This window comes from Pelophylax lessonae, assembly GCF_965119305.1.
Source record: "Pelophylax lessonae genome assembly, chromosome: 2".
Classification (NCBI taxonomy): Eukaryota; Metazoa; Chordata; class Amphibia; order Anura; family Ranidae; genus Pelophylax; species Pelophylax lessonae.
In genome coordinates this window covers 295,296,650-295,368,738 of record NC_138769.1, presented here as the reverse complement: position 1 = coordinate 295,368,738, position 72,089 = coordinate 295,296,650, and the positions used below count along the sequence as shown (strand labels likewise).

At 44.6% G+C, this 72,089-nt stretch overlaps 2 protein-coding genes across 2 annotated transcripts; both read right to left on the bottom strand.

The window, feature by feature from the left end:
• Positions 1-24,964: 24,964 nt before the first annotated feature.
• On the bottom strand, positions 24,965-38,795 carry LOC309548071 (hydrocephalus-inducing protein homolog; the record flags this gene model as incomplete). The annotated part of the gene is made up of 18 exons (XM_082248040.1): positions 38,718-38,795; positions 37,953-38,151; positions 37,708-37,807; positions 37,180-37,279; positions 36,940-37,108; positions 36,555-36,769; positions 35,472-35,592; positions 34,221-34,425; positions 32,211-32,446; positions 31,861-32,012; positions 30,403-30,592; positions 29,902-30,001; positions 29,451-29,699; positions 29,160-29,302; positions 28,869-29,081; positions 27,171-27,331; positions 26,741-26,826; positions 24,965-25,020 (listed from the first exon to the last, which is right to left on the bottom strand). Exons 4-18 carry the CDS (start codon positions 37,239-37,241, stop codon positions 24,965-24,967), a joined length of 2,358 nt encoding a protein of 785 aa, XP_082104166.1. The 5' UTR covers positions 37,242-37,279; positions 37,708-37,807; positions 37,953-38,151; positions 38,718-38,795.
• A 10,764-nt stretch (positions 38,796-49,559) lies between these two features.
• On the bottom strand, positions 49,560-67,914 carry LOC309548070 (hydrocephalus-inducing protein-like; the record flags this gene model as incomplete). The annotated part of the gene is made up of 5 exons (XM_082248039.1): positions 49,560-49,747; positions 49,857-50,025; positions 52,687-52,828; positions 53,050-53,242; positions 67,897-67,914. 3 exons carry the CDS (start codon positions 67,912-67,914, stop codon positions 52,737-52,739), a joined length of 303 nt encoding a protein of 100 aa, XP_082104165.1. The 3' UTR covers positions 49,560-49,747; positions 49,857-50,025; positions 52,687-52,736.
• Positions 67,915-72,089: the final 4,175 nt, after the last annotated feature.

Here is a 72,089-nt window from a genome sequence, read left to right as displayed (position 1 = left end):
CAATAAAGGGAGGAGGATGCCGACTTTTTTAACACTAAACAATATCCTTCTTTTTTTTTTTTTTGTAAAAATCCATACACATCCAGTAGGTAATGACCATGTTACCTATTTTTTAATAACTCATTTCTTACTTGTTTTTCTGCTTCCTTGTTCTGTAATATCCTCCATGAGATCCCACACCTCATTTTCCCCTTCACTTCTTCTTTGGAACAAGCAGTGCACGTTAGTTACAGTTATGTTCACTGCTCCATGTACACTGCCCACCGCCCATAGCCTAGAGTCCACTGCCCACCGCCCATAGCCTAGAGTCCACTGCCCACCGCCCATAGCCTAGATCCACTGCCCACCGCCCATAGCCTAGAGTCCACGGCCCACTGCCCATAGCCTACAGTCCACTGCCCATAGCCTACAGTCCACTGCCCATAGCCTACAGTCCACAGCCCATAGCCTACAGTCCACAGCCCATAGCCTACAGTCCACAGCTCATAGCCTACAGTCCACAGCCCATAGCCTACAGTCCACAGCCCATAGCCTACAGTCCACAGCCCACCGCCCATACCCTACACATACCTGAATTAGATATATATTTTTTAAACTAGATTTAAGTGTCACTTCAACATCTTACAAAAAAAGGAGCGGAATTGGCCAGCTATAGGGGAGGAGGAGGCTGGATTTTTTTTTTTTTTTTTTTTACAATAAACAATATCCTTTTAGTGTAATCCTTTATCCTTTTAGTAAACCAAAACACATCCACGAGGTAATGACCCTGTTATCTGTTTTTCAATAAATCACGTTGGTACACGTTAGTTGCAGTTATGTGCACTGCTCCATATACACTGCAAAGCCCATAGCCTACAGTCCACCGCCTACAGGACCACAGCCCACAACCCATAGCCTACAGTCCATGGCCCACCGCCGACAGCCTACAGTCCACAGCCCACCGCCGATAGCCTACAATCCACTCCCTCAACAGGAAGTCAGATCACAAAAAACATATGGAGATTTGGAGGAGTCTGAGATCAGTAAAAATCGTTTTTTTGGAGCCCGCAGTCCAAAACCCACAGCCCAAAACCCGCAGCCCAAAACCCGCAGCCCAAAAGCCACACTCCACAGCCTGCAGCCCAAAACCCACAGTATATTTTTTAAACTAGATTTAAGTGTCACTTCAACATCTTATGTTGAAAAAAAGGAGCATGATTGGCCGACAATAAGGGGAGGAGGATGACGACTTTTTTAACACTAAACAATATGTAAAAATCCATACACATCCAGTAGGTAATGACCCTGTTACCTATTTTTCAATAACTAATTTCTTACTTTGTTTTTCTGCTTCCTTTTTCTGTAACATCCTCCATGAGATCCCACACCTCTCCTTTTCCCCTTCACTTCTTCTTTGGAACGAGCAGTGCACGTTAGTTACAGTTATGTTCACTGCTCCATGTACACTGCAAAGCCCATAGCCTAGAGTCCACTGCCCACCGCCCATAGCCTACAGTCCACTGCCCACAGCCTACAGTCCACGGCTCACCGCCCATAGCCTACAGTCCACTGCCCACAGTCCCCGGCCCACCGCCCATAGCCTACAGTCCACTGCCCATAGCCTGCAGTCCATGGCCCACTGCCCATAGCCTACAGTCCACAACCCACCGCCCATACCCTACACATACCTGAATTAGATATATATTTTTTAAACTAGATTTAAGTGTCACTTCAACATCTTACAAAAAAAGGAGCGGAATTGGCCAGCTATAGGGGAGGAGGAGGCAGGATTTTTTTTTTTTTTTACACTAAACAATATCCTTTTTTTTTTTTTTTTTTTGTAAAAAACCAAAACACATCTACGAGGTAATGACCCTGTTATCGGTTTTTCAATAAATCGCGTTGGTACACGTTAGTTGCAGTTATGTGCACTGCTCCATATACACTGCAAAGCCCATAGCCTACAGTCCACAGCCTACAACCCATAGCCAACAGTCCACGGCCCACCGCCGACAGCCTACAGTCCACAGCCCACAACCCATAGCCTGCAGTCCACGGCCCACCGCCGATAGCCTACAGTCCACCCCCTCAACAGGAAGTCAGATCACAAAAAACATATGGAGATTTGGAGGAGTCTGAGTAAAAATCGTTTTTTTTGGAGCCCACAGCCTGCGGCCCAAAACCCGCAGCCCAAAAGCCACAGCCTGCAGCCCAAAACCCACAGTATATTTTTTAAACTAGATTTAACTGTCACTTCAACATCTTATGTTGAAAAAAGGAGCATGATTGGCCGACAATAAGGGGAGAAGGATGCCGACTTTTTTAACACTAAACAATATCCTTCTTTTTTTTTTTTTTTTTTTTTTTAATCCATACACATCCAGTAGGTAATGACCCTGTTACCTATTTTTCAATAACTAATTTCTTACTTTGTTTTTCTGCTTCCTTGTTCTGTAACATCCTCCATGAGATCCCACACCTCTCCTTTTCCCCTTCACTTCTTCTTTGGAACGAGCAGTGCACGTTAGTTACAGTTATGTTCACTGCTCCATGTACACTGCCCACCGCCCATAGCCTACAGTCCACTGCCCACCGCCCATAGCCTACAGTCCACTGCCCACCGCCCATAGCCTACAGTCCACTGCCCACAGCCTACAGTCCACGGCCCACCACCCATAGCCTACAGTCCACTGCCCATAGCCTGCAGTCCATGGCCCACTGCCCATAGCCTACAGTCCACAGCCCACTGCCCATACCCTACAGTCCTACCCCCACAGCAGGAAGTTGGAACACAAAAAAAATTATGGAGATTTGGAGGAGTCTGAGATCTGTGAAAATCACTGTTTTGGAGCCCGCAGCCCAAAAACCCACAGCTCGCAGCCCAAAACCCACAGCTCGCAGCCCAAAACCCACAGCCTGCAGCCCAAAGCCCGCAGACCACTACCCAAAGCCTAAGCTCGCAGCCCAAAACCCAAAACCCATTTCAGGAAGTTAGATCAGAAAAAAGATAAAATAAATAGATATATGCAGGAGTCTGAGATCAGTAAAAAGTATTTTAATAGGTAAAGAACACTGTCTCCCTCTAATATTGTAAAGCACTGCGTAAATTGCTGGCGCTATAGAAATCCTTAATAATAATAAAGAACACATACCTGAATTAAATATATATATTTTAACCGGTTCCCGGACCACCCGCCGCAGATATACTGCGGCAGGCAGTAGGGCTACGTCGGTCGCGAGCATGGCTTGGGGGCACGCGGGAGCGCGCCCTCCGTTTCCGCGATGGTCTGATTCGGTACAGAACCGATCAGTCATCAAGTCAATGTTTTTTGGCCTGGTCCTAGCGATCAGTTCTGACCAATGGCAGACCGTCCTGTGCCAGTGTTTTGTAAACACAGACACAGGAAATGCTGCTCTCTCCCCTCGTGGAGATCTTTTCGGTTCCAGCTTGGGAGGAGAGAGCATCTAACCGTGAGTACACCAATCACTACACATACACCACCTCAGATAGGCACATTTAACCCCCTGATCACCCCCCAGTTAACTCTTCCACTCCCTGTCATAGTGTACACTATATACAGCATATAGCTGTTTTGCTGATTACTGTAATAGTGTGCCTTGTGACTTCATTTAGGTTTAGCGACCGTTAGTTTCTGTCCCAAATAGGTTTAGGGTACCCGCCATCCCCCCCAATAAAGATTTAACCCCCTGATCAGCCCCAGTTAACCCCTTCATGCCCTGTCACAGTCACTTTTATAGTGTACCGATCTTTATTCCGATCACTATATTAGTGTCACAGGGGACATTAGTTAGCGTTAACGCTAGTTAGCGTCAATCTAGGACAGCGTCAGATCCCCGCCGCATATTTAGAAATATAATTTAACCCTTTGATTGTCAGTGACACACACATACACACACTATACACCTCCATTACTAGTACAGTGTCTGAATGGCTCAATATCTTTGATCTGATCAGAAATGTACTAGGGTCCCCAATAGTTTAGGGTTCCCAAAACGCAGCGTTAGCAGGATCGGCCACGACACCTGCCAGCACCTGTGTTTAGCCCCTCCGCCCAGCCCACCCCACCCAAGCAAGTGCAGTAATCAATAGATTACTGTCACTTCCGAAACACAAAACCGCAGCGTTAGCAGAGTCAGGCCTGATCTCTGCTAGCACTAGCAGTTTTTTTATTTTTTCGTAGCGATTCAAACAGTCCTCGACAACCAGGTGCTTTTTTACCTGTTAGCCACACTACGTAGCTGTAAATTTATTGTCCCTCCTGTCCTGGCCAACCTGGTCTCTGCATTGGGGAATGTTTCTATCGCTGCCACACACTAGTGGAGTGTTAGCATGGGGTACAGCATGGTACAGTCTAGGGCACACTTACACAGGGTCTTGAAAGATGTTCAATGGCGATCGCATTTTGAGAGACCCTCCTAACCTGGAAATTTTTAAAGTTACAGAAAAAAAAGTGTAAAAAAAAAAGTTACAAAAAAAATTACAAAAAATAAAACAAAAAAGCCAAAAATAGTTGTGGTTTTATTGAGTTAATTTTCTGTTCTTAGTCTACTCTTCTACTTCTACTCTTTCTACTTTTACTGTACTTTATTGTTACTGTTTTTCATTGTTAACCATTTTTTACTTTTCAGATACCAACATTCCATGCTATTATAATGTAATGTTTTATTTTTACTGTTTTATTGTTAATTATTGTTTGCCTTGCAGGTACGCCCATCAGCTGCCACACTGATTTATATATTCTGACCGCAACAGCGTGTGCGCTCAGCATATATAGAAATCTACTATGGCAGCGCTGTAGGAGGTGATTTCACCACCGCAGTTAAAAAAATAGGCAATACATGGCTTTCATCATGTATGCCCATCATTAGAAGTGGGTGGATGTTGGGTATACCACTTATTTTCTGGCGGAGATTTCTTCATCCACATCGATCGATGGAGGAATCTGTTGGGTTCTCTTTTTTCGTTCAGCCCACAGGCTGCATGAAAAAAAAAAAACCTACAATATATGCCGAACAAGGACCAGCAATGTACTGGTACGTCACTGGACTTTGAGTGGTTATACCAGGATGATGCCTGCAGATTTAGGCATCATCTTGGTATCGTTTTTTACAGCCAGCGGTCGGCTAACATGTAAAAGCAATACTAGCAGATAATTAGCTGCTAGGCTGCTTTTACAAGCAGTGGGAGGGGACACCCTCCCCCCCCCCCCTCCTACCGCCTTCTGCGGTTTTTCTCGGGCTCTCCTGTTTCACCGGGTAACCAGAGAGTGCAGCCGGTTGTTCCATTATCTGACCATAGAGCTGATTGGAGACTAGAATGGCTCCAATCATCTCTATGGCCTAAGATACCGGAAGCTACGAGCATTTCATGACTTGGGTTTCGCCAGATATAAACAGCGCCATTGGGAAATTGGGAACGCATCTTATCACACCAATCTTGGTGTGGTCAGACGCTTTAAGAGCAGAGGAGAGATCTAGAGTCTAATAGACCCCAAGAGTACCTGTTACTACAGATTGCTGTCATAAGTGATATTTAAATTCACTGTGATAATAATAAAAATGAAAAAAAAAAAAAAAAGGTGTCAAAATTACATAAAAAAGCAAAATAAATAATAATAAACAAATTCAAGCATCCTTGTCCCCCCCCCCCCCCCGTGCTTGCGCGCAAAGGTGCACGTAAGCGTCGGTGTAGTGTCATATGTAAACAGCAATTGCAGCATGTGAGGTATCGCCGCGAATGCCAGGTGAAGTGCAGTAATTCTTGCAGTAGACCTCCTCTAAAAGTCTTACAGGTTACCACTTTAGACGTACAAAGGCTTTTAAAAATGTACGTAGTTTGTTGCCGCTCCAGGGGCGTGCGCAATTTTAAAGCATGTCGTGTTTTCTATCTATGTACTTGGTGTAAGATCATCTTTTACATTTTACCAAACAATTAGGAAATATATTGTGTATTTATGCATTAAATTTAAAAAAAAGTGTTTTTTTTTTTTTTTGTTTCAAAAATTGCGTTTGGAAAATCTGTGCGCATTTGGTTCTGTAGGGTCTCTTTCTGAAAAAAATATATAATGTTTGGGGGTTCAAAGTAATAAAGTATAAGGACATTTTTATTCACTTATTTTATATTATAATATTGCACCTTATAAGGAATATTATAATAGAAAAAATATATTATAAGTGACTAAAAATGTCCTTCTAGCACATATAGTGGGTCTTTCTATGCTCCCTATTATTATGGAGTGAAGCCTCATTTTATTAGTGAAATTGCACTATTATAATTTTTCACATCCTTTGCATATCTCTGGCTGATGTTTTCATTCACTTATTTTTATACTATAATATTGCACCTTATAAGGAATATTAACTATTTTATCCGGATAAGCACATATTTCTTAGGCTTTTGCCTCTGCATTGATTCTTTGTTTAATTTTGGTTTGTGGTTAGTAAAAGGCACTTTTTGTAAGCTGCCATTAGGATTTATTGTTATATTATACAGTATATAGCAGCATAATTAAAAAAAAAAAAAAAAAAAAGCAAGGCCCCTTTCACACTTGCAGACCGTTCAGATCCGCCTGTCAGTTTTTCAGGTGGATCTGAACGGATGCCCCATGCATCTCTATTGGGCATCGGATGTCAGCGGAGACATGTACGCTGACATCCGATCCGATCCTCTCCGTCAAATCCGGACGGATGGAAACCCTATTTCCCATGTGTCTGGTAGATCGGATGGGATCGGGTGAGAATGGACAGGCGGTCCGTTCTCAGCCGATTCCCCCATAGAGAACAGCGGGGACCTGACAGCTCCATCTTCGGAGACAGAGCTGCCATCCGCCTGCTCAGCGGGGGATCGATCCCCCACTGAGAAAAAGGGAGTCCGCTGACGGAGCTGCAAGTGTGATAGGGGCCTAAGGTATCAATGTACTGGGAGCATTATGTGCCCTGCAATGGTTAGTTTTTAATGATTTTATTTCCAAACTTGCTCAAGGATCATTCCAAAGCCTATGGAAATGGGGATTAGGGTGGCTGTACAGGTTGATAGCTAAAATGTGTTTGCAAGAGTCAGCAAAAAAAAAATTTCAGCATTCGGAATAACAGAAGTGAAATATAGTGCCCTCATTGGTGTTCCCAGGAGGAATGGTGCCCTGTCATTGGTGTTCCCGGGAGGAATGGTGCCCCGTCATTGGTGTTCCCGGGAGGAATAGTGCCCCGTCATTGGTATCAATGGGAGAAATAGTGCCCCGTCATTGGTGTTGTCGGGGGGGGAACAGTGCCCCATCATTGGTGTTCCCTGGAGGAATGGTGCCCCGTCATTGGTATCAATGGGAGAAATAGTGCCCCGTCATTGGTGTTGTCGGGGGGGGAACAGTGCCCCATCATTGGTGTTGCCGGGAGGAATAGTGCACCATCATTGAAGTTGCCGGGGGGAAAAGAATTGCATATTGAGTTTTCTTTAATGATTTTATCCGATTAATCAAAACAATAATCGGCCAACTAATCGATTATGAAAATAATCGTTAGTTGCAGCCCTAAAAAAATATTTTTTATGTAAACAAAAAGTCACAGAAAAGGCTTGGTCTTCAAGTGGTTAGAAGAGTGAGTGATGTGTGGCTAAGGTTGAGCAAAAAAAACCAGGACAGTTCATACATCCCCCAAATGACCCCTTTTTGGAAAGTAGACACCCAAAGGTATTTCCTGAGAAGCATGTTAAGTCCATGGAGTATTTTATATTTTGCCCTAAGTTTTGGTAAAATGACAATTTGTTTATTTTTTTTTTTTTTTTTACACAAAGTTGGCACTAAATGATATATTGCTCACACATGCCATGGGTATATGTGAAATGACACCCCAAAATACATTCTGCTTCTTCTCCTGAGTACAGGAATACCACAAGTGTGAGACTTTTTGGGAGCCTAACTGGTTTTCGGGGTTCCATACACAATCACCACCTTCGGTTTCTCTAATGGCGTAAATTGCTTATTTTACTTCCTCACTACCTATCACAGTTTCAGGGGCTCTGAAATTTCAAGATAGCACAACCCCCTCCCCCCCAAATGACCCCATTTTGCAAAGTAAACATTCCAACCTCTTTCCTGAGAGTCATGGTGAGTCCATGGAATATTTTATATTTTGCCACAAGTTTCGGGGAAATTATTATTATTTTTTTTTTTACACAAAGTTGTCATGAAATGATATATTGCTCACACATGCCATGAATATATTTGAAATGAAATCCCAAAATACATTCTACTGCTTCTTCCGAGTACAGAGATACCACATGTGTGAGACTTTTTGGCAGTCTAGCCGTGTACAGGACCCCGAAAACGAATCACCATGTTCAGGCTTTCTAAGGCCACAAATTGTTGATTTCACTCCTCACTACCGATCACAGTTTTGGAGGCCATGAAATTCCAAGATAGCACAAACCCCCCCCCCCCCCCCAAATTGACCCATTTTCGAAAAGTAGACACCCTGAGGTATTTGCTAAGATGCATGGGGAGTATCTTGCAGCTCTCATTTATTTTGGAAAATGAAGAAAAAGAAAATTATTATTTTTTTTCTCTTTTTTCAATTTTCAAAAATTTGTGACAAAAAGTGAGATCTGCAAAACACTCAACATGCCTCTCAGCAAATAGCTTGGGGTGTGTACTTTCCGAAAAGGCGTAATTTTGGGGGGGGGGGTTTGTGCTGTCTTGGCATTTCATGGCGTCCGAAACTGTGATAGGTAGTGTGGAATCAACAATTTACGCCCTTGGAAAGCCTGAAGGCGGTGATTGGTTTTCGGGGTCCTGTACGCGGCTAGACTGCCAAAAAGTCTCACACATGGGGTACCCCCATACTGAGGAGAAGCAGCAAAATGTATTTTGGGGTGTCATTTCACATATACCCATGGCATGTGTGAGCAATATATAATTTAGTGACAGCTTTTTGTAAAAAAAAAAATTAAGATTTTCTCAAGGAGAAACGCGTCGGATAAGAGAGGCCGCGCTGTCACATCTTTGCGGTCCGCACTGCAGGTGGCCGCAAATACCATTATCGGAAGAAATTGATCATTGGGCTTATGTAAGTGTTCTACTTTATGTACATTAAACTTTTATTTGGGGTAATACACGATTGGTCTTCCTCCTTTTTTGTATGAGTCTTTTCCTTGCATGGAAGAAGGTTTACATGCAGCAGCCCTACATGGTGATAGAACTCCGGGATACCGTGCACGGGGGAAACAGTCTTTCAGCCTTATAATCCATCCCTGCTGGTCTGTGGCCATCCATACTCTGGATAGAGTTTTAATTGGCTGACTTTTCCTTTCCATCTGGTAAGAGACCATTTTATCCATCTGCACGAGGTGTCCTAGTGTGTGCCATGGTTACATCATAGCTTGGGTCATGGTAATTGGATCCATCTTTATGCGATTTACTGGTTAATTCTGGTAAGGAGCAATTTTACCGCACACTTTGAGGACACTGCACTACAAAGAGCCCTTTCTATACCACTGCATTTCCAGATTAGGAATATCATCACCTTATGTGGACTCACTTGTTTTATTTTTTAATTCATTTAAAGCGGAGTTCCAGCCATTTACTCACCTGTCCAACGGTCCAGCGATGCGGCCGCCGGAAGCCTCGATCCTCTCCCTCGGCGCCGGCATCACTGCTGTGGGCACCCGGCTGTTACAGTTTGCGGCTTCACAGCCGGGTACCCACTGCGCATGCGCGAGTCGCGCTGCGCGCCGTGATTGGCCGGCAATCTTCTGGGACCTCTGACGTGTCCCAGAAGATTGCAGGGAGGGAGGGGGAGAGGAGAACTTCCGCTCAGGGCGCCGCGGCGCTCCGAGCGGAAGTGGGAGCGGGTACCTGTCAAAACTAGGTACCCGCTCCCCCCCCCAAAAAATGACATGCCAAATGTGGCATGTCGGGGGGTCAGGACTCCCTAAAGCGGAAGTTCCACTTTTGGGTGGAACTCCGCTTTAATTTGTGGACTATTTATATTTATTGCATCACTTCATCACAGTGCACCGTTGGTGTTTTATACAGTATTTTGATTTGTTTGTGGATTCTTTTTGTGGATAATTTTTTATCTATTGTATCACTTCATCATTTTGCACCGGTGGTGTTGTACACTGCATTTTGATTATCATTGCACAGGCAATGCTCTTACTTACTCTGAGGACCATGGAGAATGAATGTAGCCACCCTCTAACAGGAAGTGACATCACAGGGAAAACAAAAGGAATTTGGAGAATAGGAGGCTGAGACCAACAGAAGGGACTTTTTTTTGAGTTAAAGTGATTGTAAACAATCACCTAGTAAGACAACCCATTCAGTTGAAAATAAAAAAGAAAGGCAAAAAATTTTTGTGTAGATATATAAAAACATTATAAATACTTTTTTCCCCTTTTTTATAAGTGATCACATTCTCTCTGTTCTCAGCTTCATATGAGCTGGGGGAGGAGAAGCAGCAGCACACTGGGCTTCCCAGTGAATGGCTATGCAGACGGGGGCGTGTCAGGACAACAGTACACTGAGTTCACAGCACAGCTAGGGAACTGACCACGCTGTGCTTTTCTGCTTGGTGTGGACAGTTTATAATAGGAAAACAGAGGGACTGACAGGAACACCGGGGATTTCACATAAAGGAAGCAATAGAAAGAGAAGAGGAGACTTTCTCATACAAGTACATGGTACAGCAGCCACATATCAGGAATATGAAGTGTTGGGGTAACAAACGCTTTAAGAACAAATACCTGAACAGAACATTTCTTTTTTTAAACCAGAGTTTAGTGCCGCTTTAACATTTTACAAGAAAGGTGCGTGATTGGCCAGCTATAAGCAGGAAGAGGAAGGCGGAATTTTTATTTTGATCATTAGGGGTCTGTTCACACCGCCCACACATCAAACTGGAGCGGTTTAGTGTGCAGGCAGCTGTCCGTTCCAGTCGCAGTGAGCCAGCCCTAGGAGGCGGAGTCATGTACATTTTACTGCACAACTTTATGTGAAGCACACAAAGTGACACATCATTCATGTCACCGTAGAGCAGTGCAGTGTGATGAGCTTCTGTACAGTGACATGCAGTGCCTTCCTGTGCGCTACCATACAACGCAGCATGTCTGCATTTTACTGCGGCTCCAACAACTGTGTGACTGGTGTTCTTCCAGTGCAGAAAAATGCCAGTCACCGTACTATGTGTAAACCGCCACTTACAGCTTCTTTACACCATATCCATTTACTGCACAACAACACACATGCATGGTGTGAACAGGGCACATAGAAAACAATTGTTTCCTATGGGTCCTACTCATACTCAGGGCTGGGACAAGGTCATTTGGTGCCCAGGGCGAAGATGGCAAACTGCACCCCCCCATCCCCAATCCCGCCCCCGTCCCGAGTGTAATATAAGAGTCAATGTCGTTTCAAAACAAGAAAATACTTAAAACAATACAAATTCAATAGAAAACATTTTAGGCCAATTTGTTTTCTGCTACATATTTTTGGTTGGTTTGCGCAAAAGTTATCGCGTCTACTAACTACGGGAAAGTTTTATGTAATTTTTATTGTTTTTCTCTTTTTTTTTTTCACTAGTAATGGCGGTGATCTGTCATTTTTTGCGGGACTGTGACATTGCGGCGGACAGATTGGACCCCTGACTGACATTTTTGACACTTTTGGGGGGACCAGTTACATTACTACAGTAATCAGTGCTATAAATATGCACTGTCACTGTACTAATGACACTGGCAGGGAAGGGGTTAACACTGTGGGTGATCAAGGGGTTAAATGTGTACCTAGGGGCGTGTTTCTAACTGTATGGGGGCGTGAAATTATCACAGAGACATGTGATCCTATATAGAAGGATCAGAGGCGCTCTGTGATCATTCCAGGGAGAAGAACCGTCAGCTGTGTTTACAATAGCTGACCGTTGTTCTCTCTCAGTGGGGAGCGATCGCGGGTGTCAGGCGGTAAACGGAGTCACCTGCCCTGTGCATCGGAGTCCCCGCTGATGTTACCGCTCAGGGCACCCTGTCCCTTCAACCCCCCCCCCCCCCCCCCTGTACCGGATCTGCTCATGCTATACATGTGTGGAGGTGTGCAGCAAAATGCAGCTCAGTGGACATGATGTGAATAAGCCCTTCTTTAGTATTCCAGCACCGGACGGTGCTCATGTGACACCCCTAAAGTATAATGTAAGGACTGCTCACTGCCACTGCTGGAAGAATGAGGATATGCAACTTTCTTAAGTGCGGAAACAGAAAAATGTACGGAAATAAAACTGCTTTGTGATTTTTATTATAGGATCTTGTTGGTTTTTTCATTTCAGGAAATAATAAAAATCTATATCTTTATAACTCTTGTCAGTGGATTTATTTGTCTTATTACCAAAATAAAAATATTTAAAGTGATACTAAAGACTCAGTTTTTTCATTTAAAAATACCAATAACATGTTATACTTACCTGCTCTGTGTAGTTGGTTTTGCACAGAGCAGCCCAGATTCTCCTTTTCTTGGGCCCCTCTTCGGCTCCCCTGGCCTCTCCCTCCCTCCTGCCGAGTGCCCCCACAGTAAGCAGCTTGCTATGGGGAAACCCGAGCCGCTGCTCTGTATGTCCATTCAGATTAGACTTTAGGAGGCTTTAACCATTTCCAGACCCTAGGATATACCTGCATGTCCTCGGGCTGCAGCCATGATCCTGGTATAATTTTATGGTGCCACCAATGCTCTATGATGTAAAAATGATCTGAGTGACTCTACAGCCACCTGAACACCTCTTTCCCTCCTGCCGCCATTCCTGGGCTCCCCTGGTTTGAAGTACGCACAGACTTTGAGGATACCACTATTCCCTTTGATGGGATTTCTAGTTCATATGCCTGAGGCGGGACTGGCTATGCTCATGTTTGTATAGAACATGATACATGGTTGAAGCCCCCGTTCTAGAAGTTCTCTGTAAATGGCACTGCGGTTCTGTCTTGGTCCTATAGAGCAGGGGTCCCCAACCCCGGGCCATGGACCTGTGATGGTCCACAGCCTGTTGATGACCAGGCTGCACAGCAGGAGATGAGTAGTGACTGCGATAGACCCGTGCGGACCGCAGTTGAGGCTCATCTCCTGTTGTGTGACCATGCCTGCATATCCTCTCCCAGCATCTCCGCCCACCCGGCCAATGATGTCATCCAATCAGCAGGGCAGGAGGAGCTGAAGAGCAGAATGGAGAGTTTCTCCCGCCCCCTGCCCTGCTGATAGGATGACATTGTTGGGTGGGTGGGTGAGCCAGGAGAGGACACATGGACTAATCACAGCCTCTGCTCTGCCAAAGGTAGGAGTCCTGTGCAGGGTTGCTAGTGGCACTGTACTATAAGGGGGACTATAATCATTACAGTGTCCCCTTTACATTATAGTGCCCCTTTTACATCACAGCCCCACTTTACATTACAGTGCCCCCTTTACATCACAGCCCCACTTTACATTACAGTGCCCCCTTTACATCACATCCCCACTTTACATTACAGTGCCCCCTTTACAGAGTAGTCCCAGTTACATTAATGTAAAGGGGCACTGTGATGTAAAGGGGACTGCACTGTGAAGGGGCACTGTAATGACTGTAATGTAGAGAGAGGCTGTGATGTGAAAGTGAATGGATCTTTGGAAGGATCATCTGGTTTCTTCATTGACAGCATGTAATGCTTTGGGGATGAATTCTGATTATATATCTTAAAATGGGTAATAGAACATACGCCATTTGATCCTTCATATACTGGGGCCCGGCGCGTGTTATATACACTGTGACAGGAAGTCAGGTAAATCTGGGAATGTAGTCACTGAGAGGAGACACATTCCCACCTGCTTTGAAAGTTCACTGATACTATAGGGTGTTGGCTGCAGAGAGAGCCAGCAGGAAGTTGAAAACCATTCAGCTGTTCAGAATGAGGAGATCAAGGACTCTATAATTTGTCCAGAGAAAATCTATTGAGTGCTGCCTCCTGTCGCCGTGTAGGCTGGGAGAGGAGGACAGACATACGTGTACCTCCCGACGCCGTGTGGGCATGGGAGAAGGACTGCTGCCGCCTGTCGCCGTGTGGGCTTGGAGAGGGGGACAGTCGGATGTGTGCCTCCCGACAAGCTGGTGAGCATGGGAGAAGACCCCCTAAAGCGATGTGAAGCTAAGGAGGGTAACCACGAGTGAAGACGTCTCAAAGGTGAGAAGACAAAGTGTTCCATGTGAAGAGTGTGAAGAGTAAAGGGACCTGTTAAATGAACTGTGTTCAATATGAAGAATCTGAAGAGTAAAGGATCCTGTTATAAATGAACATGTGCTGTGTGAAAGAAAACAAAGGGACATGTTCAATGGACAATGTTTGTGCTGTGTGAAAAGCAAACAAATGGACATTTGAGTGTCTGCTGTAGGATCAGCAGTGTCGGCCCAACAGTAGGTTGGAAAGACTTCTTAGGTAGGTTCCAGCTGTGAGAAGGTAGCCGCCCACAGAGGCAAGGATTTATTTTGTCTTTTATTTTATTTTGGCTGTTTTGATGCTTGCAATTGTGTTAAGTAAATTGCATGAATAAATCAGTCTTGTTTTTCAACCTCTAATCGGCTATCTCTGTGAAAACGCACCCCCAAAGGGGTCACCCATACGCCTACCACCGAGCTAATCCCTCACATATGGTGGAGGTATGCAGTGGGCATAAGCAGAGATCCCTGCAAGGAAGTGCATATGTTTGATGAACTTTATCTGGTGCATGAGATTGCACAATCTATGTGTGCAGGAGAGAAGATCCTGACAGAAAAAAAAAAAAAAAAAGTGTTTTAAAGAGACAGGGGTCTCAAAATTTTTTGATGAACTTTGTTGTGTCTGGTGCAAGTGACTGCACAAACTGTGTGCGCAGGAAAAGAGATCCTGCAAGAGAGAGAAAAAACTACATGTGTTAAAGAGACAGTGGTCTGAAAAATTTTTGCTGGACTGTGAAAAATTTGTTTGTGGAGTTATTGAAGATGGGGCGTTCAAAACGCCTGAAGAATGCAAAGATAGATGAAATGAGAGACCGGATTCTATGGATGGAGGGGATGTTGCCGTCTGAACCAGCCCCATCCATGCCTAAAGAGAGTCTACTAAAGAGGAAGGTTGTTGTCCCTAGCAACACTGATGAAACTGCTATGGAGACGCAGTGTGCTCAGATGAAAAGTAAACTCAAAATGGAGGAGATGTTGAAACATCTGATTATATCAAATGCAGCTCAACAGCAAGCAAATGCAGCTCAACAGCAGGCAAATGCGGATTTTCAGCGGAGCTTTGCAGCTCAGCAAAAGGCTCACCAAGAGAGCATGGCAGGCTGGAAACAGAGACGCCAGCAGCCAATGGAGGCCATCGGTTTGGAAGAAACCGAGTATGTGTGCAGGGCTGAGTTGGATGCCTTGCAACGGAAAATGGAAGAAAAGGAACAAGCCTTGGAATTGCTTAAAATGGAGCATAGAAACTTGCAGGAAATGAATGAACTACTCAAGTCTCATGTGTTACAGTGGGAAGAATCCACTGCTCTTCTTTTGGTCGAGTTGCAAAAACGCAGAGAGACTATAATGGAGAAAGATACCATCCTCATGGAAAAGGAAAGTGAAATTCAGACTTTGCAGAAGCAAAGTATGGCTGATATGTTGGAGTTGCGTAATCAGCTGGAAAAAAGTCTTCAGTCTTTGGGAGCTACAAAAATAGACCTGCAGGAGTCGCAGGAACAGAATGTTGCTCTGAAAGCGACATTGTCTCTCAGCGACAAAGAGAAAAGTGAAAGAGAGGCTAAATTACTGAGTACTGTGTATGAGCTCACCACTTTGAGCAATGTGGTAGATGAATTACGTGCAGACTGTGAAAGTTGGAAAGGTGAAGCCCAACGTTTCCAGCAGCAGTTAAAGGAGAAAGAAGCCTGTGTGGCAGAATTACATTCTTATTCCCAGATGCTAGCCAGTGAGGTGAAAGCTCTTATGCAGGGAAAAGGAGATTCTGAACACAAGAGAAAAAAAGTAGAGGCACAGCTGCAGGAATCGCAAGTCAAGGTGTCAGAAGGTGACCGAGTGTGTGCTAAGCTGTCAGAGAAGGCAACCCGATTGCAGGTTGAGTTGGACAATGTTACAAATCAGCTTTCTCAAGCAGACAGCAAATCTAGAGAAATTGCGGAAGATTTTTCTATCTTGGAATCGCAGCTGCAAGACACGCAGGAACTCTTACAGGAAGAGAGGTGTCAAAGGCTGAGTTTTAGCACAAAGCTCAAACAAATGGAAGATGAGAAAAATGGCTTCCTGGAACAATTAAAAGAGGAGGCGGAAGCAAAGAAAAACCTATCAGAGCAAGTCGCAACATTGCAAGCTCAGATAGCGGTTATGAAAAAACGCATGGAAGAAAGCGTTGGTTCATTACAGTGTGTTGAAGATGTGAAAAAGAAGTTTGATCAGATGCTTGGTGAAGAGAAGACTGTGTCTGCAAAATATGCAGAAGAACGCGCCCGTGCAGAAACGGAGGTGCGTGATAACGAGAGCAAAGCCCTGTTCTTGGCTCGCTCTTTGGAGGAAGCTCTAGAGTGTAAGGCTGAACTAGAAAGTGTTAACCAACAGCTGCGTACAGAAATGGAAGAATTGGTCAGCTCCAAGGATGATGTTGTGAAAAGAGTTCAGGAGCTAGAAAAGTCTAAGCGAGCCTTAGAACAGCAAGTAGAAGAGATGAAGATTCCGTTGCAGGAACTGGAAGAGGAATTCCAGGCAACAGAGGATCTGTCCCAAAGAGGGGATAGTGTGCCTGATGCAGTTTTTAAAAGGATCAGTGTTTTGGGGTCTGTCCTGAGTGAGCCTCAGAAATGTGATGACATGTGGCTTGAATCACCCCTTTGGAATAAACCGTTCCTTCAAAAACTTCAAGCATTGGAAAATGTATCATTAGAGCTTCAGCAAACAAAGGAGCTGAGTAAGAAATGTGATGATTTCTCAGTTCAGGCTGAAAACCTAGTGGGGAAAACTAAGGCTGTTGGTGAAAACGTGAAGCAAATGAATAAGTGCCTTTCAGGGAGTGTTTCCAAAATGGAACTGGTGAAAGACGGGTGGCAGAAGTTTGATCGTGATCTTGAGATGCATTCCATGTGGAATTCAGATAGAGAAAAAGAACTAGGTGACCTTGAGCGGTCAAATAGTTCAGCAGAAAGTGCATTGAAGAAACCTGTAAAAGAATGTGTTGCAGTTCCATGCTTCTTCACTGATGCAGAGAGGAGGTCTATAATGGATACCACCCAGATCGCTGGGTTCAACTGTGTTGTTGCCTTTAACCCCTATGTTGGTGTAAGGAAAGTTGATGATGTTCTGGTTGACTACTTCTGTGAAGAGTTTGGCAAGAAATATAAACTGAATATCAAATCAAATAGTAGGCCTTTACTGCGACTCGCTCAGGAGGGCGAAAAGTTTAAGAAGTTGATGAGTGCAAATGCTTCCGATCTGCCTATGAATATGAAATGTTTGGTGAATGATATTGATATCTCTGGGAAAAGGAACAGGGGTCACTTTGAAGAAATGTGTGACAGCCTGTTGTCTCAATTGGAAAATCCTCTGCACAGCATCTTAGAGCAAGCAAAGCTCAAGAAGGAAGATCATTCCCTTTTACAACAAAAAGTCAATGATTGTGTACAGATGTATGGAGAGGCAACTCAAGTCACAGAGGGATGTCAAGAGTCCCTACTTGGAACAAAGCTTAGTGAAGCAAAGGTTCTCAAAGTTTTGTGGAAAACATTTATGGATTGCAGAGAGAGGCGTCTTAAGAATGTTGAAGACATTAAGACTAGCCCAATTGAGTTGCCTATGGATCACGGTCCTCCATGGTGGATTGGACAGACGGTTATGAGAGACAAGCTGTCTGACATTTATGAGAAAGCTGTCAATGAAGATGACAGAAACGAGAAGGAGCAAAATGATGCCAAAAATGCAGTTGAAGAATGTGTATATGAGATGAGAGACAAACTGTGTGGCATTTATGAGAAATCTGTCAATGAAGATGACAAAACAGTTTCATCCGGAAGCTTGAGGATAATAGGAGGCTTATCAGTGAGTCAGCAGTGCCTGACACATGCGTGCCTGGAAATATGTGTCCCAACCCTAGGGTTGAAACAAGAGGGGGGGGTATGTGACAGGAAGTCAGGTAAATCTGGGAATGTAGTCACTGAGAGGAGACACATTCCCACCTGCTTTGAAAGTTCACTGATACTATAGGGTGTTGGCTGCAGAGAGAGCCAGCAGGAAGTTGAAAACCATTCAGCTGTTCAGAATGAGGAGATCAAGGACTCTATAATTTGTCCAGAGAAAATCTATTGAGTGCTGCCTCCTGTCGCCGTGTAGGCTGGGAGAGGAGGACAGACATACGTGTACCTCCCGACGCCGTGTGGGCATGGGAGAAGGACTGCTGCCGCCTGTCGCCGTGTGGGCTGGGAGAGGGGGACAGTCGGATGTGTGCCTCCCGACAAGCTGGTGAGCATGGGAGAAGACCCCCTAAAGCGATGTGAAGCTAAGGAGGGTAACCACGAGTGAAGACGTCTCAAAGGTGAGAAGACAAAGTGTTCCATGTGAAGAGTGTGAAGAGTAAAGGGACCTGTTAAATGAACTGTGTTCAATATGAAGAATCTGAAGAGTAAAGGATCCTGTTATAAATGAACATGTGCTGTGTGAAAGAAAACAAAGGGACATGTTCAATGGACAATGTTTGTGCTGTGTGAAAAGCAAACAAATGGACATTTGAGTGTCTGCTGTAGGATCAGCAGTGTCGGCCCAACAGTAGGTTGGAAAGACTTCTTAGGTAGGTTCCAGCTGTGAGAAGGTAGCCGCCCACAGAGGCAAGGATTTATTTTGTCTTTTATTTTATTTTGGCTGTTTTGATGCTTGCAATTGTGTTAAGTAAATTGCATGAATAAATCAGTCTTGTTTTTCAACCTCTAATCGGCTATCTCTGTGAAAACGCACCCCCAAAGGGGTCACCCATACGCCTACCACCGAGCTAATCCCTCACAACACCAATAGGGCTGCTGAATATAATTGCCGAATCGATGCATCGCGACGCGACCCTTCGCCATTCTGCATCGATTCGGGGTGGTTGAATAATCGATTACCTAATGACGTCACTTCCGGGGGCGGGGACAGAAGTGACATGGCGGCGCTGGCCGGGCTTGTGGGATACGGAGCTCCTCCTCGCGGCGCGGGAGAGGAGAGGAGGAGAGCGGAGCTATCAGTGCTCTCTCTGGCCCCGGGATACACACGGCACGCCCACTTAGCCCGCTGCTGCCCGACAGCCTGCTCTGACAGCCCGGCCGCCCGAAGTCGCGGCCTTCCCAGCTCGGTACACTTCTGGTAGCGGTGCGGTTCTCGGCAGACAGCCTGAGTTGACCGCAGGGGAGCGAGGAGGCCCTGCTTTCCGCCTGTACCGTGCACTGCACTAGTCCGAGCTCCAAATTCCTGACATGAGGCTCATCACCCGGGACCTGTCCGAGCCCTACTCCATACACCTACCGCTACTTCATCCACAACTGGCTGCAGCTCTGCTTCCTGGTAAGTCGGGGCACTACAGGGCCCAGCATTCCTCCTTACCAGGGCCTGCTATAATACAACTAGGGGCACTACAGAGCCCAACATTCCTCCTTACCAGGGCCTGTTATACTACAACTAGGGGCAGGGCCGGCGCAACCACCAGGCGGAGCAAGCGGCCGCTTGGGGCGGGCAGGTCCGCAGCCGGGATGGGGCGGAAAAATGAACTTTTTTTTTTTTTTTTAAATGCTCAATTATCCGGGGACCGGAGTTGCCACCGCCCGCCCTGCCCCGTGTCTTGTGTGGATCGTTTTAAGTTAGCCCCCCCGAGTGTCAAGCAGCCGCAGCGCTGCAGCCAGAAGAAGACGGAGGGGGGTGGAGGCGTAGCCAATGCTAGCCTAGGCGGCAAGGAGAGGAAAGGAATTTGAAATCCTCCTCCGCTCCGAGAACCTCTTCTGCTGTCACATGACGAGAGGAGGAGGATTTCATATTCCTGTCCTTGCCGCCTAGGCTAGCATTGGCTCCGCCTCCACCCCAAGAATGTGAGTGCCCGACTGCCCGAGGGGGGGGGGAAGAGGAATGTGAGTGTCGCAGGGGGGGGGGAGAGGAATGTGAGTGCCCCGAGGGGGGGGGAGGAAGAGGAATGTGAGTGCCGCAGGGGGGGGAAGAGGAATGTGAGTGCCCGAGGGGGGGGGAAGAGGAATGTGAGTGCCCCGAGGGGGGGGGGGAGAGGAATGTGAGTGCCGCAGGGGGGGGGGGAAGAGGAATGTGAGTGCCGCAGGGGGGGGAGGAAGAGGAATGTGAGTGCCGCAGGGGGGGGGGAGAGGAATGTGAGTGCCCGAGGGGGGGAGGAAGAGGAATGTGAGTGCCCAAGGGGGGGGAGGAAGAGGAATGTGAGTGCCCGAGGGGGGGGAGGAAGAGGAATGTGAGTGCCCGGGGGGGGGGAGAAGAATGTGAGTGCCCGAGGGGGGGGGAGGAATGTGAGTGCCGGGGGGGGGGGAAGAGGAATGTGAGTGCCCGAGGGGGGGGGGGGAAGAAGAATGTGAGTGCCCGAGGGGGGGGGGGAGGAAGAGGAATGTGAGTGCCGCAGGTGGGGGGGAGGAAGAGGAATGTGAGTGCCCGAGGGGGGGAGAAGAGGAATGTGAGTGCTGCAGGTGGGGGGGAGGAAGAGGAATGTGAGTGCCCCAGGGAGGGAGAAGAGGAATGTGAGTGCCGCAGGGGGGGGGGAGAAAGAGGAATGTGAGTGCCCGGGGGGGAGGAAGAGAAATGTGAGTGCCCGAGGGGGGGGAAGAGGAATGTGAGTGCCCGAGGGGGGGGGGGGAGGAAGAGGAATGTGAGTGCCGCAGGGGGGGGAAGAGGAATGTGAGTGCCGCAGGGGGGGAGGAAGAGGAACGTGAGTGCCCGAGGGGGGGAAGAGGAATGTGAGTGCCCGAGGGGGGGGAGGAAGAGGAATGTGAGTACCGCAGGGGGGAGGAGGAATGTGAGTGCCGCAGGGGGGGGAGGAAGAGGAATGTGAGTGCCCGAGGGGGGCGGAGGAAGAGGAATGTGAGTGCCCGAGGGGGGGAGGAAGAGGAATGTGATTTCCCGAGGGGGGGAGGAAGCGGAATGTGAGTGCCCGAGGGGGGGGGAGGAAGAGGAATGTGAGTGCCCGAGGGGGGGGAGGGAGGAGGAAGAAGGTGAGTGCCCGAGGGGGGGAGGGAGGAGGAAGAAGGTGAGTGCCTGAGGGGGGGAGGGAGGAGGAAGAAGGTGAGTGCCCGAGGGGGGGGGAGGGAGGAGGAAGAAGGTGAGTGCCTGAGGGGGGGAGGGAGGAGGAAGAAGGTGAGTGCTTGGGGGGGGGGAAGAGGAAGAAGGCGAGTGCCTGAGGGGGGGAGGGAGGAGGAAGAAGGTGAGTGCCTGAGGGGGGGAGGGAAGAGGAAGAAGGTGAGTGCCTGAGGGGGGGGGGAGGAGGAAGAAGGTGAGTGCCTGAGGGGGGGAGGGAGGAGGAAGAAGGTGAGTGCCTGAGGGGGGGAGGGAGGAGGAAGAAGGTGAGTGCCTGAGGGGGGGGGGAGGGAGGAGGAAGAAGGTGAGTGCCTGAGGGGGGGGAGGGAAGAGGAAGAAGGTGAGTGCCTGAGGGGGGGGAGGGAGGAGGAAGAAGGTGAGTGCCTAAGGGGGGGAGGGAGGAGGAAGAAGGTGAGTGTCTGAGCAAGTCTCCGTGTGTGACTGAATAGTAGGGGCATCCTTGGAATCCATCCACAGTGGCGGCCGGTGTACAGAGGGCGCAGGGGCGCCGCCCCCCCATCCATGCGTCCGGCCCCCTAATCTGCATGCAGAGGAGCTGGACGCATGGAGTTCAATGGGATTTTTTTTTTGCATCACCTGATTAGAGCCAGAGGCTCTAATAGGGCGATGCAAAGGTTGGACCCGGGGTGCAGAGCAGTGCATCCCGAGCCCACCCATTGCGTGACAATAGCGAATGAAAATTCGCTATTGTCACACCGATCCTGGCCAATCAGGAAGCGCGTCCCCTTGCCATTAGCCGAGGAGGAGGCGGAAGCGGAAGGACTCGTGGAGAAGCACCGCCGGTCACAGGGACTCAGAAGAAGCCGCCCGCCGCCGCTGCTGCTCCAGGTAGGTAAGGGGGCACGCACACTGATCTCTGCATTGGGGGCATGTATGCAGGTCACTGCATTGGGGGCATGTATGCTGATCTCTGCATTCGGGGAATGGTATGCTGGTCACTGCATTGAAGGGGGCACGCATGCTGATCTCTGCATTGAAGGGGGCATGTACGCTGGTCACTGCATTGAAAGGGGCATGTACGCTGGTCACTGCATTGAAGGGGGCATGTACGCTGGTCACTGCATTGAAGGGGGCATGTACGCTGGTCACTGCATTGAAGGGGGCATGTACGCTGGTCACTACATTGAAGGGGGCATGTACACTGGTCACTGCATTGAAGGGGGCATGTACGCTGCTCACTGTGCATTGAAGGGGGCATGTACACTGGTCACTACATTGAAGGGGGCATGTACGCTGGTCACTGCATTGAAGGGGGCATGTACGCTGGTCACTGTGCATTGAAGGGGGCATGTACGCTGGTCACTGCATTGAAAGGGGGCACGGTGGTCACTGTGCATTGAAAGGGGGCACGCTGGTCACTGTGCATTGAAAGGGGGTACGCTGCGCTGGTCACTGTGCATTGAAAGGGGGTACGCTGGTCACTGTGCATTGAAAGGGGGCACGCTGGTCTCTCTGCATTGAAAGGGGGCACGCTGGTCACTGCATTGAAAGGGGGCATGCTGGTCACTGTGCATTGAAAGGGGGCACGCTGGTCACTGTGCATTGAAAGGGGGCACGCTGGTCTCTCTGCATTGAAAGGGGGCACGCTGGTCTCTCTGCATTGAAAGGGGGCACGCTGGTCTCTCTGCATTGAAAGGGGGCACGCTGGTCTCTCTGCATTGAAAGGGGGCACACTATACCTTAATTACTGAAGGCCCCTTTCTCACTTTTGCGACCTCAAAGTCACGCAATTTTTTTTATTTTTAGCAGAGTGGCAGATTTGTATGGGGCTAATAACATGTAGAGGGGTTCCAGTTGTGATCTAGACTTTGAGTTGCCTGTTTTTACCATCCCCTGACCGCTCAGAAAAAAGTCTTAAATGGGCAAAATTATCTGAAAAAACTGACCCTTTAACTACTTCAGCTCCCCCTTAATGACCAGACCATTTTCTGCGATATGGCACTGCATTGCTTTAACTGACAATTGTGAGGTCGTGCGACGCTGTACCCAAATACAACTGATGTATTTTTTTTCCCACAAATAGAGATTTCTTTTGGTGATATTTGATCACCTCTGCAGTTTTTATATTTTGCGCTATAAACATAAAATTAGCGACAAATCCTTTTTACTTTCTGCTATAAAACATTCCCAATGATAAAAATCTAATTTTTTCATAAATTTAGGCTAATATGTGTTCTGCCACATATTTTTTGTAAAAAATCCTAAGTGTATTTTGATTGGTTTGCAAAAAAGTTATTACATCTACAAACTATGGAACTTTTTATTTTTTAATTGTTTTTTACTAGTAATGGCAGCGATCAGGGATTATTAGAGGGACTGCGACATTGCGGTGGACAAATCTGACACTAAATAACACTTTGTATATTGACCCCCCAAAATAATAATACCTTGCCACCCCTTTGCCACCCCTGTTTTAAAAGTCTAGCTCCGCCACGGGCATAATGGAAGAAGGAGTTGGGGAAGCACGGGTGATGGATAGCGGAAGCAGAGCAGGGCCCAGGGGGGATGGATGATGGAAGAAGGAGCAAGGGGGGTTAATGGAGACGGGGTGGATAATGAAAGCAGGAGGGCATATATATATAAAAAAATTATTGAAAGAAACATTTTTGCAAGGGACGTGGGTGGCCGTTGGGGGGGGGGGGGGGGCGCCAAAATGGAGCTTCGCTTGTGTAGGCAGAAATCCTTGCACCGGCCCTGGTACTACGACACCTACACCTTTCCCCGATACAGTGACATGACAATTAACCCCTTCTATGATACACTTGTATCATGACAACTACCCCCTACAGTAAGTGACATGACACCCCATCCCAACACGCACTTGTACCATGACACCTTCCCACCCCCTCCCCTAATACACTGGCACCATGACCATTACTCATCCCCTGATACACTGGTGCCAGGACATACAACCCCCCCCCCCCCCACTCCCCCTACACACTGGCACCATGACATCTAACCCCTCCCATGATGCACTTGTACCCTTACCCTCCCTTTCATGATACCTACTCTCTCCACCAATACACTAGTGCCATAACACCCCTCTCCCCCATTCCCCAATAGGCTAGTGTCATAGCACATACTGTATTCCTCCCTTGAAACACTGGTACCATAACACCTACCTCTGCCTTCTTCTCTGGCTGGATCAGCCCCTGCTCATTCAGACAGCGGGAGGTTGGAGGGTGCTGGATAGTTGGGGGGGGGTCCTCACATGTCCACAGGAAGGAGTAAGGACTGTTGGTGGGATTCACAATACTGAAGCTCCTAATAAGATATAGCAAAACAAAATGTAATTTTTTTTTTTTTTTTTTTTACAAATATATTACCTGCAGATCAAATGACCCTCAAATTTGCCGATTTCTACAGGAGAAAACTTAATGAGAAACTCCTAGCTGTCCCCAGTAGGTATGTAGCCAGCGTTTGGCTGAATGCAGAACGGGGATGAATCTGTTCCCATAGACAGCATAGACGTCACGCTCTCTAATGCCCCATACACACGTGCAGATTATCTGAAGACTTTTGTCTGCAGACTTACCTTTTCTATGTAGTGCAAGGGCCTGCTGGATTGCATACAAATTGAAAGTGTTTAGGTGTGACCTCATATTATATGGTTTTGGTAAGTCTGCAGACAAAAGTCTGCAGATAATCTGCACGTGTGTATGGGGCATTAGGCGCCGGAAGGACGGCTGTGGTTGGAAGTGCAGCTGGAACTGCCCAGGGAATCTGCCAACAATACGTACAGGAATGTGACCAAATACTACAATGTGTGTGTGGTATACGATAAATGGACCTCATTTATCAAGGTGTCTGAAACATAAACTATATGTGTTGTCTTACAGCCAATAATACTGTACATACAGGAATATGACCATCTACAGCAAAGTGAGTGTGTTATACCAGTGTTTCTCAAATCTGGTCCTCAGGGCACACTAACAGGCCAGGTTTGCAAGAAAACTGAAATACATCACAGGTGATATATTTTGATGCTCAGTGATTGCAGTATTCTAGTTTGCATCTCCCCAAGGTAATACTTAAAATCTGGCCTGTTAGTATGCCCTGAGGACTGAAGTTGAGAAACACTGTGTTATACAATGAATTGGCCTCATTTATCATGGTGCCTGAAATAGGAAACTGTCTGTGTTGTCTCACCGCAAAGACTCAGTTCAGATCCTGTCCTGTAGAGCAGTGGTTCTCAACTCCGGTCCTCAGGACCCACTAACAGGCCAGGTTTGCAAGATAACCGAAATACATCACAGGTGATATAATTTGCTGCTAAGTGATTGCAATACTCCAGTCTGCATCTCCCCAAGGTAATACTTAAAATCTGGCCTGTTAGTGGGTCCTGAGGACTGGATTTGAGAACCACTGCTGTAGAGCAGGGGTCTCCAAACATTTTAAACAAAGGGCCAGTTTACTGTCCTTCAGACTTTGGGAGCGCCAGACTGTGGCCATTTGACGTCGAAAAGGTCCCAACGTCTATGGGTAAAAACTTGGGAGAAATTGTGCCCCATTATTGGTGTCATTGGGAGGAATTGTGCCCCATTGTTGGTGTCATTGGCAGGAACTGTGCCCATTCAATGGTGCAAGTGAGAAGAATTGTGCCCCATTGTTGGTGTCATTGAGAGGAATTGTGCCCCATCATTGGTGTTAGTAGGAGGAATTGTGTCCCATCATGGTGGGAATTGTGCCCCATCATTGGGAGGCATTGTGCCCGTTCATTGGTGCCAGTGGGAGGAATTGTGCCCGTTCACTGGTGTCAGTGGAGGGGGGGGGGGGGGTTATGCCCCATTATTGGTATCAGTGGATGAAATAGTGCCTCAAGGGTCAGATATAAGCAAGCAAATGACCACATCTGGCCCCCGGGCTGTAATTTTGGAGACCACTGCTGTAGAATAATGGAGGGAGGTTTGTGTCTGGTTGATGTTGGCAATACAGGAAGTTCTTCATAAATGAAGATGGACAGACAATATGGTTTTATCTGGCTGTTTCAGTATAATCCCAGCAGTTGATAGGGAGTATAGAGGAGTCCAATGGTAAATTATTTTTTTAATTTGTCTTTTGTAACTTGCAGTAATGGAAATTGGTTAAATGTTCTGATTGAGATGTAAAAATAGAATGAACACGCTGTTATCTGGTCCTAGAGAAGCTCACTGCTGCCCACTGTTGTATCTACACAAGACATCCCACATCTCTGTGCAATCTCTGCAATTCCCTCACAGCACATTTATATTTTGTCTAGTCAGGTAATGGCGGTTCATCATGTTGGTGGTCTCACTTGACCAAAATAATTAAGTCACCCCCAGCTCCACCAACATCGCCATCTTTGGAGGTAAAAATCTTCAGAAGAGTAAGCTTTATAATGGCCATGCGATTATATAGACAGCAATGCAGCACCACCCATCACCAGCAGCTTAATATGCAAGGTTTCACAATGTCCATTTACCCTTCTCCATGGCTCTGCTCTGTCCTTCCATCTGGACCTGCCAGGAGAACTCAAGCTGGACAGAACCACTGTTCTGTAAGAGGAACCTGAACACAGATAAAAGGAGGTCAGTTCCTCCTGCACACATAGATAGAGAGGAGGTCAGTTCCTGCACACAAAGACAGAGAGGATGTCAGTTCCTGCACACAGAGATAGGGAGGAGGTCAGTTTCAGCACACAGATATAGAGAAGAGGTCATTTCCTGCATGCAGAAATAGAAAAGAGGTCAATTCTTGAACACAGAGATAGAGAGAGGAGGTCAGTTCCTGCACACAGAGATAGAGAGAGGAGGTCAGTTCCTGCACACAGAGATAGAAAAAGGTCAGTTTTTGCACACAGATAAGAAAGAAGTCAGTTCCTGTTAAAGGTCTCTGCTTCTCTCTGCACTCACTTGTACACTAGTGTCTGATACAGAAGAGTATCTCGGAAATGGATGTCCGCAGAACTGGCCTTGTACTGAGCATAGTCCACAGCAGCGCTCACCAACAGCTCCACCTGGCGAGACCCATCATCCAGAAGTGTGTGTGCCGGTTCCTGATCTGTCTCTATCACCTGCAGACAGATGTCTATTATTGAAGTTGTACTGCTCCAAGGGAACCCCGCTGTCCACACCAAAGCACTTCTCTGACCAAAGACATGCAGTCATTCATCCTGCCATCACAGATCCACTGCTGCCCTCAGAACTGCCCAATTTATGACTGTTTGGCTCCCATACTCTCAGGAAGGAACCTATTGCCCACTGGTACCAGAGATTCTCCAGTATGATGGACAGTTGACATGACTGCTGTGGTTGGTGTTGTCTAAAGAAAAAAGGTGAAAACCACCAGGCAATCGAGGGGTTGGATACTCACTGACACACCATTTAGGTGTGGTAATTACCTAGGGACTAAGTAAAATTTAAGAAAAAATGGCAGCTGAAAAGACAGACTGTCTAATAGTAGGCAATAGTTTACCAAGCAGTTTAGTATGCAAAAATGTTTATTGAGATTTTTATAAATATATGTGGATAGTCATCCACTTACGGGTTAAACCTTCCAAAGGACAAACATTAATACATCATACATACCACAAGATTATTAAAAAAATCTGGATTGTTACCCAATGTGATAAGGGAATATCAGTGTAGCTACTCATGGATCTTATCCAGTAGTTGGATAAGTGCGCTTAATCCAGTATGGCTAATAATGGCAATCAAAAAAACATATAGGCTTGATGTAGATAAACTGCAATAGACAGGATTGTCGCACAATTCCAACATCAATGGTAGAATATAGATACCACATGCAGATATCACAGGATATCAAAATTGGGAAATTACTCCTTTAAATTTGACTTTCAAGCTAGTTGACCTATTCAGGTAGTGAAGCAGTAATTCAATATCCATAAAATGTATCATTGAAATGCAAAGGGAAAGAATGCATCATTATAGCTGAATCCAAGGAGAGAGAGATTGTTAGTTATTCAAGCACTAGTAATGTTAGTGGCATTTAGCAAGCAGAAAGCATATATACTGTATGTGTCATCAATAATAGTTAAGCCGTCAACGCATGCGGACACTGTTTCTGCTTTTGCCATCCACTGCAATTCAATATGCCGCTTTGCTCTTACAGTTGGACAGTGCTGGTTAAAAGGCTGATGAGATCATTATATCGGCAGAAAGCATAATCGGCATAGCTAGCTGACAATAAGCTGGTAAGTAATACTGAGCTGCAGGAATGAAGCCTTAGGTGAAAGCAGAGCCGTGGGAAATTAATCTACCACTGTTGTTAATTCTACTCACTGCTTCTCCTTCCCAAGACAGTCCCAGCTGATCAGAGTTGTACTAAAGTCATCCAGTTTGTAGCTAGCAATGCAGTGTTATGGCAATATTACAGCTCTCTTTCTGGTCCCTCGCTGTTGTCTAACCCTGCCTCCTGCCCTGTCCCCCTGCAGACCTTAGCTCAGATAGTAAGGTTATTAAAGCTCCATGATGTGAAAATGGCTCTGTACAATAAATTCTGATAACTTCACATCTTGACATGAATAAAGTCTCTTCCCACCAACATGTCACTGTCAGAATGGATGCTCACTTTGGTTTCTCCCAGCTCACCTTCTTTTTGGTTGGGCGCTGCACTCCTTTCCCTCCATCCACCCACTTCACTGTCCTCATTCTGTCATCCCAGTCTGGAATCTGGTCCACGGGAAGTGGGAACGAGATCCGCCACACTCTGCACTTCATCGGAGACTTGTCCAGTATCACAGCCACATCAGACTTCATAGTGAGCGTCACATCCTTGGTGCAGCCGGCATGGATATGTCCAACCTGTGGGCAGGATAAACAGTGATTCCTTTATCTCATGTCTATGGCAGGTGACCGCACTGTGACACCTTCATATCATACCTGAGGGGAGAAGTCCAGAGGAGCCTCCTGAGGCCACTCAAACCTCATGGTGTCCGTAAGGCTGCGGTTTGTCATGGTGAATCTCACCTGGTATTGCTGACCGATGTGACAGTCCCCAAAAACAACGTGCTCGGTCCGGGTGGCTGTTACATAAACACAGAAAATTACAGTTATAAAAAGGGCACTAAGGTATGGTGGGCACTCACACATGGCTCTTTCTTTATGTCAATGTGATAGCTGATATACCGGCTTTCACCATCCCTAATGACTCATTCACAATTGAAGCTTTACCTTCCACACCATCATCCAGCTGTCCTTCAGGGGTGAACAGTCCTCCCGGGCTGTGGATATTGTCGAGGGTCAGGTCTTCCAAGTAACCCTCCCCCACTAGTTGTACACTGGTCTTCTCATATTGATTGTCCAGCACCGACATTTGCAAGGCGCACTCACATCGCAGTGGCTCAGTGGGACAAAAGATCACATTGAATTCTGCCACTTCCCCTGGATGAAGGATCAGTGAGGCGGTATGTGGCCGGCGCCCTATGGGCCACAAGAGAACATGAGATGAAAGACAACTTCTATAACCCACCCCCCCCCCCCCACACACACACACACACACACACTGATATACACACAGCACTAAGGATGGCTATACTCCACACTGATACACAATCACTCAGAATGGCTGTACTTCACACAAATATACAGTACACAACATTTAGGGTAGCTGATGGTTTCTCACCTGGCTCTCCTCCCTCACCCCAGGCTGGGTAGATGCAGTGTGTGTTGGGCTTTGGTTTTAAATTGAAGACTTGCCCACATTCAAGTAAGTCAATGTTCAGCTGTCAGGGGAGAAATTCAGTTACTGATAGAATACATACACAAGACACCAGGATGATTCTCCTCTATTACAATGTATTATAAAGGGGTATCGTACTTTGTAACACACTGTGTATCATTGCTGTGCTGCACAGCAAGACACTATAACATAAGGGGGTTGATTTACTAAATTGGAGAGTGCAAAATCTGGTGCAGCTGGGTATGGTAGCCAATCAGCTTCTAAGTTTAGCTTGTTCAATTAAGCTTTGACAAAAATAAAACTGGGAGCTGATTGGCTTCTATGCAGATTTGCACTTTCCAGTTTTAGCAAATCAACCCCAAGGTGTAATACAAAATTTATATCCAGCTGTTACATTACTACAAATAGAGTGTGTGTGTACAGTGCTGACGGTAGGACAGTCACCTGGGCTGGGATAGATCCTTCATTCTTTAAAACAAGGGGGAGGTGGTGGCTCTGACCAATCAGAAGTCTTTGGAAAAGTAGGACAGGGTTTCCATGCTTGTTGCGCAGTATGGGGCGTAAGATGGTGACCCGGGGAAGGTTGCCCTCCCCACAGATGTCAAAGGTCAAGTTTTGGGACTTGGAAAGAGCACTAAAGATGGAGAAAATAAATAAATGTTCATACAAAAGACAAGGACACAAACCCACAATGACATTTCATAACATTTGAGATTGCCACAATACTGACTTATGGGGGAGATAAGAAGCATCACGTTAGGTTTTTCCATTGAAGATCCTCAAATCAATTACAAACCCTTCACTCCACAACTTATGTCTGTGTTTCTAATGTAACGGAGTCTTCAGAGGAATTTGGCTAAGCTAATGTTGGATTAAAGCCAGGATGGTTTTATCCTGGTTACCTCCAGGTCATTTCATCTACTACAGTATACTGTGGTCTCCTGACATACTCTTTGTGTTGTCTTATATTACAATATAATTGTGCTCTCCTGACATACTCTCCATGATGTCTCATACTACAATACACTGTGCTTTCCTGACATACTTTCCATGTTGTCTCATACTACAATATACTGTGCTCTCCTGACATACGCTCCATGAGGTCTCATATTACAGTATACTGTGGTCTCCTGGCATACTCACCATGATGTCTTATACTACAGTAAAGTGAGATCTCCTAACATACTCTCCATGATGTGTCATTGTACAGAATACTGTTGTATCCTGGCATACTCTCCATTAAGTCTCATACTACTGTATACTGTGATCTCCTGACATACTATCCATGATGTCTCATACTATAGTATACTGTGATCTCCTAACATATTCTCCATGATTGTGTATACTACAGTATACTGTGATCTCCTAACATACTCTCCATGATGCCTCATACTACAGTATACTGTTGTATCCTGGCAAACTCTCCATGATGTCTCATACTACAGCACACTGTGATCTCCTGACATACTCTCCACGATGTCTCATACTACAGTATACTGGGATCTCCTAACATACTCTCCATTCCATGATGTTGTATACTACAGTATACTGTGATCTACTGACATACTCTTTACGATGTCTCATACTACAGTATACTGTGATCTCCTGACATACTCTCCATGATGTCTCATACCACAGTATACTGTGATCTCCTAACATACTCTTCATGATGTTGTATAATACAGTATACTGTGATCTCCTGACATATCCATGATGTTTCATACTACAATATACTGTGCTCTCTTGACACATTCCCCATGATTTCTCATACTACAGCATACTGTGCTCTCCTGCCTGACATACTCTCCATGTTGCATTATATGATGAAATACTATGCTCTACTGACATATCCTCCATGTTACCTCATACTACATGAAGCATGTTTGGCAGATTGCTTTATACCTTGGCATCCCCTCCACGGCCGCCTCAAAGAAGCACTGGTACATCTGCATACTCTGGGGGGTGAAGAACACAGTGACAAAGCTATGACTGTGACTCGGCACCGTCATCCGCGATGGCTGGATTTCGAAGATGTCAGTGATCCGAGCCGTGGACTAGAGGAAGAAGAGTGGCCAGTTTACCATACAGTGCTGACATAAGATCCTCCCTACATCCACATACAGGATAACTGAATAGGCCAGTGCCAAGTGATTTAACCTTCAAGCAGTCAAGAAGATTCATGTTCCATCAGAACAATAAAAGGTGATTGGTGAGGAATTCATGTTACCATCACCGACTCAAAACTTCTGTACCTTACTGGACATGGGTTTGGCATTCAGGGTCACATCACAGGCCACTTTCCCGCTATTGATGATCTTAAAGCGGGCGCAGGAAGTCTGTCCTACAATGACGTTCCAAAACAGAAAGCGATTCTCGTCCTTCACGTAAATTCCACCGGACTGCAAAGGCGGCAGACGCTGGAGGATCCTGGCATCTCCAATGATCCTGTGCTCCTCAAATATGCTGCCGATGTCATCTGTGACAAATCCTGAAATGAACAAGGAGTGAGGATCATACAGAGCACAACAATGACAAAAGTACACATTTATATAAAGTGGTCCTGTCTATCTTACAATGAGTCGATACTCTGTAAGCTAGCAGCTCTACATACTGTATCATATGTATGATCTCAGGAAAAGATCAAATACAGCGCTTGCTATGAACTATAGATACCAATATGTCTATACTCTATATCTGGTGTGTGTATTACCAGTGTAAAGATATGACAAATATCAAAACATCAAATTTTCAAAAATCATCAGAATAAATTCCATCAGTTGATTGGTTGTGCAAATCAGTGCAAAGTGAAAAAAACATAAATATATAAAAACAAAACCAATTCAGTAAGTGAAGGGTAAAAAAAATCACTAAAAAAGTCTATATATATATATATATATATATATATATATATATATATATGAATAGCCAGGAAAAATGTCGGAAATATATAAAGTGACTGCTGTGCTCCAGATTAATGAAATATATATATATAAATAACCAGGAAGGATTATCCAAAATATTAAAGTGACTTCTGTGCTCCAAATTGATAGAGGTAGAATGTCTATATATATATATATATATATATATATATATATATATATATATATATATATATATGAATAGCCAGGAAAAATTGTCCGAAATATATAAAGTGACTGCTGTGCTCCACATTAATAAAATATATATATATATATATATATATATATATATATATAAATAACCAGGAAGGGTTATCCAAAATATTAAGGTGACTTCTGTGCTCCAAATTGATAGAGGTAGAATGTCCTTAATGGCAGATATATATATATAGACTTTTTTTAGTGATTTTTTTACTCTTCACTTACTGAATTGGTTTTGTTTTTATATATTTATGCTTTTTTCACTTTGCACTGATTTGCAAAACCAATCAACTGATGGAATTTATTCTGATGCTTTTTGATAATTTGATGTTTTGATATTTGTCATATCTTTACACTGGTAATACACACACCAGATATAGAGTATAGACATATTGGTATCTATGGTTCATAGCAAGCGCTGTATTTGATCTTTTCCTGAGATCATACATATCATACTACATTCTACATATACAGCGGCTGCTAAGTTCATTTTCTTTCAAGCTAGAGTTTATAAACACCCAACTATTAATTTTTATAGTAATTAAATCAACCATTCCTGAAACTCTTTGGCGCGTGGAATATACTTTGTATATTTTCTCAGCTCTACATACTAATTAAAGTGAAGCCTCTAAGTGGTATTACTCGATGACTATTTACAGCAGCCCAGAAAATAGAGAATTTCATAACTCAGTGTTACAGAATTTAGAATGGATTGCTCATACAGATGTGTATTCAGAACATGTTGTAGAATGGATTGTTCATACAGGTGTGTATTCAGAATATACTGAAGAATGGATTGTTCATACAGTTGTGCATTTAGAATACAGAATGGTTTGTTCATACAGATGTGCATTCAGAATATGGAATGGATTATTCATACAGATTTGTATTAGGAATATACTGTAGAATGGATTGTTCTTATAGCTGTGTATTTGGAATATAGAAAGCTTTGTTCGTGCAGGTGTGCATTCAACATATGGAATGGATTGTCCATTCTGGTGTTTAGTCACAATATTGCAATGTATAGCTGTATGCAGTACATAGTCCAAGTGACTTGTGTATGACAGACAGCTTCACCTAAAGGAAGCATTATCAATATGATAAATAAGAATAGTGTGCTGAGGGGAGGGGGATCAGCCTTACCTGGAATACATCCTTCAGTCACCAGTCGGAAGGGGATTCCGTTAGGATGATCCTCTGGGTTCCGATCAGATATATCTATAGCCAGGAATTCTTCACTCTTCCCGAGCTGATCAGCAAGACACTCCACACTGATCACCTGCTGACCCCCTGGAGGAAGGTTTCCAAAGCCAGGTGAAATGATGAACATGCCCAAAGCAAAGCGTGCCTGAAAGACGGACATGGGACAAGCATGAGACAAGTTGGATCCCTCTGTACAGAAGCCAACCCGCTTCTGTTCAGTGTGATCTTGTCCAACCTACTTTTGTACACCAGAATCTTGCCCACCCCACTTTTGTCAATCCCACTCCTGTCCACCATGATTCTATCCACTCCACTCCTGTCCATAATGATCCAGTTCACTCCACTCCTGTCCAGTATGATCCTGTCCAATCCATTCCTGTCCACTCCAGTTCTGTCAGCCCCACTTCTGTCCACCATGATCCTGCCCACCCCACTCCTGTCCCTTGCACTCCTTTCCACCCAACTCCTGATCCCTCCAGTCCTGTCCACCCCATTTCTGTCCACCCTGCACCTATCCACTTTGATCCCGTCTACATCAGTCCTGTCCACCCCACTCTTGTCCATTACACTGGTCTCTACACCTTTCGTGCCAAATTGATGCTTGTCAGGGTCTGTATGAGACATCACTGCTGTCCATAGTATCTTCTTCAAGTGAATGTGTTTCCATTGTGTAGCATATATACATATCATGTACACATATCGGACAAATGATTGTCCATTTTTTTTTTACATGCTAGTCTCATATTGAAAACCAATAGGTTGCTAAAATTCTGAAAATTCTCTTACAACAGAATACAACTTCGGAAGGGATGTAATATAATGTATTGTAATGTATTCTTTCATTTCCGAGCATGCATGGTCTTTTTTTTTTTTTTTTTAAATAAAAACACCATACTAATTACACGAAAATTGTTTGTTCTATTATCAGACGACAAAAATTTTCGTGCTTGTCCCTTCGGATATTTTTGCACAAACTAATGTGATCGGCTCTCAAAAGCTGTGTACTAATGATCAAATTATTGGACAATAGCTCCAAAAGCGGTATTTTTCGTCTGATTTTCTCATTGTGTGTACCAGGCATAAGAGCACTGGTCCGAGTGACAAGGATGAAAAGCTGCACTAAGGAGCTGGTAAATGCTCTGTATAATGTGTCATTCACCTTATCTTACAACCACACAGATATCAGCTCACCTGTCCAGAAACATTTGTCTCTCTCAGCTGGGAATCGGAGCGCTTGGTTTTACTTAACGCAAGAGATCTACTGGATCGAGAACCCTCCCGGGATCGAGATCTCTTCATGCTGTGAGCCAGCCTGAAAACAGAGATGTTGAATCATTAGAAGGGACCTCCTCCAAACTTTCAAATGGGTAAAGCTGAACTCCAAAAAACTGCTAAATGCACAGTTGCAACACATACAGTATATGGAAACTCTTACATGCCAAAGGATTTGTATTTCTTTTCAAGCGTACCTGTCAACCAGACACCCCAGCTGGGGAGCACTGCTGGGTACCGCCCTTCCTAAGACCTTTCCGCAGACTACTCTGCAATTGAGGAGCAAAGCCTGGTGCAGGACCCGCCCCCAGTCTGTAACTGGACAATGAAAAAGGAGCAGCAATCTGGTAAGATTGTCACACCAAGCAACATAGGGTGACTGGCTCTAATGCTGCCCCTCCCCCTTCAATCTGACTAATGCTTTGCAGAGTAATACAGGAGGACCATTTAGGTACTTTTTAATGAATCCATTATGGATTAAATGATGCCCCCAAGGTCATTATAAATTATTACTAACTAGGACCAGTGAGGACACATTTAAAAAAAGGCTTACAAAAGTTAATGAAGCTCATTCTCTATGCGTCAACTCTATGGTGCTTACCCAATAAAACTAAAGAAAAGAATTTGCGCACAAAGGTTGAGTTGTTACTCGCAGTGGCCAGCCTGAATTTTTTTCAAAACATGACAGGTGAAACCTGATTGATTGCTATAGAAAACAGTTCCACTTTTATCCTCATTTCTTGTCTGCAGTTTTGATGGCTGGGTCCTGTGCAAGCCACCTATGCACCATCTATGTCTTCTATGAGCCCTGTGCATGACCTCAATAGGATCTGTACATGACCAAAAATTTAGTAAATCCTTATATAGACTAGCTATGTGCTAAATAGATGTGGTTAGGTTATTTTTTAATTGTCCATGGCATCTGTAGGAGCAACAATGATTTCATGTTTTATACACCGGCCATTCCCCGCCTTACCCCTTCTTAGCAGGCTGGATCATCACCTCCCGATCATTTTGCTGATGCTGTAACGAAACTCCAGTTGCCCGCAGTTCTCCAAGGTGAAAGAATGAAGCTTGCGGACGCCAATCACCATGGCACCAAAGTTGATGTCAGAGGATGGCGTTAGACGGTACTTGGAGAAAGCAGATGTGCCAGACAATCGGATGGGGATACTCGCAATTGTTTCACCACCCTCACTTAGATTTGGTTCAATAACCTGCATTGAAATTGAAGTGAAGGAACAGATGGAGTCAAACATAAATCTACTGAGCAATTCCAACATAAATCTACTGAGTGAATTCAACATCAATCTACTGAGTCCAAAATCAATCTACTGAGCAAGTCCAAAAGAAATCTGCTGAGAGAGTCCAACATAAATTTACTCACCTGACATTTCAAGATGGATTTATCTGTAATCTGCACTTCCTTCTTGGCCTGGAAGACAATCTGTACCTGGGTCGCCCGGTCATTGGGGCTGAGCGTTCCTTTCTGGGGCAATATGGTGAAAATGGAGTTCAGATCAGGCATTCCGGGAGTGGAGGCTTCCAGGGAGAAACTGTGGACAGGAAAGGAGATTACACTCTGACACATCTGCAAGAAGGAGCCACAAAAGTCTGAGACACTCACCTAAAGCCAATCTCATATTTGCCTTTGTTCTTCAGCGACAAGCTATGCTTAGCTTCATCCATCACCTTCACCACCCCAAAATCCAATCCACCATCTGTGCCTGCAAGATGAGGAAATATGTGTCGAATACAATTTACAGGAAATACAGGACTCAAGAGGAAAAGAGTTCCCTGACCAAAAGCGCTTACAATCTAGGAAGCCGAGCTACACTTTACACAATGAGAAAGGGTTAGTGGGAGAGATGGAGGGCAGGCATGAGAGGGGCAGGGAAGTTGGGAGAGGCAGAGAGCAGGTAGGAGAGGCGGATGGCAGGTGGAAGAGGTGGAGGGCAGAAGGGTGAGATGGAGTGCAGGCTGTAAAGGTGGAGAACAGATTGGAGAGGTCATTGGATGATCAGAAGTTGCCCTAGTCACTTACTGATATAACACGGATACAAAACACAGTATGGAAATATTCTGGATTTGCCCAGAGTGTACATGTAATGTCTGGTTTGATAATTTAGAAATGTGAATGGTGACGTTTGGGTACCTTTTGGGAAGCTGATATCCAGGGACACATCATACGATTCTGCAAACACATGGATGTTTTCCAGCTGGACAATTCCTAGAATGTTCTCCACATCAGAGACCTGCAGGGAGAGGACAAAACATTCTGAGTCAACTGAGAGGTTTTCATCTTCAGGAGATCAAGTAATGAAATAAACTTAAAGAAACACAGAGACCCCTGCACAAAGAATACACAGGAGAGTTCAAGAAATCAGTTGGCATCAATACCTCCAGGCGAATAAACTTCTTGACGTTTGTGGCTTTGGCAGCTTTGAAGTGGAGCTGCAATCCATACTCTGATCGAGGGGCAACAATGCCCTGATCCTGCGACACAGAGAAGTCATTACCCAGATTCTCCAGGCCGGTCACACGCCATGCTGCCAGCAGGAAAGTACTGTTTGTCAGGAAGATGGTTTTGGTGTCCTTCCTGTTATATGTGCAAATCAGAGAATGAGAATGTGACATGCAAAATCCATGTACAACACGCATACAGTTAGAAACCTGTACAAGATGACTGCACATCATTGAAGAACAGAATATAGGATAACTGCACATCAATGAAAGACAGAATACAGGATAACTGCACATCACTGGGAGACAGAATACAAGATAACTGTACGTCATTGGGAGACAGAATACAAGATGAGTTTACATGATCATCACTGAAAAACAGAATACAAGATGACTGCACATCCCTGGAGGACAGAATACAAGATGACTACACATCATAGGAGGGCAAAAATACAAAATGACTGCACATCATTGGAGGACAAAATACAATATGACTGCACATAATGAGAGGACAGAATACAAGATAATGGTACATCACTAGACTATGCAGGATGGCTGTACATCACCTGAAGTCAGAAAACCTGATGCACAACAGCAAAAGGCAGAAACAAACAACATCACACCCAGCAAAGGCTGGTCCCCATTTACACAAAGGTAACTTAGGGCCCCTGACATTGGTAATTTGGCCCTCAGTTGTCTTACCGATGCAGAAGAATTTTCTCAAAGTGAACTTGCTTGCGGTCTAGTTCCAGTTCTGGACGTACGCCACAACAACACAAGTGGAATATGATAGGCTCAGGGTTGTCCTTAATGCAGCACACGATATTATCCTCAACCAATCCCGGGGCAGTCGGGTATGCCCATATAGAGAGCTCCTAGAAGGGAACACATTAATAATAGTGGGTTAGAGCAATGTTCATGATGGGGTCTGTGTCTGTCTGAATTTTTGTTTATTGAAAACACCTACAAAGAAAGTCACATTGGGGTTTATTTACTAAAGCTGGAGAATGCAAAATCAGGCTCACTTTTGCAAAGAAACCAATCAGCTTCCAGGTTTTATAGCCAAAGCTTAATTGAACAAGCTGAGGTTAGAAGCTGATTGGTTTCTATGCAGAAGTGAGCCTGATCTTGTATTCTCTATCTTTAGTACATAAACCCCATTATATTACAATTACAGCAGTTTGCAGCATGCTGCCTATATGGTATTGAAAAGGAGTACAGTAATGCAGAGCTTACCAACTATATGATTACAACAGCACTGCAAGTAAGGACATATATATGGTCACAATAAATAGGCAGTACAGCAGTCTGAAACAGGCCATCTAAATGGTCAGTACAGAGAAGCAGTACAGCAGTCTGGCGTGGGCTATCTCTATGGTCAGTACGGATAACCAGTCCAGAGCAGGCTGTCTATACAGTCAGTACAGATATGCAGTACAGTCCAGAGTAGGTCGGCTATATAGTCAGTATGAATGAGTAGTTCAGCAGTCCAGAGCAAGCTGCCTATATGGTCAGTATAGAAAAGCAGTACAGCAGTCCAGAGCAAGGCATCTATATGGTCAGTATAGAAAAGCAGTACAGCATTCTGGAGTGGGCCGTCTTTATGGTCAGTACAGATAACCAATCAAGAGCAGGCTGTCTGTATGGTGAGTACAGATAAGTAGCACAGCAGTCTGGAGTATGCCATCTATAGGATCAACATAGATAAGCAGTACAGCAATCCGAGCAAGCCACCTATATGGTCCACAGGGAGTAGGCCACCTATATGATCAGAATGGATAGGCGGTACAGAAGTCCAGAGCAGGCCATCTTTATGGTCAGTATGGATAAGAAGTACAGCAGTCTGGAGTAGGCTGCCTATATGATCAGTACGAATAAGTAAAGCGATTTTTACCAAAAATGTAATAATAGTGATTTTAGACATCCATTCTACTAAGGACACTAAACAAAACTGAGCATCCGTGAGATGGGAGGGGTTAGAGCCTTAATGAGGCTGGCCTTCAATTTTCTATGTGACTAGTTTGTTACTTTTTTTCTGTTGCCCGCTGAGAGAAATTTCAGTTTCACTCATTACACAGAGGTCAGATGGGATAATGCAATTCAAAGATAACAAACGGGAAGAATAAACAGTAATAAAGAGATCCACACATGAATTCAACAATCTACCCTCTGAATTCCAGAGGAAATAAATAATAATGGAAAAATGGTAACCAGTACACCTACACTACATATACTTACAGGGAGGAGTGTATTATATATAGGTTAGGCTACATAAGAGCTGGATATCATAGAAAATATAAAACCTGCTTCTCATCCGGTCTCAGCATCATGCTTGGTGGATCCAGTATGAAGGTAGCAGCTTTGACATCATGTTGGAAGCAGAAAGTCACCTCGGACTCCATAGGTGATGCATTATAGATGGGGAGTTTCTCCATGTTCTCTGGGTACTGTCCTGCTTTATACCTGCAGAGGGCGGTAGAGATCACAGTCTGTGATGGGGGTCAATGCACTCATTCCTACTAGAAGCCTCCTATAATTTATACAGCTTGACATACATAATGCCACTACAGAGCCACAGTGTTGCCATAGGACCCTACCCTGGGCTTATTACCATTTACCTTCCCAATCAAAATGTAGCAATCTGTTGTACTCACTTCTCCCGGCTCTTCCCACGCAACAGAGGCCCAAAGTCAAATGTGCCGCTGCTCAGCATGAACTTCTTCTGCACAATTTCATCACTTTTGGCATCCTTCTTCCGGTGGGGGAAAATGATTCTGAAAATCATAGCAGTAACCATTTACCTGGTTATTTAATAGGCAACAGCATCACACGAGAAATGTCTCTCACATATATCAGACTGAAGAAAACTACAGTTATTATTACAGCCATGTTCCTGAAATGTAAAGAATTAGTTCCCCTTTACCAATAAACTTCTTATGCAGGTAAGTGATGCCTGTAGATAAAAACAAACTGTGCAGTTTTGACTAAAGTTGGATAATACCCTTGCTATAGTTGTAGGCCATTTCCGTACCTCCCAAAACCTGACAAAAATATTCCAAGGGATGGCATCATCCTGTCCAGTCTTGTTGCTAGGATGTTGCTAAGACACTCTCAGCCTTTATTGCTTACCCCCACCAACACAGGAGTGAGCTCTCAAACCCCCGCACATGTGTGGCCCACTTTCTCCTCCACTGCAGCATCGCTGAACTCAGATCTACAGTGACGCATGAAAAAGGGGTTTGAATCGGCTTAGCAACATCCTAGCAACAATTCAGGTTGGGATGATGCCATCTGCCAGGTTTCAGGATGAACGTAATTGGCCTTCACCTATAGCAAGGGCATTATTTAAAATGTTTATGAATTTGCATTTTTTTTATTAAAATAGCAAACATACTTACCTGCTCTGGGCAATGGTTTTGCACAGAGTGGCCCTGAACCTCTATGGTCCCCTGCCGGCACTCCTGGCTCCTCTTCTCTGTGGGCTCCCATAGAAAGCTGCTGCCTATGGGGGCCCATCGGCGGGTTAGCTTCCGAGCTCCACGGACTATATCCATTGACACAGAAAGCGCAGCTCAGGCCCCATCCTCCACTACCTCGTCACAGGATTTGACTGACAGCAGCAGGAGCCAATGGCTCACGCTGCTGCCCAAGTCCCTATGAGAAGAGGAAGAGAGGGGAGAGAAGGCTGCACTGGATTGTTGACAGGCCCAAGTAAGTGTTTGGGGGGGGGATTAGTTAGTGGGGTGTTTTTTTACAGAATGCATAAGGCTTTGTGTACATCTAGGCATTGCTATTTTTACAGGCCTTTTTTTCTGGCGTTTTTAGAGCATTTTTGCAGCATATTTGTATAGGCGTTGTGAGTGACCAATGAAAAGTAGTAAAACGCCTATAATCTGCCAAAAAAGAAGCTCATGTACTTTTCTGAGCAACGGGCATTTTGTTTAAAGGGACAGAACGCTCAGATGTGAACAGGGGCTATTTAAATGAATGGAATTTGTCTTGTTGGGTGTTTTTAGAGCTGAGGCTTAGAGCAGAAAATCGCCCAAAAACGCCTATATGTGAACAGGGGCCTAAAGGTACAAAAACACCCAAGCCTTTAGAACTAGTTTACCTTTGGTCAAAGCTGCACAGTTTGTTTTGATGTACAAGTGCCCCTTACCTGCATAAGCAGTTTTTGGTAAAGGTGAACTAACTCTTTAACCCTTTCATGGATGTAAGAATCCTTACAAGGAATTATCTATCATTCTAAAAGAATATTACAGTGTTCATTACGATGATGTGAAGGTTAATATGTCCCCATGTGAATGACATCTGTGGGTCCTCCCATTTATTTACACTTACTTTGGGTCCTGGCTGATTGTAGGAAAGGAACAGATGCCACGGCAGTACAGCTGATACCTGCGCCGGGTCCCAACAAGCTCAAAGTTGAGGGTTTGGTCAAAGTTCCCAATATTGTTGGACTGAAAATAAATGCGCCGTAGAAGGACTTGTCCTCCAGCCGGGACCACACATCGGAACAACCCTAGTCTGGAGACAGAAGAAGATGCTACAGCAAGGCCCGAAGCGAAAAAAAAAAAAAAAATAGCGCAGGGCAGACATGACCATGTGAAGAGGGGAGACAGGGCAGGTATGAGTTAAACTAAGTTGTTTTGGTTTGGGGGGATTCAGGGATTGGTGGACTAGGTTTGGGAGGGGTTGAGGTACAGTTAGGAGGGGTGGCCCCTAAGAGTTGGAGGTCAGTGAAGATCAACGGACGAAAGAAGAAGAAGCTGTGGTTATACAAGTATTATGTTTTTTGCTTTATGTCTTTTGTGCTTTCTGTCCTTTTCGGGGGTTATTTATGCTTGTCATGGCAGCTTGGCGTTTTGTTGGTCTTTGCTGGCGGGGGAGGTGAACAGTTTAGGATAAGGGTATGGTTGGGACTCATCGTTGGTATGGGTCCCTATGGTGCATTCCATTTAATGTCAGTTTAAATGGAATTTAAAATGGTGGCACTGCGGGGAGTGGGTTGTCTCCGAGCCGGTGACGCGGCTGGAGGCCTATCAGGGCACAGGTCCTGCAGTGCAGGATTTGGAATTATTTGGGGGTGCCTCAAAGACCAACAGGCTTAACGACTGATTTGTTTCTGTTTTAAGGAATGTTTTTCTCCTTATGTTAATTTTAAGTTAAAAAGGGTTAATAAAAAGGCTGCTGTGGCCAATTAACTCCAAGCACGGTGTGGTCTCATTCATTCAGGTAAAGGGAAAGGTTTATGGAATTAGGGTGGAGTCTTTGGCGGTAAGCAGCCTAAGAGGTTGGGGACATCTATTCTACATTGGTCATGTTATTTACACTCTGCTGCTGGGGACTGAAACAAGCAGCTGCCAATCACTGATGATTTACAACACATTAATCAGTACAGAGATAAGTATTATAACACATTGACATTTGATCAATACATCACAATCTGCTGCATATAGAGGTCAGCCAAGACTGGGAAGTCACCCATATGCTACTTAGAAAATTATATTGGTATTATCACAGCTTTTTCTGTATATCTATTTATTTGCTAATCTATGGTGTGTAACACCCTCCTAGGTAGGTGCTAGAGAGAGAATATAGTTTTTGGCTCTACTCATTATGCGATTCATTCATGCTCAGTATGCGATTCATTCTGTCTAGAGAGTGTTTGACACTGGTCCAATAGGGAGGTATGTTGGACAGTGGGAGGAAACCTGACCAATGGATGCATAGGCTTTGATACAGTCCTGGTGATTGGCAGAGACAGGCTGTCTCGGTGCATTCTGAGATACTGTATAAAAGCCAGGAGCACATGTGCTGCAGGGTCTTTGGCTGGAGAGCAGAGTCTGGAAGGGAGGGTGGTGGCTGCCTCCTTCTCTGTAGCAGTGGCACGTGGCCTCAGGAGGGCGTCCTGAGGGCCAGAGGAATGGAGCTGAACCCAGAGATCCAGGAGAGCTGACTGAGGGGGAGACACTGGAGATCCTGGTAAACAGGACCGTGAGTACAAAGGATAGTGTCAAGGGGCCTGACCTGAGGGGGGCCACCCCAGGAGTAGGATAGTCAGTGGACGGGTGTCAGCAGCCAAGAAAGAGGATACTAAGGAGAGTGTCCTGAAGATAAACTTAGTTCATCAAGTCATCTGGAAAAGAGACTTAAAGCTAAATTCACCTCAGTGGCAAGGTGGATCAACAGCCTGGCTGTACCAAGAAATAGAAGTCCTCAATAGGTAATTTGGAGTATCCCTCTATTCCCTTCTCCCATCCCTAATTTATCAATAAAACACAAAAACAACTACATACCCCTGGACTGTTTATTGAATGAGCCAAGAAGGAAAGTGAGAGACTGTTAATGTCAAGGTTTCTAATGGTAACCCAGGGGGACCCGTAAGTGTGAAATCCAGCAGTCCTCAAGGGGACAGTGCTACAGGTGTATGACACATCTGCTGTATTCTTACAAAAATATAACATATTTATAGATGTGTGATAGAGCTGGACCAGAAGTAATGAGAATTTATTTTATTGTAAATGCAAATGGAGGGTGTTCTCCATAGTGGAGGTAAGCCAGTTCTAATAGTATGTTGTTGTAGATCTGGTTCAGGTCTTAAGCTGCTGCCTCTTTGATCACAATAGAAGAGTCGCCCATCAGAACATCAAACTATAAATATGTGCTTAGACATTCGTATAAAATTCTTATTGAACGTCAGATACAGCCAACGTGTTTCAGAGGGTGGGACTTCTTCTTTTTCAGGCCTCACATATTAATTTATAAGTTGATCAAGGCAGAGTTTGTAGAATAGTCTGAGTTGGGGCTTTGTTGGAGCTGACTGACAGTGTCAAAGAATCAAGAATGTCAAAAAGGAAATCAAACCAACAGAACATCATCTTACTTTTGGATTTTCTCTTGCTGGGTCTCTCCTGCAAGGCTGCTAAGCTCCTGGTCAGAAACGGGTGTCCTGGCACCAGGCGGTGGTGGCGGAGAATGGCTGTCCTGGTTCTGCTGGTTCTTGCGGAGAGAAGAGGAGCGCCGCTTGTCCTTCTGGCTCTCTCGGCCTGTGTCTCCACCTTTCTCTTTCCTGCTGCGACTCTTTGTAGGTGTCACCTGCTCATCCTGCAATCACATAAGAGAAAGATCTACTGATCTATACTACATATATACACCTAACACCTCTACAATAACTCACAGGCACTCTCTATTTCATCTGTTTAGTCTGCTCCTCATATACAGCAAAATATTTCCATAAGACATCTCTTCTCCTGGAATGTGGGATCCTACACTGTTCTGCCACCAAAAAAGACAGAGGGGTAAAGCTTCCTTCTTACCTTTAATGCTGAGATGGTCAACCCGGGTTCGGCTCAAGCTCTGCATCCTTCTTCTCTTCAACAATTACATTGGGGTCATCTGGGGAGGCTGCTATAAAGGTGAAGGGGCTAAGGGTCTCCTGGTCAACAGGCGGTCTTCTCCTGTCTGGGTATGGGATCACTGAGAAGATGTATGGAGGTGGGACTGGAGGACCAGAGGGACCTAGTCCAAAGCCTTCAAGGAGCTATCAGGAGAAAGAAGATAAAAATATAAAGACAGATTCAAGTACAGATTGTCCTATGTGTTATCATTAGTTTAGTGACCACTACCTAGTGCCAGGAGGGTATAAAAACAAGTAATTTTTTACAATGTATGATATACTGTTTTAAATAGGAGGTTGGCTTACTTTTTTACTACTTTTATTTGCTTGCTGGTTTTAAAAAATACATAAAAATTACAAAGAAATTATAATGAAAATAAGCCCCAATTACATTTCCCACATCACATCTCATAATGGAGAGGCCATCACCACAACAGATTGGGGGAGAACAAATACTATACTGAGGTTTAAATATACCAAGCCAGGGGTCTTCATCTAACAATGTCCTCCCTTTACCAGCCAATTCCCACAGAAGCAGATGGGCCTTGGCTGGTAAAGGGAGGAGTGCCAGCATCTGATCGTCAGTGATGTCTGGCAAGTCTTCAAAACATCATGGAGGTGGGTAGGCTGTGGGTGAAGTGGGGCAAGCTTTGTAATTCAAAGCCTAGTCAGCTGTCCATTACAGCCTACGGTAGCGGCGCTGTATTTGTAGAAAGTAGAGGCCCAATGGAGGATCCTTTGGTCTTCTGGAGTGCCAATCATGTGACGTTCTTCAGAGTGCCACTAAAAATTACACCACGTTCCCACCCTGGCTCCCATGCCATAGGTTTAGGTTTGCCTATCCTCATAGGGGGTGAATTTTTAAAGACAAATTCAAAGAAGAAACAGGTGGAAGCATTGTTTTGCATTAATTTGTAAATTTATGAGGGACAAAAAAAGTAGACTTCCAGCCTCAACATAACTAGTCCTAAAACTGCTCCCTCCCCACCTCCACCCCCATGTCGACTAACCTGTGTAAAAAAGATATATACTGTATACTTACTTACTCTACCAGCTCTATTCTGATCATGTGATACACTGTATTAGCCAGCATTGGCTGCAGAGGAGAGAGCACTCCACAACAGCTGGAAATACCTGGGAGCGGTGACATCACCCATAGGCTCCCATGTCCCAGCCATTATCAGCGCTCTTTCTTCTTCAATGCAGCCGCCGCTGGCTGACAAAGGGGAGCCGGATCATGTGACCAGACCAGAACAGGCAAAAAAATAGGTAAATATAGACATCTTTTTACACAGGTTAGTCAGAATAGGAGGGGGAGGGGACATTTAAAGAATAGTTAGGTTTAGGCTGGAATTTGATCTTAAAGTAGAACTATAGGCAACATTTTTTATTTTGGCAAGAATAAGGGAGGGTTATAGCCCCTGTCAGTTTTACTGCCATCTGTGTCTCATTGGAAAGAGTAACCATCACTTCCTGTCCCATAGCCAAAACAGGAAATGAGAGGAAATCCATGCAAATTATCCTCCAATGGAATCCCTTGGGGCCCTCAGGTGAGTAGAAATGGTGTACCTATTGAAAGATTTCCCCTCGATTACTTTTCAGGGGACAACCCAAAATTTGGAATTTTCTTGAACTTTCACTTTGCATGATAATAATAAACAGGGCAAATAGAGAGGATGAATCTCCCTAACAGGGACAGAGACAGCAAAAAAAACCTAATAGGTGTTCTCCACTCTATCCAAAACCAAAAAAAAAAAGTTTTGCCCTTTTTTGCTTCCGGGTCGCGGTGAAGAGTTAGAGGTCCTGAGGAAGCGTGCGTAAGCACGCGAAACGCGTCGACATCACACGTTGACGCCCCGCCCACCCTTCGTCCCTGCAGAGATCTATACTGACTGGCGGCTAACTCTTCACCGCGACCCGGAAGCAGCTCCAGGATTCCGCCTGGATACAGAATCGAGCTGGCCCCTACAGCCCTTCTGACGGTGAAGACTTTAACGTCTATGGCAACAACAAGTCCAACGGACCACTGGACAACCCATCACTGACGTATGTTCTTCTTGACACTGACCTGAGTGCGGGGTTCGGCACGGACATCCCTGAATCCACGGATGAGTACGGGTGATCCCTGGTAAGACCTATATTTACCCTTACACACATCCATACTTGGATCCCTTATTGAGCAAGGTCGCTACACCATATCCCCGGAACCTCTAGCAACCCCAGCCAATGGTCGGATCGGGACTCCCCCCGACAGATTGACTTCGATACTTTCCCTCATTGTTCCAGTTTTGCCATACCCTGGATAACCAGTCAGTAGGAATAGATCTTTGGCGATCAGCCATTACTTGGAACTAGTTTATAGTTCCCTTTTTTGCCCTACACCGGGGATCCCACTTTGGAGACATATCCCCCTCCCACTGCTGTTTAAGCTGCATGGCTGTTTAAGCCAGGATCCCTCCAACACACTCCACCATATACCACCATTTGCTGTTTAAGCATTTTGGCTGTTCAGCCACGATCCCTCCGGCACCGGTAGCCATGAACTGCCCCATGGGGGCCCGGTTTTCCTTGGAGGTTTCTGGCTATATAATGAAACTCATATTATAGGAATTTTGCCCTTGTTGTATGACATTTTATGAGATTAAGTTGCCGCACTTTGCCCTCTGTCTGTGATGTATTGATTACACTTGATGTCATTTAGTCACTCTTTAAATGACCTCTTTTACACACTTCTCACTTTTCTTGGGCATACCCAGGCGCCTTCTCCATAGGGCTCCTTATGAGTCTTCCTTTTGGCCATAAGCACAGTTGCTCGGGCTTTTAGAGTGATTTACAGGTCGGCTTGCCCCGACTTATCACACTAAGCTCGTCCTAAACAGTGCTATTTTGGGATTGGATGGGCGGGGACCTACACGTGTTCTATTTGCTGTCTATACGATCTTGACACCCATAGGGGTCCACAGAGTCAATTAGTTCCCCTGATGAGCCCCCACACTTGTTTTACTGATTGATTATCTATTTTATTCTTGTATGTACATCTTCACTAATAAAGTTACTCTGTTTGCACCGTAATCCCAGTGAGCCTCTCATTGCAACCATTCCTGGGGGGATTTCTCTGTCCCTCCACTCCCTACCCTTTTTGTCAATGTCACTGGTACCCCCAAAAGTGTCAAAAATGTCAGTCAAGGGTCCGATCTGTCCGCCGCAATGTCGCAGTCCCGCAAAAAAAATCGCAGATCACCGCCATTACGCGTAAAAAAAAAAAACACCAAAAATTACAGAAATCTTTCCCTTAGTTAGTAAACGCAATAACTTTTGCGCAAACCAATCAAAATACGCTTATCGTGATTTTTTTTACCAAACATAGGTAGCAGAAAACAAATTGGCCAAAAATTTAAAAAAAATTTGATTTTTACATTTTTTTTGGGGGGGAATTTCATATAAAAAAATGTTAAAAATATTGTTATTTTTTCAAAATAAACGCTCTTTTTTTGTTTATAGCGCAAAAAGTAAAAAGCACACAGGTGATCAAATACCACCAAAAGAAAGCTCTGTTTGTGGGAAAAAAAGGACGTAAATTTCGTTTGGGTACGGCGTCGCACGACCGCGCAATTATCAGTTAAAGTCGCACAGCGCCGAATCGCAAAAAGTGGCCTGGACGTAAGACAGCAAACCTCACCTCCTCCACTGATGGTAACTTCCCACTCTGTAAGATCTGCCGTTCCATCGGTTCCTGGTTTCTGGTAACTTGCAGGTCATAGCGAGGGATTCCCACCTCTGTCCTCAAAACCTTCAGATCGTCCTCTTGAATCTCCTGGCCTTCCTGCTCTGATCCTTGGCGCATTCCTGCCTCGTCCTCCATACTCTTCATCTTCTCCATCTCCATCTTATTTTTCTTCTCCTGCCGTTCTTTCTCAACCTTTTCTCTTTCCAGTTTTTCATGCCTTTCCCACTCACGATCCTTGCGGTACTTCTTACCAGAGGGGGCGTGTCGCTCAGAAGGTGGCTCTTCGCCCTCCCGATGGCTGTCTTCTGCAGCAGGAGGTGGCAGAAGGATGCCTTGCACTCTGTCCCAGAAAGTGAGGATGTGTGAGATCTCCTTCTAGGAGGATTCATAGTTGCTGAATCTCTGAATCAGCTGTTTCTCGCTGTCACTGAGGGAATCGTTCTCAGGGTCCTCAGACATTGTGACATGCTGGGATGTGTCTTTATTCCTCTTCCTCTTTGTGTCCTCTGCATCATTGAGTGCAGAATCTGATCTTTGATTTAAGACTTTTTTCTCTACTCCATAGTCCGGATGATGTTCTGGCTTCACTGTCAGTGTGTTTGTAGCCTGGCAGATATATGGATTATATACACAATACATATGCAGACTGGTCTAGTACTGTATTTTCTTTACTACATGAAAGCCACATGTGTCAAAGAGTCCGAGGGATCTGCACCTGTTTGTTCCCCACTTGACTCTTCTTTCCATCTTTCTCTTCTTTTCCAGAATTTCGGCTCTTTCCTCTCTTCAACTTTTTCTTTAGTTCCTCTTCTTCTTTCTGCTTTAACATTTCCTCCTGCAGCTTTCGCTCCTGTTCCTCTCGGGCCAGACGGTCCTCCAGCTCCCTGCACCCCGAAACAGGAAGATTGAGAATTACAAAGGGTTGGTGTGGTAGAGAGGGAGAGAAAAAAGAAACAGAGGGAGAAGGATACTGAAAGAGAAAGAGAGAAAGTAATGGTTAGATAGAGAAGAAGGAAGAGACTGAAAGAGACAGAGAGGAAGAAGAAAGGGTGGGAGAGAGAGAGAGAGAGAGAGAGAGAGAGAGAAGTGGAAGAGAGAGAAGTGGAAGAGAGAGGGTGGGGAAGACAGAAAGGTTGAAAAAGGCAGAGGTAAGAATATACTGAAAGAGACTGAGAGGAAGGGTGGGGGAGAGTGGGAGAAAGAGAGAGAGAATAAGATATAGGGGGAAGACAATGAAAGAAATAGAGAGGAGGAATAAAGGGTGGGAACAAGGAAGGCAGAGATAGGTGATGGAATGGGGGGGGGGGGCTGAGACAGACAGAGAGATAGAGAGAAAGAGAGACACAAGACAGATAAAGTCTTGTAGACTCTCTTGGAGACAGATGCATAGATATAAAGAATGAAAGAGGGGAAGAAAGAAAAACAGATAGAGGGAAAGAGATACTGAAATTGAGAAAGAGAAGGAAGAAAAAGGGAGAGGGAAATAAAGAGAGAAAGAAAGAAAGAGAGGGGGAGAGAATTTGAAAGAAAGAAAGAAAGAAAGAAAGAAAGAAAGAAAGAAAGAAAGAAAGAAAGAAAGAAAGAAAGAAAGAAAGAAAGAAAGAAAGAAAGAAAGAAAGAAAGAAAGGTCAGAGGGAGAAAAAGAAGAGGATATACAAAGAGAGAGTGAAAATAAATAGAGAAGAATAAAATAATGGGGAAGAAAGAGTGATTAGGGGAGAAAGAAGAGACAGACAAAGGGAGGAGAACAACGGCATAAGTGAGAGGAGGGAAAGAGACGGTGTGGGGAAAAAGTATTCATACCCCTTGAAAATTCCACATTTTGTCATGTTACAACCAAAAACGTAAATGTAATTGGGATTTCATGTGATCAGATAGACCAACACAAAGTGGCATAGAATTGTGAAGTGGATGGAAAATGATAAATGGTTTTCACATTTTTTAAAAATAAATCCCCCCCCCCCCCGAGTCAATACTTTGTAGAACCACCTTTCGCTGCAATTACAGCTGAAAGTCTTTTTGGGGATGTCTCTATCAGCTTTGCACATCTAGAGAGTAAAGTTTTTGCCCATTCTTCTATGCAAAATACCTTAAGCTCTGTCAGATTGGATGGAGAGCGTCTGTGAACAGCAATTTTTAGGTCTTGCCACAGATTCTCAAATGGATTAAGGTCTGGACTTAGACTGGGCTATTCTAACACATGAATATGCTTTGCTCTAAACCATTCCATTGTAGTTCTGGCTGTATGTTTAGAGTTGTTGTCCGGCTGGAAGGTGAACCTCTGCCACAGTCTCAAATCTTTTGCAGCCTCTAGCAGGTTTTCTTCTAAGATTGCCCTGTATTTGGCTCCATCTATCTTCCAATCAACTCTGACCAGCTTCCCTGTCCCTGCTGAAGAAAAGCATCCCAACAACATGATGCTGCCACCACCATGTTTCGCGGTGGGGATGGTGTGTTCAGGGTGATGTGCAGTGTTCGTTTTCTGCCACACATAGTGTTTTGCTTTTGGGTCAAAAAGTTTAATTTTGGTCTCATCTGATCAGAGGACCTTTTCCCCCACATGGTTTCTCGCAAACTGCAAACGGGGACTTCTTATGGCTTTCTTTCAACAATGACTTTCTTCTTGTCACTCTTCCATAAAGGCCAGATTTGTGGAGTGCACGACTAATAGTTGTCCTGTGGACAGATTCTCCCACCTGAGATGTGAATCTCTGCACCTCCTCCAGAGTTACCATGGACCTTTTGACTACTTCTCTGATGAATGCTCTCCTTGCCCAGCCCGTCAGTTTAGGTGGACGGCCATGTCTTGGTAGGTTTTCAGTTGTGCCACACTCTTTCCATTTTCAGATCATGGATTGAACAGTGCTCTGTGAGATGATCAAAACTTGGGATTTTTTTTTTAACCTAACCCTGCTTTAAACTTCTCCACAACTTTATCCCTGACCTGTTTGGTGTGTTCTTTGGCCTTCATGACGCTGTTTGTTCACTAAGGTTCTCTAAGAAACCTCAGAGGGCTTCACAGAACAACTGTATTTATACTGAGATTAACTTACATGCAGATGGACTCGATTTATTAATTAGGTGACTTCTGAAGGCAATTGGTTTCACTAGTTTTCAGATATTTATTTGTAATATTTATTTGTAAAAAAAATTTGAAAACCATTGATCATTCTCCTTCTACTTCACAATTATGTGCCACTTTGTGTGGGTCTCACATAAAATCCCAATAAAATACATTTACGTTTTTGGTTGTAACATGACAAAATGTGGAAAATTTCAAGGGGCATGAATACTTTTTCAAGGCACTGTAGACTGAGAATATTCCTATAAGATGGAAAATTTGGATGATTGGGCTTCACTCACACAGGGCGTACATCACCGTACCCCCATGAGGGCCAGTGTTTACCAGCATGGGGATGCCCGGGTTTTCTGTGCATCCCCATGTAGGCAGTCTCATTGATGTCAGTTGCATGGGCGCAGGAGTACAGTTATGCATTCCCCATGTGAACGAGGCCAAAGACAGAAGCAATAAACAAGGACAAGACCTTTTCTTGCGTTCACGCACTGCTTGCAGACGCAGTCCATCAATGCGCTCTCACTCTTCAGCTGGTAAGCGATCATATTCCTCTTCGTCCATGTCCTCCATGATGGCTTTCTGCTCAGCCTGAGCACGCAGCTTTTCCTGTTCTGTTTACAAACAGCCAACAAATAAGTCAATTCAGTCTCAGAAAAATAAGGACATTGTATTACAGGGAAGTTTAGAGGAAAAATAGTTTCCTAGGCCGGGAAGGTAAAGCAGAGATTCCCACTTTATTTAATGACAATTAAATCATATGCTGCTGCACCCCAGACAGAGTGACGTCTAATGGGGCCGCCATGTGTCTCCTTTGCATCTGGGTGCCTCTTACCTTCCTTTTCTCTCTGTGCTCTCTCACAAGCCTTCATGCTGCTGTAATCCTGCTTCAGATTGATGAGATATATATGCTTGCGATTGTTCAAAGCCTTCAGTATAATGTGTAGAGCTGCAGGTGGGTTACGGGCATACAGGGTATCCAGGCCATCAAAGACCACACCACGGGAACAGTCATTCAACTGTGCAAACTAGGGGAAAGATTTATGTTCTTTTTATTTATTTACTTTTTTTTTATTAGTAATGAAGGCGATCTGTGATTTTTAGCGGGACTGCGACATTGCGGCAGACAGATCGGACACCGGACCGACATTTTTGACACTTTTGGGGGGACCAGTGATATTACTACAGTAATCAGGTGCTAAAAATATGCATTGTTACTGTAATAATGACACTGACAGGGAAGGGGTTAACCCATGGGCGATCAAAGGGTTAATTGTGAGCCTAGGGGAGTGTTTTCTAACTGTATGGGGGAGGGACTTGGGAAATGAACACAGACCTGTGATCCTTTAAAGGAGGATCACAGGCTCTCTGTGATTATTTGAGAGAGAACAACGGTTTGCTGTGTTTACAACAGCTGACCGTCGTTCTCTCTCAGCGGGGAGCGATCGCGGGTGCCTTCCCTGCTGCCTAGTGGGGGCGGGTGCGCACCACAAGCGGCGCGCGCTTGCCCCCAGAAGCGCCAGGTACAGCAATTCGTGCAGCTGAGCAAGCCTGCCACAGCGGTTGGCAAGTGGTTAAAGTCCTGCACAATTTTCTGATTTATATTAGGTAAGCAATGGTACCTCCGAAGGGTATGAATTTCATAATGCTCTACCCCCACACATAACATTTTGGTTTAGTAAATCTAATGGTGTAATGGTCTCTCTCCATTGTGACAGTACAACCCCCACAACTAGGCTGAGCCCCCCAAAAAAGTTTAATTCAGTCATAATCAAACAAACCAATTTCTTGTATTTATTGTCTTTAATGAAATATGTAAGCACAGAAATATTAGAGATAGGTTGATGAGTTTATGGTTGACTGTGTATTTTTTTTGGAGGTTCACTTAACTAATAATTAATTTCTGGCCTCATTAGGGCCCCATTCACATCTGTATGATGAGCCACTTTTTTGGGCATTTGTTTGCTGGTTTGTCGACCGACAGCATAAGGCAGCCTATTTACTTGAATGAGCTGCCCTACATGCAACAAATGTGTCAAAGTGCCTTCTGCACTTTTTTTCTCCCCATTGGGAAACATAAGACAGAGGGAGCGCTACGGTACCCCTCAGAACACAGCTATAGCTCGAGGATATTATAATTTTTAAATATAACTAATGGAAATGATTTGTTTTTATTTTTTGGATAGAGTGGGGATGGATTAGAACTCTTGTCAATTTTTATTGCTACCTCTCCACGCATTAGGCAGATTCACCCTCTCTATTTGTCCTGTTTACTGTTATCATCAAAAGTAAAAGTAAAGAAAAATTATTGTTTTTACCAGAACAGTAAGAGGGGAGATCTTCCAATGGGAACACTAGGTCTAGGGACAATCAGGGATTCCCTCCTTTGCGCAGTGATTTCCTCTAACTCCTTGTTGTGGCTATGGGACAGGAAGTGAAGGAAAATCTCCCTAATGAGACACATATGGCAAAAAAGAGGAAAAATTAAAGGGGTTATAACTCTCCGTTACTCTAACCAAAGTGAAAAATAAAGTTTTGCCTTCAGTTCTATTTTCAGCCTCATTCACACCTTTTTGCGTTCTGGGAATGCACATTTCCAAGGGTGAGGGCTGCTCTCCAGGATTTAGACTGGGAGGGAATATTGGCATCGATGAGCACAGAACAGAAATGGGAAATTTTCAAAAAGACTTTATGCAAACCCACTGTAAAGTATATTCCCATGGGTAATAAGTTTAAAAGGCTAAAAATAAAACCTATGTAGCTCACGGCCAAAGTTAAAAAAGCTATAGATAAAAAGAAAAGAGCTTTTAAAAAATATAAAAATGAGGGAACACTATCATTGTTTAATTGTTACAAACAATATTACAGAATACGTAAAAAGAAAATCAAGGATGCAAAAATTCAAAATGTAAAAAGGTTAGGTCTGAGCATGTAAGCCCTTTACAAAATAATCAGGAGTGGGTGACTGGGGACAAAGAGAAGGCAAATTTATTAAATACTTTCTTCAGCTCTATATATACAAAGGAGCATGGGGGAGCTCATGTCTATAATTGGGATGGTTTTGACACAGCCCCAAATGATCCACAATGGCTCAAAAGTGATATGGTCCAGAAATATTTAGACAGAATAAGGGTGGATAAAGTACCTGGACCAGATGGCATCCACCCACGCATCCTAAAAGAATTGAGCGCTGTCATTTCAAAGCCTTTGTTTCTAATTTTTAGGGACTCGTTAAGCACTGCAATAGTACCACTGGGTTGGCGTAGGATCAAAGTCTTTGCCAAGTAACTATAGACCTGTTAGTTTAACTTCTATAGGAGAGTTTAATAAAAGACCACATAGATGAAGTCTTGCTGGAAAAAAATATTTTAAGCAACAGACAGCATGGATTCATAAAAGACAGAAGTTGTCAAACAAACCTGATTTCTTTTTATGAGGAGGTAAGTAAAACCTTGGGCAGAGGGGTGGCTGTGGACGTAGTATACTTGGAATTTGCAAAAGCATTTGACACAGTTCCCCACACACGGCTAATGTGTAAGGTAAAGTCTACAGGCTTGGAAAGATCGGTTTGTAATTGGATAGAAAATTGGCTAAAAGATAGAATTCAGTGAGTGGTAGTTAATACATCTTACTCTGAAGTGTCTAAGATTATCAGTGGTGTACCCCAAGGTTCAGTGTTGGGACCCTTACTTTTTAATAAATAATATAGGGTCTGGGATTAAAAGTACCATTTCAGTCTATGCAGATGACACCAAGCTTTGCAGTGTAATAACTTCCTTACAGGATGTTTCCAACTTACAAGCTGATCTCAATGCACTGTTTCATTGGGCACCTATGTGGCAAATGAGGTTTAATGTTGATAAATGTAAAGTTATGCACTTTGGGGCTAAGAATATGCATGCATCATACATACCAGGTGGAGTAGAACTGGGGGAATCCATAGCGGAGAAGGATCTGGGTGTTCTGGTAGATCAAAAGCTTAATAATAGCATGCAATGCCAAGCTGCTGTTTCCAAAGCAAGCAACTTCCTTTCTTCTATTAACAGAGGGGCATGGACTCCAGAGAGCGAGATATCATTTTGCCCCTGTACAAATCATTAGTAAGACCTCATCTGGAATATGCAGTTCAGTTTTGGGTTCCAATTATTTAAAAGGATATCGGGGAACTGGCAGGGCCGATGCTTCCACTAGGCAAACTAGGCAGCTGCCTAGGGCGCATTGCCACCTAGGGGCGCAACCACGAGTCAACACTCACGCTCCATCATGAATGATCCTTGTGAGCTGAGGAAAGGGGCGGCAGTGGGGGAGGAAGAAGGGACAGAGGAAGATGCCAGGTGTCTGGGGAGTGGCAGAACTACCAGGCCATGGCTTTCCACCATTGTTGGGGGAGCCCCAAGGGGCAGGAAAGGAGCCCACCGGAGTGCTAGCTGCATAATCATCCTCTTCGTCTGCAGCTGAGGGGCCTAATCCCTGGGCGGGAAGTGACTCTGTAATCTGAGCTGGTGGGCAGCCGTTCCTTTCCCTGGGTTGGTATTAAGCAGGGAGTGGAGGAGAGCTGAACCTGAGCCAGAGCTCGGCACTGGAGGGCGGCACCTTTACTGGAGCAGAAGCGACGAGGCAACGGAATGGTCTGAAGATGTTGGTGATGAAGGAGGTGCGGAGCTCTCTGACTGCTGCTTCTCCCTCTACCTGGAGCCGGTTGGAGCTGTGGTGAGCACTGTGGTCCAGGAGAGGAGCATCCTGGGAGAAGGAATAAGCAGGATCATGGTGAAGGAGGGCAGAGTGCAGGCCACTCTCTTCATACTGCCCAGTAAGTGTCCCCAGAACAGGGAAATAGGGTCCCTGGGTGTGACATGGAGTATCCCCGGTGTGAAAGAGAATTGCGGTCACCAGGTATGCCATGGGGAATCTGAGTCACCAGGTGTGACATGGGGGAGAGGGGTCACAAGTGTAACAGGGGTTTGGGGTCACCAGGTGTGCCATGAGGAATTGGAAACCCTGGGTGTGCCATGGGGGATTGAGGTCCCCAGGTGTGACATGGAGGAACATCAGGGTCCCCAGGTGTGACATGGAGGAACATCAAGGTCCCCAGGTGTGACATGGAAAAACATCAGGGTCTCCGGGTATGACATGGAGGAACATCAGGGACCCCTGATGTGACATAGAGGAACATTGGGATCACTGGGTATGACAGCATTACATGGAGGAACCATCAGATCCGGGTCACTGGATATGACATAGAGCCGTTTTTAACCCCTTCCCTTTTTATTTATTTTTTTGGGGGGGCGCAAGTAGCTGATCTTGCCTAGGGCGTAAAATAGTCTAGCACCGGCCCTGGGAACTGGAGAAAGTGCAGAGAAGGGCAACCAAACTGATAAGAGGCATGGAGGAGCTCAGCTATGAAAAAAGATGAGAGGAACTGAATTTATTCTCTCTTGAGAAGAGGAGATTAGGGGGGGGGGGGATATGATCAACATATATAAATACATAAGGAGTCCATATAGTGAACTTGGTGTTGAGTTGTTCACTTTAAGGTCAACACAGAGGACAAGGGGGCACTCTTTACGTCTAGAGGAAAACAGATTTCATCTCCAAATACGGAAGGGTTTCTTCACCGTAAGAGCTGTGAAAATGTGGAATAGACTCCCTCCAGAGGTGGTTCTGACTAGCTCACTAGATTGCCTTAAAAAAAAAAAGTCTATATTCTTTCCTGGGTGTACTTAATATACAGTAAGTGGGTACTAAAATTTTTTTTTTAGGTAAAGATGATCCAGGGAATATCCGATTGCCTCTCAGGGGATCAGGAAGGAATTGTTTTCCCCTGCTGTAGCAAATTGGATCATGCTTTGCTGGGTTTTTTCGCCTTCCTCTGGATCAACTCTAGGATTGTGTATATGGGATTGTATGGTTGGGTTTTCAATACTGGTTTTTTTTGTTTTGTTTTTTTTGTTGGTTGATCCAGATGGTGTCTTTCTTCAACCTGACTAACTATGTATGTAACAGACACATGCAAAAAATGCACCAAAACATAATGTGGCTGTGGTGCCATTATTTTTTTTAATGCACCCCAAACGTGGCTAAGAGACATGCATTTTGTTGTGTGACAAAAAGCGGCCAACAAACACGCAAAAACGTGCAAAGCTCACTCCAGCTCAACCTGTGCAGGTGTGTGTGTGTGTCAGTGACGTGATAATTTCCCATAACCCTGAATGTTGTGATCTGTGAGCTGCACGTCCAAGAGTCTTTTAAAAGTAGCCATACTCCCCGCAGCTACCACCAATGGTGGAAGAGAGTTCCACATTCTCACCGCCCTTGCAGTGAAGAACCCCTTACGCAGCTTAAGGTTAAACCGCCTCTCCTCTAAGCTCATTGTGTGGCCACGTGTCCCCTTGCACTCCTTGAGATAAAATCATTTTTTTCCTATACTGGGATCACCATTGGGATCTAGTTTAATTTATATTAAAAAAACAAATAGAAAATCTCCATATACACAATTGTTTATGCACAGTTAATCCAGAGGAAAGCAAAAAAAAAAAACCCAATAAAGCATAATCCAAATTGCTCCAGTGGGGGAAAAAATTCCTTCCTGATCCTCCAGCAGGCAATCGGATGGATCAACTACCCCTGGCGTTATTACCTACAAATATTAATATCCAGTTATATTTTGTGCATTTATGAATTCATCCAACTCTTTTTTAAATCAATCTACTGAGCTGGCCAGAACTAGTTCTAGAGGGAGTCCATGAAAAAAAAAAGAAAAAATGTAATACATTGTAGTTTATCAAACCTTAGATGTTGTGGCTTCATTCGTTTTCTTTATTCTTTCAGATAATTTTACCTTAAGGGCTCTTTCAGATTTGCTGTGTCTCGTGGAGCCCTCTGGAGAGTAATCCCCATTTGTATTACTTTTCAGAGGGCATTTCTAAGGCCGCATGGAGGCTTTATAATGCCTCTTCAACACATGATTTAACTCTGTAATGCTGCACTACTGTACCGTAATTGCATGCACTGCAAGCGGTTGTAGCATAGCCCCATTAACCCAGTCTCTGCCTGTCAAACTCTGCACCGATTTAAAAATCTGTACAAAACAGGTGCCTATTTTTATTACCCATCCCCCCCCCCCCCCCCCCCGTTTTAAAGAACACTTAGTTTCATCTTACAATTCTGTAAACAACACACTTCCTTTCAATGGGTGGCTATGCTCGCTCCTCCACTTTATCAATGGAGGGAACCATAATTGCTTTTGAGGTTGGACTTCAAACATGTCAGTCTTTTCCATGTTGATTACATGGGGGGATGAGGGGATAAGTAGTTTACAGAAGGACGTTAACACTTCCATTTCAGCTCCCAAGAAGTGACAAGGAAATTCCATTTCCAGCAAAATAAGTGTAGCACTGCCCCCTTGAGGACTGCTGGATATTACAATTTCTGGTTCCCCTGGGTTACCGCTAGCAACTGCAGCATGCACACATCAACTCTTTTCTTCCTGGTTCAGTCACTAAACAGTCTAGGGGTTGTAGTTGTTTTTGTGTTTTTATTTTAAATAGGGATAGGAGAAAGGAAGAGTGGGATACTCCAGAATTGAACTATTCACAAAAGATGAGGACTCCTGTTTGTAGATACAGCCAGGCTGCTGGTTCACCTTGCCACTAGATGAACTTTAGGATTTAGACTTGGTTGAGTAACTATCTTCAGGGTATTCGCCTAGCAACCCCTTTCACTCCACCAGCTGATACCCGTCCTCTGACTATGCTACTTTGGGGTGACCCCCTCTCAGGTCAGGCCCCTAGACACAATCCCCTGTACTCACGATACTGTTTTTCCAGGGTCTCCAGTGTCTCAACCCCTCCAGTCAGTTCTCCTGGAACTCTGGGTTCAGCTCCTTCCTTCTGGTCCACCAAGCCGACCGCCTGCGACCACACACCAACAGCTACAGAAGAGGAGGCAGCCACCACCTTCCTTCCGGGACAATGCTCACCAGCCAAAGACCCTGAGCACATGTGCTCCTGGCTTTTATACCACATCCCAGAATGCACAGAGACAACCAGTTTGTGGCAATCACTAAGGCTGTATCAAAACCTGTGTACCCATTGGCCTGGTTTCCTCCATTGTCCAATATACCTCCCTATTGGACCAGTGGGAAACACTCCCTAGACCAGATGAATCACACACTGAGCACCATCAGCACACCTAACTCAGAGATCCTGCTCTCTGTTAAGCAGAAAGCAATATAGAATTTGCCTGCTACTCCTCTGACAGAGCAGACAGAGCAAAAAACAATACTCGCTCTCTAGCACCTACCTAGGAGGGTGCTACACTGGTATTTTCTGTACTTGCAAAAAATATTCTTAGCCTAGAAAAAGAAAACAAATGCAGCCACCACATCTCAGAACTGATAAGCTGCAATTTATGAACTTTTTTTGTGGATTTAGTTATCCTTTGTATAAAATGTTGCTGCAACTGCTTAAGCACTGGCAATAATAGGTGATTGCAACCCTTGTCACTGTAAACCTTGCAGCTCAGCTTCAGTATTCATGTAAATGCAATCATACTGAATATTATTGTATGTATTAACTACATTTTTTTTGTTGAAATATATAGACAAGGAAAGTTTGATATACAAGATGATTTGTAAAGCAATGTACATACTCTTGTGATCCCACCATTCCTGCTATACTGCATACCTAAAATAATTTGTCGGCTGTTTTTAGATCTTGCATGGTTACATGCACTGTGCCACTCTCCCATCTCCTGCCCGAGTTTGGATTGCTCTCTCTGGTCTATCAGTGTGCAGTGCCAGTTTTCCCCCCTATTGATGACTTTTACATGTACATCAAGAGCTTTTATTAAAATATTCTTTTATGTCTGTTTTGGCGTTTGAAAAATGTTTAACCGCTTACCGCCCGCCCGCCGTCATATGACGGCGGAGCGGAGCGACCATTATCCTGGGCCGCCGTCATATGACGGCGGCACTTTAAGCAGGGCAGGCGCGCGATCCCCGGGACACCCCCCGTCACTGGCAGGGGGGAAACAGCCAATGGGCGTGGCTGTTTCCCACGTGATCGGCTGTGTTCCAATGACACAGCCGATCACAATGGAGGCGCTCGGGAGATGACCGCGCATGTGCGATCGGGAGCGCGCAGCGCGGTCATGTCGGTGGCACTGTGTTCCGTAGGAACACAGCTGTCACCGGCAGTAGTAAACAGTCACTGACAGTGACTGTTTACTATGTGATCGGCTGTGAATCCATTCACAGCCGATCACAAAATGTAAATACAGAGCAGTAACTGACTGTTACTAGCTCTTCTCTCCTCACATAGTTTCCAGTATGAGGAGAGCAGAGCTAGAAACAGTGAGGTACTGCTCTGTACACCTTGTCACAATGTAAAAGCACAGAAATAAATGTCCCCACACAGTCCTTAGCCCCCCCCCAATGTCACCTGTCACCCAACAGTCACCTCATCAGTGCCCAGAAATTGACACCCATAACGTTCACATGTAAACGCAGCGATCGCGGGCAGAATCACAGCGATTCTGCCCGCGATACGGAAATCATTGCAAATCGCGGGACGCCTGTGCGTTGCCCGTGATTTGCAATAGCACCCCAAACGCTGTGCGATGTTGCCGCCATTTCCGCCTGCCGAATCGCGGTAACATCACGCAAACAACGCATGACGCCCAAAAAAGATACAAGAGTTTCTTTGAGGCGTCATGCGTTGTTTGCGCGATGTTACCGCGATTCGGCAGGCGGAAATCACAGCAACATCGCACAGCGTTTGGGGTGCTATTGCAAATCACGGGCAAAGCACAGGCGTCCCGCAATTTGCAATGATTTCTGGATCACGGGCAGAATCGCAGTGATCCTGCCCGCGATCGCTACGCTCACATGTGGACATAGCCTAAAGTTCACCGGTCACCAGAGAGTACCGCCGTGCACCATCGCCCGTCACCTGTCACCCATCAGTGACCATCGCCCGTCACCTGTCACCCCATCAATCACCGTCACCTGTCACCCCATCAGTCATCGTCATCTGTCACCCTATCAATCATCGTCACTTGACACCCCATCAGTGATCGTCACTTGTCACCCCATCAATCATCGTCACATGTCACCCCGTCAGTGATTGTCATCTGTCACCCCATCAATCATCGTCACTTGTCACCTCATCAATCATCGTCACCTGTCACCTCATCAATCATCGTCACCTGTCACCTCATCAGTCATCGTCACCTGTCACTCCATCAGTCATCGTCACCTGTCACCCCATCAGTCATTGTCACCTGTCACCCCATCAGTCATTGTCACCTGTCACCCCGTCAGTCATCGTCACCTGTTTGCTATATACATGCAATCACTTACTGACCGCCAAACGACTATATGCGTCGGCCATTAAAAGCTAAATACTGGGGTTATGGCAGCAGATAGCCCCCATAACCCCGGTATTTTTTGAAACGGCGGGCGGTTGGCTTTCAGATAAGGGTGGTCCCAGTGGCGGATTCGCCACGGAATTACCCTTACGGTGCAGGGGAAGAGGTGCCCCCCCCCTCCTGCCACGTCCCAGACGTTTTCCCAGCTTACCGGACCCGCCGGCAGCGGGGAAAACTATCCGGTCCCGGATCCTCAGAGACAGGAAGTCGAGTGAGGGCAAGATGACCCTCACTCGACTCTATGGTCTTGGAGGACCGGAGCTACGTCAAAAGATGTTGCCTAGCAACTGGTTTAAAGGGCCGCTTTTTTTTTTGCTTTTTTTTTTCCTCTTTCAACAATTTTTTTTTTTTTTTTCTTTTTTAGTGTAGTTGTGAGGTGTGAGGTCTTTTTGACCCCAGATCTCACAATAAAGAGGACCTGTCATGCCTATTTCTATTACAAGGGATGTTTACATTCCTTGTAATAGGAATAAAAATGATCAAAACATTTTTTTTTTTAAACTGTGTAAAAATAAAAAAATAATAAATAAAATAAATGGGGAAAAAAAAAATTAAAGCGCCCTGTCCTCGTTAGCTCGCACGCAGAAGCAAACGCATACGCAAGTCCCACCCACATATGTAAACGGTGTTCAAACCATACATGTGAGGTATTGCCGTGATCGTTAGAGCGAGAGCAATAATTTGAGCCCTAGACCTCCTCTGTAACTCTAAGCTAGTAACCTGCAGAAATTTTTAAAATGTTGCCTATGGGGATTTTTAAGTACCAATGTTTGGCACCATTCTGTGAGCATGCGCAATTTTGAAGCATGACATGTTGGGTATCTAATTACTCGGCGTAACATTATCTTTCACATTATGGAAAAAAATTGTGCTAAATTTACTGTTTTCTTATTTTTTAGTTCAAAAAAGTGAATTTTTTTCAAAAAAATCGCATTTGGAAGACTGCTGCGCAAATATGGTGTGATAAAAAATATTGCAACAATCTCCATTTTATTCTCTAGGGTCTCTGCTAAAAAAAATATATATAATGTTTGGGGGTTCCAAGTAGTTTTCTAGCAAAAAAAATGATTTTAGCTTGTAAACACCAAGTGTCAAAAATAGGCCCAGTCTTAAAGTGGATAAATGGACAACTTTGTGTAAAGCGCTACTTGGATGTTAGGCCTATGTATGTGGCCAGGCTGGAAAAAGTGTTACATATGTGGTATCGCCATACTCAGGAGGAATAGCAGAATGTATTTTGGGGTGCAATTTTTGCTATGTACATGCTATGTGTTAGAAATATTGCATAAATGGACAGCTTTGTGTAAAAAAAAATAGTTTTCATTTTCTTTCCACATTTTCCAAAAACTTGTGGAAAAAATGACATATTCAAAAGACTCATTATGCCTCAAAAATTATACGTTGGGCTGTTTGCTTTCCAAAATGGGGTCATTTTATGGGGGTTTCCATTGTCCTGGTGCTCCAGGGCCTTCAAAAGTGTGATAGGTTGTCAGGAAATTATATGTGTGATTTGTGCTCCTAGAATGCCGGACGCTGCTACTTGAAAGTTAGGCCTCTGTATGTGGCCAGGCTGTAAAAAAGTCTCACACATGGTACTCAGGAGGAGTAGTAGAATGTGTTTTGGGGTGTAGTTGCAAGTATACATGTGCTGTGTGAGAGAAATAACCTGTTAATACGGCAATTTGTAAAAAAAAAAAATAAAAAATAAAAAAATCTTCATTTTGCAAAGCATTGTGGGAAAAAAATACAACTTCAAAAAACTCACCATGCCCCTTATTAAATACCTTGGAATGTCTACTTTCCAAACAGGGGTCATTTGGGGGGTATTTGTACTTTCCTGACTTTTTAGTGTCTCAAGAAATGAGATAGGCCTTCAGTACATCAGGTGTGAGCAAGTGTGATCATTTTTCAATGATTCGCACCATAGCTTGTGGACTCTATAACTTTCAAAAAGACCAAATAATATACACTTACTTGGGTTATTTTTACCAAAGATAAGTAGCAGTATAAATTTTGGCCAAAATTTGTGAAGAAAAATGACTAATTTGCAAAATTTTATGACAGAAACAAAGAAAAATGTGTTTTTTCACGATATTTTCAGTCTTTTTTTATTTATAGCACAAAAAATAAAAAACCCAGTATTGATCAAATACCATCAAAAGAAAGCTCTATTTGTGTGAAAAAAAGGACACAATTTTTGTATGGGTACAGTGTTGCATGACTGAGTAATTCTCAGTCAAAGTGTGAGAGCGCTGAAAGCTGAAAATCGGTCTGGGCAGGAAGGGGGTGAAAGTGCACTGTAGGCAAGTGGTTAAGGTGTCTTGTTAGTTTTTTCCATACTTGATGATGAGATTTCATATGTAGTAGGGTCGTTTTTGCAGGATCATCAGTAAAGTTATTTTGTGCACCTTAACCGCTTGCCGACCGCCGCAAGTACATATACTGTGGCGGTCAGCCCCTCACAGGCAGAGTGACTTATCGGTACGTCACTAGCCTGTGAGGCTCCGGGGAGCGAGCGCGCGCCGCCGCGTTCCCGCGCGGTCACGGACCCCCCCGCGCGTGTGACTGGCAGACCCGATGTCCGCCGGTCACTCTGTGATCGTCGGGGGAGAGGGAGAAAGGCAGGCAGCTTGTGTAAACAAGCTTAGCGCACACATGCAAAAGAAATTACTATTAAATATGGAGACAATCCATAAATAAAAATGGGGATTTAGTCCCCTCATATGGCCATATCGTGCTCAAGCCCACCACTGCGTCAAAGTACCCCATTATCAGTGGGTCCTACACTATCCATAAAAAAGGGGTGAGTCCAGCCTCTCTAACCCTTGGAGACAACACTCCTTGCTGGTATAGATGTGCTGATCTGATAATGGGGTACTTTGACGCAGTGGTGTGCTTGAGCACGATATGGCCATATGGTGGGACTAAATCCCCATTTTTATTTATGGATTGTCTCCATATTTAATAGTCATTTCTTTTGCATGTGTGCGCTATTCTTTTTTAATATACATGTTGCTTGGTCCATAGCTGCACCGGCTTTAGATATACATGTTCAGGGTTTGCTCCCCCATTTTTTTCTTGTTTATTATGTATTCGGTCTGACCAGACTTCTGGGGTTGAGCATCCCATCCCCCACACACACCTGTACTCTATCAGAGTCCACTATCAAGTAGATATAGGAGGAGTCCTTTGTAGTGCATTAGCACATCTCTCCCAGCAAGGAGTGTTATCTCCAAGGGTAAGAGAGGCTGGATTCACCCCTTTTTTATGGATAGTGTAGGACCCACTGATAATGGGGTACTTTGACGCAGTGGTGGGCTTGAGCACGATATGGCCATATGGTGGGACTAAATCCCCATTTTTATTTATGGATTGTCTCCATATTTAATAGTCATTTCTTTTGCATGTGTGCGCTATTCTTTTTTAATATACATGTTGCCTGGTCCATAGCTGCACCGGCTTTAGATATACATGTTCAGGGTTTGCTCCCCCAATTTTTTCTTGTTTATTGTGTAAACAAGCTGCCTGTCATTCTCCCCTGTGTAGAAACACTGATCATACGGTTCTACTATGTAGGACCGTTGATCAGTGTTCCTACAGCTCAAGCCACAGCCAATCACAGTTAGAATCACGCCCCTAGGGACACACACAGCCCCTCCCTCTCAAATAAAGTTAACCCCTTCACTGCCAGTGTAATTTTACAGTAACAGTGCATATATATAGCACTGATTACTGTAGTAATGTCACTGGTAACCCCAAAAGTGTCAAAAATGTTAGTCAAGGGTCCGATCTGTCCGCCCCAATGTAGCAGTACCGCAAAAAAAAAATCGCAGATCGCCGCCATTACGCGTTAAAAAAAAAACAACAAAAATGACAAAAATCTTTCCCTTTGTTAGTAAACGCGATAACTTTTGCGCAAACCAATCAAAATACGCTTTTTGCGATTTTTTTTACCAAACATATGTAGCATAAAACAAATTGGCCGAAAATGTTAAAAAATTTTGATTTGTACATTTTTTTGGGGGGAATTTCATATAAAAAAATGTGAAAAATATTGTTATTTTTGCAAAATTGTCACTCTTTTTTTGTTTATAGCGCATGATCAAAAAAAATCGCACAGGTGATCAAATACCACCAAAAGAAAGCTCTGTTTGTGGGAAAAAAGGACGTCAAATTCGTTTAGGTACAGCGTCGCACGACCGCGCAATTGTCCGTTAAAGTCACGCAGTGCCGAATCGCAAAATACCCCCCCCCCCCCTGGTCTTTTAGCAGCCAAATCCTCCGGGGCTTAAGTGGTTAAAGTGTATGCAAATCCTAAAAATGAACTTCTTTTATTTGCACACATGTTTTGTTATATCTGTTTGAGAAATTCAAATAAAAAATAAAATAAAATCTCTTGATCCTGCCACAAATCCAATGAGCTAAAATCTTCTCCACTGCACTGTTCCCAGATTTCTCTGTATCCTACATAACACTGTGGGGTGACTTAAGGAATAAGAAAATCCGCGCTTGTGGACGAGGAATAGGGCTGCGGCCTACCTCAAAATATGGCCCGAAGGCTATATCAAAATATATGGGTAAAGTGAGGTAAAGTTGCGCTGCCTAATTTAAAGTTTAAATTAGGCAGCGCCACTTTACCTCACTTTACCCATATACTGTGGGGTGACTGTCCATGTGTGTCTCTCCTCCGCCCTGGACCTCTCCTATACACATTCACCTCCTTCTCTGGCCACACAGCTCCATACAACACACCCGGTCTCCTCCATCCTGCACTCCCGGCTCTCCCGCTCAGCCCTTCCCCCATACACTCCTAACCTCCTCACCTGTGCTGTCCCCGGGGGGTCCTCATCCCCTCAGCGGGCCGTTCTCCCTCCTCTGATCTCAGCTACTATCAGAATGTCACAATGATTATTCAGAGAAACAAAACTGCTCTGTATAAAGCCAGCTGAGCTAATTGGGAAGAGAGACATCTTCAGGCTATGGGCAGAACTGTAGCTACAGAGGACTGAACATAGCGCCTTCTTGAGGCGATTTTAAAAAATAACCACTAAAATCACCAAAGTACTAGTTATTGATGTGTAAAATCTATAAATTGGTGTAAAATTTATTTGGGTACATTGTTTTATGACAGAGAAATGGTAAGGCAAAGTGCCAGGGCACTGAATCTGAGCAGTGGCCACTGGTGTGAGATGGCAGTTGGTGTGAGGTGGAAGGTGGTGTGAGGTGAAACCGGTTCCAGCAGCTTTAAACGCACAGCAGCTCTGGCGGCCATCTTTAGCTGAGGAGAAAGCGACACAGAAGCATCTCTGAAGTGACACTCCTGCGAATACCTATTATTCCTAATATATACTGCTATTCTTATTATATATTATTGCTGTATATCATTATTATTACTGATATTATCTATTATTAGCTGATTTTTTTCAGGTAAATCAGCATCTGATACCATCAATATGCCTCGCTACTCACGACGAAACCCTCGCAGAATGCCATCACGCGAGCAGGACCCAGCAGGTAAGTTGATTGTACCATAATGAGAAATGTTTTAAACCCCTGTTTGTCTTTTATTACCATTTTCAGGTTGTTTATGTGGAGTTGATAGGTTTAAAGAGAAACTCTTGGATGCCCCCCATACCTCTTTGATCAGTAAACCTATAAACCTGTATAAACCACTAAAGTGTTAGTTTTTTAGTGAAAACCCTCGCTGTTTAGGAGAAAAAGTCAGTGAATGAATTAATCATTTCTTTAATAAAAAAAAAAAAAAAAACAGCTTATGTGGGGCTGAGGAGGAGGTGCAAATACATGGAGACGTCACATCCCCTATACCAGTGATGGCGAACCTTGGCACCCCAGATGTTTTAGAACTACATTTCCCATGTTGCTCATGCACACTGGAGTGTAGTTGAGCATCATGGGAAATGTAGTTCCAAAACATCTGGGGTGCCAAGGTTCACCATCACTGCCCTATACTCACTAAGGCTGGGTTAGCACCTAATACGGATGCGGCTCACAGCAGGGGTCTGGTGGGTCCCTGCTCTCTGTTTCAGGAGCCAATCGGCCCCGAATTTTTGCTTGAATTCGGAAATAAAACTGAGCCAAATATGCATTGGACCCCTGTGTAATGCGCTCCGCATTCGCCACCGAGATGTGTGAACCGGCTCCATTGAAACCCGCATCCAATTCGCACTAGTGTGATCCCAGCCCGATTAGACACCACAGCTCCCATCTAGTACTGGGAACTGCAGAGAATGTGGGCGGGTACATTGAGCCTTGAATTATTGCCTGTGTACTCGCCCACTTCTACTATAAGTCACACCCACTCATTCTCCAGCCCCTCCTCCACTAGCCAGCATCTTAGCAATCACTGGCTGGAAACTGAATATAAACAAAATGGTTTATTTTCTAAAGCTAGAGAGGCCAAAGTGAGTCACAATTCTGCAGAGAAACCAATTAGCTTCTAACCTTAGCTTGCTGAATTAAGTTTTAGCAATAAAACCTGGAAGCTAATTGGTTTCTCTGCAGAAATGTGACTATTTTTACCCTCTCTAGATTTAGTAAATAAACTCTAAAAAGACCATGCATGCTGCCTTATATTTCTAACTAAACACGCTCTTATGGCCATATGTAGCTTGTGAGCCAGCATACCCAGGTGCTTTTTCCCTATTCAGCAGCGCCTGTGGTTGTGCCATCGCACGTGAAGATAACGGTTACTCCCAGTCTTCTAACACCCCCAAACCAGAGAAATATAAATATAGATATATACTTAAACTGCTCAAAAAAAAATGAAAGGAACACTTTGAAAACACATCAGATCTCAAAGGGGAAAAATCTCATGCTGGATATCTATGCTGATATAGATTGGGTAATGTGTTAGGAAGGAAAGGATGCCACATCGTTTGATGGAAATGAAAATGATCAACCTACAGAAGGCTGAATTCAATGACTCCCCTAAAAATCAAAGTGAAAAAATGATGCAGCAGGCTAGTTCATGTTGCTGAAATTTAATCTTTTTTGACTGTTTTTCACTAGTTTTGCATTTTGCTAGGGTCAGTGTCACTACTGGTAGCATGAGGCATTACCTTGGCCCTATAGAGGTTGCACAGGCAGTCCAACTCCTCCAGGATTGCACATCAATACGTGCCATAGCCAGAAGGTTTGCTGTGTCTCCCAGCACAGTCTCAAGAGCAACGAGGAGATTCCAGGAGACCGGCAGTTACTCTAATTAAGCTGGACAGGGCTGTAGAAGGTCTTTAAACCATCATCAGGACTGGTATCTGCTCCTTTGTGCAAGGAGAAACAAGATGAGCACTGCCAGAGCCCTAAAAAATGACCTCCAGCAGGCCACTGGTGTGAATGTCTCTGACCAAACAATCAGGAGCAGACGTCATGAGGGTGGCCTGAGGGCCTGACCTCCTCTAGTGGGCCCTGTGCTTACTGCTCGGCACCGTGGAGCTCGATTGGCATTTGCCATTGAACACCAAAATTGGCAGGCCCGTCACAGCAGCCCTTTACTTTTCACAGATGAGAGCAGGTTCACCCTAAACACATGTGACAGACGTGAAAGGGTCTGGAGAAGCCATGGAGAACGTTATACTGCCTGTAACATTATTCAGCATGACTAGTTTGGTGGTGGGTCAGTGATGGTCTGGGGAGACATATCCATGGAGGGATGCACAGACCTCTGCAGGCTAGACAATGGCACCCTGACTGCCATTAGGTATCAGGATGAAATCTTTGGACCCATTGTCAGACCCTGGACTGGTGCAGTGGGTCCTGGGTTCCTCCTGGTGCATGACACTACCCGGCCTCATGTGGCGAAAGTATGCAACCAGTTCCTAGAGGATGAAGGAATCGATACCATTGAATGGCCCCACGCTCACCTGACCTGAATCCAATAGAAAACCTCTGGGACATTATGTTTCGGTCCATCCGACGCCGCCAGGTTGCACCTGTCTGTTCAGGAGCTCAGGGATGCCCTGGTCCAGATCTGGGAGGAAATACCCCAGGACACCATCCATCATTTAATTAGGAGCATGCCCCAACATTGTCAGGCATGCATACAAGCACGTGGGGGCCATACAAACTACTGAGTACCATTTTGAGTTCCGGATTTTAAAGCTACTATAATGCCACTATAATAGCACGAATGGTAGAGCGGACTAACACAAATAGCGATGAAGCATAAAAGCATGGGTAATAATTGAAAACACGATGAGTAAAACACGGTTAGGAGATAATATTTGGGTTCCACAGAAATATAGAAGATTGGATACAAATACTCACGAGTTGACTAGAAATGTGTTTAGGATTTGGGATTCTATACATAGACAATATCAATGGGGATATAACTACCCTTTAATTTTACTCACAGGGACAAACTATTTTTTACCGGGAATTTGGACACAATTTGGGGAATGGATTGTAGATAAAATGGCACAGTTAAAAAATATAACTGGAAAAGGGGGAGCTACTTTCATATGAGGATCCGAAACAAAAAAGTGATTTAATGATCTAGAATGAATGTCGGTATTTGCAGCTAAGACATTTTGTGGCATCGTTGCCCCAGCCCATCAGGTCAGAAAGGGTTCTTTTTCCATTTGAATGTTTGTGTAACTCGCAATCAAAACTAAAACACGGTATGATCGGACATAGCGGAGCCAAGAATACCGCCATACATTGAAAAGTGGGAAAGAGATGTGGGAACATGATTGGAGGTAGAGCAATTAACCACTTCAGCCCCGGAAGGTTTTACCCCCTTAACGACCAGGCCATTTTTTGCGATTCGGGACTGCGTTACTTTAAATAAAAATTGCGCGGTCGTGTGATGCTGTGCCCAAATACAATTGATGTCCTTTTTTTCCCACAACTAGAGTTTTCTTTTGATGGTATTTGATCACCTGCGGTTTTTAGATTTTGCGCTATAAACAAAAAAAAGAGTGACAATTTTGAAAAAAACATAATATTTTTTCCTTGCTGCTATAAAAAATTCTCAATAAAAAAAATCTAATTTTTTTTTATCAGTTTAGGCCAATTTGTATTCTGCAACATATTTTTGGTAAAACAAAATCCCAAAAAGCATATTTTGATTGGTTTGCGCAAAAGTTATAGCATTTACAAACTACGGGATAGATTTTTGGACTTTTTATTTTTTATTGTTTTTATTAGTAATGGCGGCAATCAGCAATATTTTAGCAGTACTGCGACATTGCGGCGGACAGATCGGACCCCTAACTGACATTTTTGACACTTTTTGGGGACCAGTGACATTAATACAGTAATCAGTGCTAAATAATATGCACTGTTACTGTATAAATGACACTGGCAGGGAAGGGGTTAACACTGGGGGTGATCAAAGTGGTAATTTATGCCTAACTGTGCTTACTGACTGTGGGGGGGAAGGGTTCTGTGACAGGCACACAGAGATCGGGGTTTCAGCTTGTCTGAAAC